At 33.2% G+C, this 72,089-nt stretch overlaps 3 protein-coding genes, 1 non-coding gene and 2 pseudogenes across 5 annotated transcripts; 2 read left to right on the forward strand and 4 right to left on the reverse strand.

Moving 5' to 3' along the window:
• Positions 1–2,181: 2,181 nt before the first annotated feature.
• Positions 2,182–2,733, reverse strand: LOC142607447 (histone H4). Its single transcript, XM_075778952.1, has one exon. The coding sequence runs from the start codon at positions 2,647–2,649 to the stop codon at positions 2,338–2,340; it is 312 nt and encodes a 103-aa protein (XP_075635067.1). The 5' UTR covers positions 2,650–2,733; the 3' UTR covers positions 2,182–2,337.
• Positions 2,734–15,584: 12,851 nt separating this feature from the next.
• On the reverse strand, positions 15,585–16,138 carry LOC142606080 (protein TRANSPARENT TESTA GLABRA 1-like; annotated as a pseudogene).
• An 11,271-nt stretch (positions 16,139–27,409) lies between these two features.
• On the forward strand, positions 27,410–29,896 carry LOC142606904 (ATP synthase small subunit 6, mitochondrial). The gene is made up of 3 exons (XM_075778271.1): positions 27,410–27,657; positions 27,766–27,808; positions 29,579–29,896. The coding sequence occupies exons 1-3, from the start codon at positions 27,537–27,539 to the stop codon at positions 29,580–29,582; spliced, it is 168 nt and encodes a 55-aa protein (XP_075634386.1). The 5' UTR covers positions 27,410–27,536; the 3' UTR covers positions 29,583–29,896.
• Positions 29,897–31,301: 1,405 nt separating this feature from the next.
• On the reverse strand, positions 31,302–35,699 carry LOC142606081 (UDP-glucuronic acid decarboxylase 5-like; annotated as a pseudogene).
• Positions 35,700–51,455: 15,756 nt separating this feature from the next.
• LOC142606906 (UDP-glucuronic acid decarboxylase 6) lies at positions 51,456–58,122 on the reverse strand. Of its 2 annotated transcripts, XM_075778272.1 has the most exons (14): positions 57,829–58,115; positions 57,483–57,529; positions 57,183–57,305; positions 56,283–56,369; positions 55,998–56,085; positions 55,330–55,421; positions 54,477–54,541; positions 54,313–54,401; positions 53,517–53,594; positions 53,300–53,393; positions 52,791–52,857; positions 52,635–52,698; positions 52,496–52,536; positions 51,456–52,005 (listed from the first exon to the last, which is right to left on the reverse strand). In XM_075778272.1, exons 3-14 carry the CDS (start codon positions 57,273–57,275, stop codon positions 51,820–51,822), a joined length of 1,044 nt encoding a protein of 347 aa, XP_075634387.1. In that variant the 5' UTR covers positions 57,276–57,305; positions 57,483–57,529; positions 57,829–58,115; the 3' UTR covers positions 51,456–51,819. The 2 variants fall into 2 exon arrangements, with proteins under 2 accessions (XP_075634387.1, XP_075634388.1); XM_075778273.1 differs by lacking the exon at positions 57,483–57,529 and having other exon boundaries at positions 57,829–58,122.
• A 13,263-nt stretch (positions 58,123–71,385) lies between these two features.
• TRNAH-GUG (transfer RNA histidin (anticodon GUG)) lies at positions 71,386–71,457 on the forward strand. Its single transcript has one exon. It is a non-coding gene; the product is annotated as a tRNA-His (tRNA).
• The last annotated feature ends 632 nt before the right edge of the window (positions 71,458–72,089 follow it).

Below are 72,089 nucleotides of genomic sequence, written 5' to 3' on the forward strand. Positions count from 1 at the left end.
TTCCGGTAGAAATCGAGTCTGGCGGATTGGGCACTGTTGTGTAAATCTCGAGTCTCAAAGACTCGAGATCTGTGAGAAATTTTTTTTTGTGCCGTTGAACTCGAGTCTATCAGACTCGAGTTAAATGTGTTTTTATTTTTATAAAAATTGAGTTTTTAAGACTCGAGATCCAGGTGGCATTTTTCTCCACCTCAGCGAGCGCAAAGCGAGCACAAAGCGAGTCTAGAAGACTCGAGTTTTAATGTGAATCTCGAGTTTCAAAAACTCGAGTTGTTAGTTTCCTTTATAGTTTCAAACGTTGCCTAACTTACTACATAGATGCCATCCACATGCCTAATCTGCACATTCCCCCGGTTTTTACAACTTTAACTTCTTCATTTTTTTTCTTTTTTTGGGTAAATTTTCAATTTTAACGTCGACAATTAAGGGTGAAGTCACAATTGTTACACCCATGTCAATTTCCCAACTAATGCGGCTAATAGTTCAGCCCAATTATCCCACTTCTAAAATTATATATTTAACTTTTTAAAAACTTTCTTTTTTTTCTAAATATAAGTATATTTTAACTGAAACCAACTAGCAACTTATATCCAATAATCATGTCCGCTAAACTCGTTAAGATTTAAAGACTGCGTCAAATGATTGTCCCGCGTTTACTATTCACATTTTATCGGTTCTAATACATAAAAACACTAAACACAATCCTTGCTTGCTTTAAGCCACTTTCAACCAAACAAACTAATGCTAAAACTCCGAAGTGAACATGAATTATATTTTGAAAAAATTGAAACGAAATGATCCAATTAATTTGATCATGGATTTTCTCTTTAGAAAAAAATAAATACAATAATCCACCATTGATTTAAATGTGAACATTAAATATATGTTTTTATCCAAGCCCCACCCCATTGCTCAAACTCGCATACCATAGTAAACCCCAAACCCTCGTAACAAAAAAAAGTACCACTTCGCCTAGCATGTGCGCATTAATTTGATACACTGTCAATTTGGATATTGGACAATTAAACTTACATTTTAAATGCTCGAATGTATTTTGTACACTACTTGGAAGGAATTTCTCTCAATAAAAGAAAGAAATTAAAGGCTTGTTTAGATCATCATGATTTTGAGTGATATTATTCAGTTTTCATCACTGAATTTTCAAAATGTGGGTCCCACTAGAAAAATCTTATTTGGCTTAGTTTTTGAGCAATGTTTCCATCACTCAAAACTTAAATTTTTGAGTGATGGATGATAGAAACTGAAAACAAAATTTTGGTATTTTCAGTTTCTAAAATATTAGTTATGGTGGCAAAAAGTGAGTTATGTGATTAAGTTATATAACCAAACAAGAATTTTGAAGTTTTTGAAATAAAGTAAAATTTGGGTTATAAGGTATGAGTTTTGAGTTTAAATTATAAGTTAAGTATTAAGTTATAAAAACTAAGTCATGATCAAACTAAACAAGCCTTAAGTGTGCTTCACACAAATTAAAAAATCAATTTATTTTATTATTCAGCATATTTTTACTATTATTAATAAACTATTCGTGAATCATATTGTACTATTTTAATTAATATTTATTTTTATCTACAATATTTTTAACAAAAAATTTTCAATTTAAACAAAATAAAAATTTATTTAAAATCCACTTATTTTATTAAATTTTAAAAAATTTTACTAAAAATATTGTAAATAAAAATAAAAGTTATTTAAAATAATACAATATAATTTATAAATAATATAATAAAATTTATAAATAATAATAAAAATAAACTGACAAGATTAAACCCAACCAAATACACAAACAGAATTCAAAACAGAACCTAAAATTCAATACACATCCAAATCATTCTATTTAAAGGCCATTGAATGTTTACAATCTCACTTAAAAATAAAACAATTGAAACTCACAAAATATACATGAAACACCACCATTCAAAACAAAATTTCCAGGGAAATAAAATCTAGACTTCAGATGAGTATAACATAATGGAAACACACTCAGAACTAGTTCTCTGCTTGCTTACTAAGAAAATCATAAACCTAGAATCACACATTCAATATATTAGCTTGAGCTACAAATTTTCCAAATTCAAATTATGTAATCAGAGAATTAATCCACTTTCCAAGCAACAAAGATACTAACAGGGAAAATCCACAGCTACAACACAAACAGAATTAAAAAAGCAGCAAATTCCATTTCTTGAATCTGAGAGTGCCAAATTACAGAAATAGAACCTAAAAACAAGGAACGAAATCCAGACCTACAGGCAAGATCTACAACCACCACCACAACTAACTAAGTACACAAATCTAATCATAGTCTCAAGATTCTTAACCGCCGAACCCATAGAGAGTCCTTCCTTGCCTCTTCAAGGCATAGACGACATCCATGGCCGTCACGGTCTTCCTCCTTGCGTGCTCAGTGTAGGTCACGGCGTCACGGATCACATTCTCCAAGAAGATCTTGAGGACGCCACGTGTCTCCTCGTAGATCAGACCGCTGATACGCTTCACTCCACCCCTGCGAGCCAAACGACGAATCGCAGGCTTCGTGATTCCCTGGATGTTATCGCGAAGAACCTTACGGTGTCGTTTTGCTCCTCCCTTGCCCAAACCCTTGCCTCCCTTTCCACGCCCAGACATTTTTTGAAAAAATTGAAAGAAGAAAAAGAGTTTTCTGAGATTTGAGATTAGAAATTGGAATTGGTTTTGATTTTTTGATGCGAAAGTGGTGGTGTATGTGTGGGTATTTATAGAGTGGGGGTGTTTTGGATTTGGGGTTTGAAGTTTGGGCGGGGATTAATGAGACTCGTTGGATTTCATGGCTTTATCGATGGCTAAGAGACTCGATCCGCGTGACTTGGTGAAGGGCGACGTGACCCGTTGATGAGATTGGAATGGACGGTGAGGAGAGTCGTGAGTGTGGTGATTACGGATTGTGCTTTTTTAAAATAGAATAAAAAAATTTTGTGAAATGTGTTTGTGTTTCTTTTGGCGGGTTTGAGGAGGAGCCAATGTGCAGTGAAATTTTTCGATTTGAGTATTTTGCAAATTTGGGTGGCTGAGGAGGAGCTCGCGGCAGTCGGCACCTATTTACTCTATATTTTGGCTGAAATTGTAAAACCACATCCAAAATTTGTTTACAATAAGTACATATTTTCAATTTTTATATAAATAAATGTTAAAATGAAATATTATGATTATTGTTATTACATAAAAGTTTGTTTGCCATTGTGAATAAAAATTACGACAAGGATGGTAATTTCTTCTCTATATATTAAAATGATTCAAAAAGTTAGTTAAGATTTTAAAAAAAATGTAAAAAATACTCATAATCTAATTAATTAATCTTTATTCTTAAAATAGAGACTCTTCTATTTTTTTTATAAATGTTAATAGTGTTTATTCATCATAATTCAAAATTGCTATATTTTTCAATCACAAAAATATCTAGGGACGTAATGAGATTTATGCATTTGTGAGTGAAATAATTTTTTGTTATAAATATCACCATACCCCTAGATATTTTTTGTGATTGAAAAATATAGCAACTTTGAATTATGATGAATAAACACTATTAACATTTACACAAAAAATAGAAAAGCCTCTAAACACGCACGTGAGCGAGTGCTTAAAGGCTAGTTTGCAATAACGGCATATGGTTTTTTTTTTTTTAACAAATAAACATGTGTTTGTTTTAAGTTTTTTAAATAAATGGATAAAGTAATTTGAAAACCATTAGGAGAGTGGTCCTCTTTTGTTGGCAATATTTTAGTAAGAATTAAAGATATATTTTTACCAAGTTGCCCTTGCTTAAACGCAGGCTCTAGGAGCATTTTGGGAAAAAAATCCGGTCCAAATAGGGGAAGCCCCTTATATAGTAGTCTAGAAAAATAGGGTTAAAATTATAATTCAAAAAAATTCAAAAACAAGAAGAAAAAAAACTACCAAATAAACTTTTTTTCCTAAAAATAAGCATACTCTCTATCTAAAACATATCTCATGTACGTTTCATACAAATTTTTTTCCTAAAAACTAGCACACACTAAACCCAGCAATTTACTTCATTTCAAATCCTAAATTTTAGTTTTATAAAAATCTCTTCCTGTATAGCCTCACCAACAATAGATAAATTCAAATTGAAAAATTATATTAAACTCAAAATAAAAAAAAGAATCTTATCTCACATGCGAAGCGTGTGTGATGAGGCTAGTTTTTATTATTGGGAATCAAATATGTTGTATAAATAATTAAATCTTTTCATAAGTTTGGTTAGGAGTTGTAAGTTGTAACATTATAATAAACCTTACTATTTATTTTTGTAGATGCTTATTTTTTTAGAAGCCCAGCAGGAGGAAAAACCCAAAGACATGGGAAGAAAAGAGTGAGATGGAAATACCATTAAGCCAAAATGGCAGGAATAATGGATCACGGGTCCATAAAATAAACAAATGGACCCTGAAGAAGTAAATGGGCCTAAGAAGACTCGAAAGAAAAAAATAGCAAACTCATGGGCAGTATGGATAAGTGAGAATAGGTCACAGCTGTCACAGCAAACCCAAAACAATGTAACGCTCTGTTTGTTTCGCTGAAAAACTATCTATATAGATAGTTTTCCACATTTTCCAGTGTTTGGTAGCATAAAAAAAATTTAGTCAAAGGAAAACTATCTTTAGTCAATGGAAAACCCTAATAAAAATAAGGCTTATTTTCTATGGAATGTTTTCCAATTTTTTTTTTTTGGAAAACAATCTCTCCCTCAGCGTCACATCTCTCCTATAAATACTATCTTTTTCTTTACTCTCTCTAGCCGCGGGAAACAACTATTTCTAGCGCCTACTCTGTATCACAGTCTCACGGTAAGCTTTCAATTTTCTCCTTCTCTTTGCTTTTTCTCTCCTTTCTTATTCTCACTGTCTCTCCCACTCTGGTCCCTCCTCTTTTCACAGATCTCTCTCTATCTATCTCTCACAGTCAGCAACTCTTCCTTGCACTGGTAATATTTCATTCTTCTCTACAAAAACCCCAATTTTATAGTTTGCTTTGGCATTTGTTGTGGGGTGTGGGTAGTTTGAGTTGAAAACTTATGGGCAAACTTTTGCTTTGATCTAGTAGATACGCTTATGGGCAAACTTTCAGCACACCAAATTCATGATTGGTTTATGGATTATTATTTGTAATTAAAATTTATAGAGAACCTCTGGTCTGCCTCTCGCAGAAACAAAACTTGTCAACTACTGCAGAATTTTGATTTCATGTGTTTTAGTATACTTGATTTGTTTGATGGATTCCTGTTTTTTGTTAAAATAAATATATTTGTTTCAAAATATAGAAAATAAATATATTAATTTAAATTCCAATGGTTTCATGTGTTGTAAATGCACTCCATAGATATTCAAACGGGACACATGGGTCTGCCAAAATTTCTTTAACCATAGCCTTAGAGAAGGATTTTTTGACAAGATTTTATCAATAAGGAGCCGTTTAGATGATTCTTTGGATGAGGGAACCACCTCTAAATTAACTTTACCTTTTAACCAACTAAAATTTTCTGCTTGGTCTGCAACATTTTGAGCTTGCTTTTTATTTTTTATCGCTGTGAATTATGCAGATTGTGAAGTGCTTTATTAGTAATATTAGAATCCTCTCTCAATGTCTGGGGAATTAAAATTATTAAAGAGTTGTTTTTGTTGTTGTTGTTGTCCTTCTTGTATTGAGAAAGTTCCTCATTTGCCAATTGGAAATTGAGCGTCTCAGGTAGAACATTTATAATTGTATTATCTGTGAACTAAGTTTTACTACACACTTTATAACATATTTATTTATTGGAGCGCTAAACGATGAACTCAACAAGCAAAATTAGTATCTCAGGTAGAACATCATTAGCAGAATTAGTTTGCTAGATAAAGCAGAATTAGTTTGCTAGAACATCTTTATTCTCTACTCCTCTACCATTCGTACTCTTGTTCTCACCCAAGTGAAAAAATTTACAACAATATGAAAAAAATTTAAAAAAACAAGTAAGAGCAAATGTCTCTCCTTCACCATTTATTACCTTGTCAATTTTTAGCCTCTAATAACAAACTCAAAAGTTATTGTTTCTAGTACTTATGGAGTGATGATGTTGTTACCTTATAGTTTAGTCTCATCAAACTTAAAGTGGTCATTTTTTATGAAGTGTTTTCTTTAAGTACCTGTGTATATGAATGAATTCTTTAAGTACACATTTAATTCATACTCATCATTTTTTTTTTTTTGGAAATATAGATGGATAACCCATCACTTCCTGCTGCCATAATGGGGGCAGCTACATCTGTTATTGCTGTGGGTGTTGTTATTTTGAAAGGACTAAGATCTAGGAGAGTTATGCCTAGAGAACCTCATGTCAATCGAGAGTATGAAAAAGATGGTAAAACTTAAGCACTTCTTGGCAATATGTGTATTTCTATTCACTTGGTATTGATGCTTAGAGTTCCAGAGCCACAAAAATTGCAGTGGTATAGTTACAATGAGATAGTTTTATAAAAAAAATGAGATAGTTTTCCAAAAAATATTTGTGCATACCAAACACTAGAAAACATTCTCAAACTCATTTTCAAGGTCGTTACCAAACACTGGAAAATGAGATAGTTTTCCAAAAAATATTTTATGGAAAATGACCAGTTTTTCAGAAAACATTAATGCTGAAACAAACAGAGCATAAGTAAAGAGAGTAAGGGGCAATGGAGAATCCATGAGCCCCAAAGATGAAGTATGAAGCACTTGTGCCAAGAAAGCCCAAAGAGTTAGTAAAAGCCCATGGGAAGTATAGAATTGGAAAGGGCCGAGGATGCCCCAAGAAAGTAAACGGGCCGAGGATGCCCAAAGGGAAGTAGACGGGACAAGGGAGCCCGCAAGTAGTAAAGGGCCCAACGAGTTTATTGGGCCATCAGAGAAAGAATGAACAGTAAAACCCGAAGAGGCCTAGCAGCCCTGGGTCAAGCAAACTTCACGGCAGGCATAACAGAATGATGTGGTAGGAAGCAAATAGCAAGGCTGAGAATAAAGCACGGAAAAGCTCACGATAGGCAAGACCCAACCCCTAAAGAAGCAAGCCATAAATAAAAAGTCAGGGAAAGCAACCCACACCATAAGAAGTCAAAGACAAACAACAAAATGGGCAGAGGGACCTTCAGACCGCGGCAAACACATGAGTAGCGAGCAGAATTTGGACGAGCATGAAAGTATGGCATGCGCAAGGTCCACACACCACTAGCCTTTACCCAGCCAATACAGGAAGTAGTGGGTCATGGATCAGAGGTAAGAGGGCATGGTCTAGCGGTGGGGAGGGGGAAAAACTCATTTTCGTGTTTCCTGCTCAAGCTCTTTTGGAGGCAGTGTCCTGTTGGGATGACATACCACTCAAAATAGGCAAAACTGAGTTGGAACCACTAGGTGCATGCCATAAGGGACGGAGAGAATAAGAGTACTTACACCGTGGCAGGTAAGAATATCACGGCAAGTAAACAAACAAAAGAGTCTTTTTTGTCTGGTGAGGTGGAGCGGCGCGGCCAGCGCAGGTAAATGGCGCTGGCTGAGTGACTGACCAATCAATAATGGTCGGCAAGGACACCCGCACCAGACAAAAAACGGTTAAGGGCTAAAATGTTTGTTTTAAGTTTTTTTAATAAATAGATAAAGTAATTTGAAAACCATCAGGAGAGTGATTCTATTTTGTAGGCAATATTTTAGTGAGAGTTAAAGATGTATTTTTACCAAGTTATCCCTGCTTAAACGTAAGCTATAGGGGCATTTTAGGGAAAAAATCTAATCCAAATAGGGGAAGCCTCTTAAATAGTAGTCTAGAAAAATATGGTTAAAATTGTAATTCAACAAAATTCAAAAACAAGAAAAAAAAAAAAAAAAAAACCTACCACATAAACTTTTTTCCTAAAAATAAGTATACTCTCTATCTAAACATATCTCACGTAGTTTAATACAATTATTTTTCCTAAAAACTAGCACACACTAAACTTAGCAGTTTACTTCATTTTAAATCCTAAATTTTAGTTTTATAAAAATCTCTTCCTGTATAACCTCACCAACAATAAATAAATTCAAATTGAAAAATTATATTAAACTCAAAATAAAAAAAGAGTCTTATCTCACATGTGGAGCGTGTATGATGAGGCTAGTTTTTATTATTAGGAATCAAATATGTTGTAATAAATAATTAAATCTTTTCATAAGTTTGGTTATGAGGTGTAAGTTGTAACATTATAATAAACCTTACGATTTATATTAAGAAACATCTTACTTATACAATTATATTTCCTTAAAAAATAATATTTTTTCAATTTGAGAGAGATTTGAGTTATTTTTTATGATTTTTAAAATTTTTTTTTATATGTATACTAGCCTCTGAGCATGCGCTTGCGCGCATGCTCAGAGACTCTTCTATTTTTTGGGGCAAAAATTAATAATTTGCATTTATTATAATTTTTGTTTTTTTATATATTTTTCAAATAAATAAAAATGATAAACTTTAGAGATAAGTAATAATTGTAATTTCTTTTTTGAATGTGAAGGGAAAATTTTCTTAAATTTTAGGAGTTTTCTTTTTGAATTCAAAATGAAATTTGTTATTTAACATTTATGACCATATTTTTAAATGAAGTTACCCTTCATTAATAAGGACATTTTTAAACCACAAAAAAATCTAGTTGAATGGGGGGTATCTTCTTATATATAGTATAAAAGATAGATAAAAGGTTTGTTTATTTGAAAATCTATTAGTTTTATATATTATTACACCTACTAAGAAATAGTTATTATAACAATTTTAAAGAGAAACTAGCCTCTGAGCATTCGCTCACGCGCATGCTCAGAGGCTCATCTATTTCTTTGGAAAAAAATTTAATAATTTGCATCCATTATAATTTGGAATTACTACATTTTTCAATCACAAAAAAATTTAGGGATGTGATAAGTATTATGCGTTTGCAGGTGAAATAATTTTTTATCACACCTCTAGGTTTTTTTGTGATTGACAAATGTAGTAATCTCAAATTATTAAAAATCCATTTGTGTGATAAAAGATAGTCACTTAGTTTAAAAATCCATAAAAATAACTTAAATAAATAAATTTTTAAAATTTTTAAAACACCTTGAATACCGAAAGGTTAGTAGCTTTTGAATACATTTGTGTGAATATTAAAAAAACCGTTTGATTTTTTTATTTAAAAAAAAAACACCTCATAGGTAGACACAAAATTATAATTATTAAAAAATACCCTCATTAATGAAGGGTATGGGTCATAAACGTCAAATAACAAATTTCATTTTAAATTCAAAAAGAGAACTCCTAAAATCTATGATTTTTTTTCTCTTCACATGCATCTTTTTATTCCCTAAAATTTAGCATTTTTATCAAGACTTATCTGTTTCTTTTTTTTTCTTTTTTTAATTTCAGTTTCATTAATCCCTAATCTCAAGTTTTCCTCTCTTTCATCCCACTCATCTGTTTTCCTCTCTTTTAAATTTTTGAACCCACATTACAATTTCTTAATTCTAAACTAACTGAAAATTTTCTCTTCTATCTCCAACTCTTTCATCTATGTACTCCTTAATCCTTATCATTTCCCTTAAAATTAACCAAACAGTTTGGAATTTGGATAACTACCTCCAAATTCACCTCTTTATCTATCAGTACGTGATAGACTAAAATATAACAAAATTGCTACTTGCAGAGTAATCGAAACAACAAATTTACATTGATTTTGGTTTAGTTTTGTTTGTAGGCTGACTTGGTTGCTTAGTGGATTGCTAACAATTGTTTTCAGGATTGATGCGTTTTTTTTTTTTTTTTTTTATCTCGACATGGTATGTGTTGAAGTTTTTGTGATAATCTTGGTCCTTAGAGATAGTTGAATGTATTTGCATATTCACATAATAATCACATGATTGATATTCTATAGGTTTCCTCGGATCTTAATACTGAAAAAGAAGTAGTGCCATTTAGCCACACAAAAAAAAAAAAAAAAAACCATGTTTTAGTTATTTTTATACCTAAAAGTTTGCCTACTATTTACGCTCTGTTTGTTTCAACAATGATGTTTTCTAGAAAATGAGTTATTTTCTAAATAGCATTTTATATAAAACTATCTCATTTTTCAATATTTGGTAACAAATTTAAATGAGTTGAAAAACAACCTCCTAACTTCCCTTATTTAGCTTGCTGTGAGATAGAGTTGTTTTCCAAAAAAATTTATGTGGCGTTTGGTACAGGGGAATTCACATTACTCTTGGCATCTAGATTCCTAAGAATGTGATTCCTAGGAATCACATTCCTAAGAATGTAGCTATTCCTATGTTTGGTTTCATTGGGAATATCTTAAGATTCCTAGGAATGTGAGATGATAATGTTTGGTTTATTCCCAGAAATCTTAAATAAATTATTTATTTTTCCTATTCTATCCTTAGATTTGAATGTGAATTACCAAGTCCTTAAAAAAAAAATCTTCCTCTAAATAAATAATAAAAAACCAAATATAAACTATTAATTACGAAAAATTCATTAAAATTATAGTCTAACATTTCAAAATGACAGGTACAATACAAAAATAACTATTTAAATTCTCAAATGTTTTTATTCTTAATAATAATTTTAAAAGAGTTTAATACATAATAATTTGTTTTATATTTTATCTTAATTCCTTAAATGATAATGAATAAGAGTTAAAAATGTTAATTTATAAAAAATACAATTTCCTTTAAGTTTGGGAATCTAGATTCCCACCTGTTCTAAAGGGAATCCACATTCCTATTGAGAGGGGAATCTAGATTCCTCTGGCATCTGATTCTTTAGCGTGATTTGCAACCAAACATGAGAATCTTTAAACATTCTTGGGAATCCTAAAACGTTCCCCGTACCAAACGTCACATTAATGGAAAACAATCTCCAAAAATAAGCCATATTTTTTATGTTGACCAAAGATAGTTTTCCTTTGACTCATCTTTTTTTATGCTATCAAACACTGGAAAACAAGGAAAACTATTTTTACACAAGGTTTTCCATTGAAACAAACGGAGCGTTAGAAGCAATTTTCTCCATGATTTTATAATTTTACCTTTAAAGAAAATAGGGGGAAAAAAACCCCACGTTTTAGGTTTTTATCCTGGTATTTTTATTCCTAAAAGTTTGCCTATTACAAAGTATTTAGAAGCAATTTTCTCCATGATTTTATAATTTTATCTTTAAAGAGAGAAAAAAAAACCTACGTCATAGGTTTTTACCTCTAAAAGTTTGTCTATTATTTAGAAGAGTTTTCACCGCAATTTTTTTAATTTTATCTTTAAAGATAACTTTCCCAGTATCATTTTTCTTTCAGCAAATTTACATATATAACAATTGCTTACAGAATCATCAAATGTGCAATGAAAGGCACAACAAAAGATAATATTAAATGGTCTTTAACAACTACTTGATAAATTGAATACCACTTTGTTCACCCGAATTCATCCAATGTATTTGCTATGCAATCTAACAAAATTGTTGATATGTCACCCTAAAAAAAATAGAGAGTAAGGCTTAAATGTAAGAAAAACAACAGACAGAAATAATAAGAAGAACAGAGAGCTCCACTTAGAACACAAACTAAAATAATGAGTCAAACCCGGTAACCACCCAAAAAAAAAAAAAAGACAAAAATATATATCATTCCCACTCTTTAAAAAAGACTCATTAATTAGAGAAAATATTAAATGGTCATATCAACAAAAAAAAAAAATCATTCATTCATTTGCTATCAAAGAAAAAGGAATTAAAAAAAAAAAAAGAACAAAAGAAGTCCAATAGGTTGAAAATCAAAGAAGCGGCCTAGTCATAAGTGCCAAAAGAAGAGAGAAAAAAAAAAAAAGGCGACCTTGTCATAGGTTTCAAAAGAAGAGGAAAAAGAAGAACAAAGAAGGTCAAAAATCGAAAAGACGGCCTAGTCACAAGTTCCAAAAGAAGAGGAAAGATTTGTCAAGATGAAAGTCTAGAAGTTTGAAAAACAAGCATGAAAGCACATTCATACAATAGATCAAAGGAGAGAAAGGCAGAAAAATTCAATCACAACAAAGACCTCAGCACAAATTCAAATCAAAGAAGAAAATTTGAACTCTCAAAAATGAGTTGCCTAAGAAGAATACAAGGCAAACAAGCATGATATAAAATTGATATAAATGATCCATGATGACCAGTGAGCAGATGACAAGAATGATGAGAATTTCAGCACAATGTCAAGAAAGGGAAAAACAAGAAAATCCTTCTAATGCCTAACTTTTGAATACTGCACACTTGAGGGGAATATCAACAAGGGATTTTGAGCCTTTTTATATCATTTCTTTCATAACCTGAACCTAGCCTGCATTACAACCCATGCATAAAGAGCTCCTTGAAGTTTTGCTAGTCATAGACACACCCTTAACTCTGGTAATATTTTCTCTTGGATTAAAAAGGAAAAATGCTTGAGGTTGTCAAGCCCCACTGGTAAGTAATCTCCATGACACAGTTTCTTAAATTCTTAGATGACTTGAAAGAATTCTCTAACTGAGGGCACTCCCTTTTGTTTGTTTCCAACAAATGTGACTCCAAAATTTGGGGCACTCCTTTTTGTTTCAAAAAAAAAAAAAGTGTCTCCCAAACATGAAGCACTCTAAAAAAAATATATGACTCTCAAACATCTCTACATTTTATTTCTTTGATTGTCTTTGAAGACCTAATCCAACAATGTTTAAAAAGAAGAAGCAACTTTGATTACATGTATTTAATGACTTTGATCCTGTTTAGTCAAAAAGATTGACTTGACTCTTAAACAATATGATATGCTAAAATAGTTGTTGAAAGGATTATCTTATGATCATTTTCTCCAATGGTTTTTCAAGAATAAAATCAATTTCTTTCAAAAACAAAAATTTTCATGGACAAGTCCATTTTGAAAATACCATGCAAGGTTTGGTTGGAAGCCATTATCATCTTTTGGGTGGACTAGATGTCTTCCCTACAGACTTGAACTATGTCTGACCTGGTCTTCTTAAAGAAAGGTGCATAGGCAACCTGCTAAAGGCTCGGTAAACAATAGGCATCAAATCAATACAAAGACCCAAAGTTATTTGCAAATAGCTTTAAACTAGAGGCATTGGCCCATTTGCTTTTTTATCTACATTAAGCATGCCTAAATTATGAGCATTGGCCCATTAGTTTTCATATGCAAGCTTTTCATCTATTTTTCTATGCAAGCATGTTTATACTAGGGGAATTGGTCCAAATTAAACTGATTTCTAACAAGCTTGAGAAAATAAAATTTTCATCTTTGCAGGAATTAAGCAAAAATCTCTCATTCATTTTGGCGTTCAACAGCAGGTTCGAGTCTAGATCACCAAATCAGCTTAAGAAGTATCCTACATCACACAAGACTCAACCAAGAAGTCTCTTGCATCTCAGGCTCTAGGGTTTGACAAAGTTTTTTCTTGAAAGTCACAAAACGTTTTCAGAAAGTCCAACAAGACTTTCATAAAATTTATAACTTTGTTTCAAGGAAACATGAAATTTTTCATTTTCAACAAAACCCATCAAGGTTTGTGAACAAAATTTTCAAAAAAACCCAACAAGGTTTGTCAACAATTTTTCAAAACAAGGTTTTCATGACTTTCTCGAAAAATCAAACAAGATTTTCAGAAAGTTTTAGCATCTTTTTCAAAAGCCGAGGAAAATACAACAAGATCTTCAAACATCTCCTAGAGAAAGAACACTTGACAATGTTACACAGTTTTCACAAAAACTCAACAAGGTTTTATCAAATTTCCAAAAGACATGACAAGATCATTCCAAGGATGGCCAACATGTTTTCACAAATACAAATTTTGATAAGAATATCAAAATTTTCAAAAAAAACAGACAAGTTTTTAGAAAATTTGCCAAGATCTTCATAAGAAAACCCAACAAGGTTTTTATCAAATTTCCAAAAGACATGACAAGATCATTCCAAGAATGCCCAACATGTTTTCACAAATACAAATTTTGATAAGAATATCAAAATTTTCAAAATAAAATTCAACAAGATTTTCAACAAGTTTTAAGTTCAAAAATTTTCAAAAAACAAACAAGTCTTTAGAAAATTTGCCAAGATCTTCATAAGAAAACCCAACAAGGTTTTTATCAAATTTCCAAAAGACATGACAAGATCATTCCAAGAATGCCTAACATGTTTTCACAAATACAAATTTTGATAAGAATATCAAAATTTTCAAAATAAAATTCAACAAGATTTTCAACAAGTTTTAAGTTCAAAATTTTCAAAAAACAAACAAGTTTTTAGAAAATTTGCCAAGATTTTCATAAGAAAATTTGCCAAAATGTTTTCACAAAAAAAAAAAATCAAAATTTTCAAAAGAAAATTCAACAAGTTTTAGGTTCAAAAATTTTCAAAAAATAGACGAGTTTTTAGAAAATTTGCCCAGATCTTCACCAGAAAACCCAACATAGTTTTCAAATAAAAAAAGAGCCCGACAAGGTTTTTTTTATATAAATAATTTACAGGTTCAAAATTTTCAAAAAAAAAATAACAAGTTTTTTTTTTGTTGAGAAAATTGCCTACTAAATTTTTGGAAACCAACAAGTTTCCAAAACTTTAACAAATTTTCATCACACATCGATTAAATTTCAAGTTGCAAAATTTGGTGTCTTTCTTTTACATTGACATTCGCCTTTTCAAGCCCTGTCAATGAGGGGCATTCTATAGACACCCAATTTTACAACTTACATTTAACCAACAGGTAGATCTTTAGATTTGTGATACAAAACAAATCTTGATGCTTTAACGATCATAATGGTATATCATGAGCTTTGATCGGATCACCTGATCAAAAATTATCATACAAACTATTTTCAATGATCATGGCTCACCTACACGATGGGCTCAATCATGTCTTATTTTAAACACTTAATTTTGATTGGTTCCCACAAGAATTAATTTAAAATTAAGGCGAAAACCGCATTTTCGTCCCTACATTTTCACGCGATTCCCACTTTGGTCCCTAACTTTTTTTTTTTCCTACCGCTTTTAGTCCCTATCCTTGAAAACGCGTCTCGTTTTTGCCCATGCCATTACATTAGAGATGGAAATTGCACAGGTGGCAAACGGCATAAGTTAAAAATATTAAAATAATGTCCACATAAACCACATGGCTTTCCACATCAGCATCTAAATTAAAAAAAATTAAAAACAGAAATAAAAACAAAAAATTACATTAATTGAGATTTAAGTATGTTTTGAACAAAAACAATAAGAACACAACCTCAGATCTAAAAACACAAAATTAAAATCCAAAAATCACAAACCCAGAAACACAAACACAAACCCAGCAACAAATGTTCCTTGTCAACCAAAAACAAAAGCAACAAACACAAACCCAGCAACTGATTTTTCTTGTCAACCAAACACAAAAGCAACTAACACAAACCCAAACATCAGTTTTTCATACCCAATATATGGATTTGAAGAAATCTATTATAGTCAGTGCTTCGTACCCATTTCTTACTGATGTTTGTCTTGAGATCAGGAGGTTTTCGCAATCAGCTGAGTCTCAACGATGCAGCGCTCAATGTCCCAGACCGTACAGGTCGTGTGATGCTACACCTTCCGATTCGCTTCGGCTTGACCTCGTTCCAATCAAACGAAGTGAGCGGGGCGCAAAACTCGGAGGTCTTGCTATTGTTCAGCATGCAGGGTGGCTCGATTGAGTGGTCGCGGAGGTCCCAGAGGCGGATGAAGTCGCTGGAGGAGGCGAGGAGGTTAGGGTTAAGGTTGGGGTTCGAGGGAGAAGACGACGACAACATGGCGGTCGGGTGGAACATGAGCTTTGTTGGCGGGTATGGGTGGTCAAAGGAGAGAGAAGGGTGGAGAGGCTTAAGAGAGGGAGTCTCCGGGTCGAAGCTGAGGATGTTGACCAGGTTGTTGTAGGTCTTGATGAAGTTGGCGACGGTGATGCGGTAGTGGTGGGACCGAGTTGGGGATAGAGAGATCGCTAGGAAGTAAAGTGGGTATGGGGCCTCGTGGGTTATCATGTTTTGTTGGTGTTGGTGTTGGGATTCTTGAGTTGAATTCTCCATTTAGTACTCCTACTGTTTTTTGGGGATTTTGTTTTCTGGGGATTTTTTTTTCCATGTATGATAACACAATTCATGTTGGTGTTGGGATTGTATTTGTTGTCTTTGTGTTTGGTTGACAAGAAAAATCAGTTGCTGGGTTTGTGTTTGTTGCTTTTGTGTTTGGTTGACAAGGAAGATTTGTTGCTGGGTTTGTGTTTATGTTTCTAGGTTTGTAATTTTTGGATTTTAATTTTGTATTTTTAGATCTGGTTTTGTGTTCTTGTTCTTGTTGTTCTTGTTTAAGACACACTTAGATCTCAATTAATGTAATTTTTTTGTTTTTATTTATGTTTTTAATTTTTTTTAATTTAGATGCTGACGTGGAAAGCCACGTGGTTTATGTGGACATTATTTTAATATTTTTAACTTATGCTGTTTGTCATGTGTGCAATTTTCATCTCTGATGTAACGGCAGGGACAAAAATGAGACGCATTTTCCAGGATAGAGACTAAAAGCGGTGGAAAAAAAAAAGTTAGGGACCAAAGTGGGAATCGCGTGAAAATTTAAGGACGAAAATGTGGTTTTCACCTAAAATTAATCAAGTGTGATTTTTTTATTGGATTTCATTTTGCTTCATTTTTTTTAAGAAAAAAAAAAAAGTTTTATGTGAAGACTAAGAGTTCAATGGCCCAAGCCCATTTAGAATAGTTGTGCCTTGTGCCTCAAACCAAGCCCAAACAATAGAAGATTATTATGTAGAGGGTGGGAAAACAGTTCCGATGCAGCTATGAGTTAAGTTTAGGACTAAGGTCATGGAGCCTATACAAAGAAGAACAAGTCGCGTAATTGTTGAGAATAAAGCTCTCCTGGATCAGTTCCGAAGAGGAGTTCTTTTATATGATTGACATAGGTTTCTATCAGGCAATACACTGTTCACTTTCTTGTTTCTCTCCTTCTAGGTTGCTCTCTCCTTCTTATATGTCCTCCTTTGGATCCTAGCCCTCCATTTGTATGTCTCAAGGCCTTTCTTAGGATATTTGTCCCATCAGGGCTCTGCTGAAGGTAGTAGAAGGGGTTGATAGCTGTGAAAATACTGTTCAAGGGTCATTTCCTCATTAATGTAGCTGATAAGGTTGTTATAGAGCATTTAATGCGGAGGGGGAAGGTATACCCTTTTAGGAAGCTTCCATCCACCGTATTGATCCCTTCCCCAGGCTCTATTCGTTTCAATCGGGTTCTCATAAAATGCTACATCACCTCTCCATCCCTTCTCGGATCGATGAAGTTCTTGGGTCAGATATGCTCTTACAGGTGGATTGTGTATGATACTTTGCATTCAATTCTCCTCAGTTCTCGGACACCCCACATTTTCCTTTATGGCATCTTATTTGTTCTTTAAAAAAAAAATTGGAGAGAGAAAAAGATATGATCCATGAAAAAAATAAAAAAATAAAAAAAATGCTAAAAAAACATTATTATTCTCAGTAGCAACTTGAATCGCATTTTTGGCTCGAAAAACATTGAAATTTGATTTTCTCTATTTTTGGAAGTTGTAGAGAATTGAATATCCTTTCATAAAATACTAAAAATGAATCAATTGGAATTTTGATAAAAAAAAATTATAGCCAAAATACAAATTAGGTGCAGAAGATAACACAAATTCAGCATTATCTTTAATTTTCTTTCAAAATTTCAAATGGGGATCAACTCCAAATTTGTTCAAGCTTATCTAATAAACTTATCCCTTCCCTTAGCTTCAAAAGAAAGCTTTTTAAAAATAAGTTGGATAGAAAAACAGATACATTCTATGAAAAATTTCAAAAAAACATAAAAATGCTCAAAAAAGTTACTATTTTCAGTAGAAACTTAACTCACATTTTTGGCATATAAAAAGTTGAAATTTAGTTTTCTCTGTTTCTGGAAAAGTTGTAGAGAATTGAATTTTCTTTCAAAAAACACCAATTTTGAATCAATTCTAATTTTGAGCAGAAAGTTAGAGCCAAAATACAAAATAGGTGTAGAAGATAACACAAGTTCAGCATCATCTTCAATTTCCTTTCAAAGTTCAAATAGGGATCAACACCAAATCCGTTCTAGCTTATTTAAACAGGTTTATCTCCTCCCTTAACTTTAAAAGAAAGCTAATAACTTAGCTTTAAGCTTTAAAGCTAAGACATCCTTCCCTTCCCCTATAAATAGAGAAGACCTCTTCCATTTTTTAGACCTCATTCCCTTTGGAGAGCTAGTGAGAAAGCATAAAAGAAAAACTGTTGTGCAGCCATTGTTCTTATTTTGGTTGTAGTTTAGTACTTCCTTATTTTCTCTCTAGCCCTTTAAGTGATCACTTCTCCCCTTTAATTTATGCTCTATGTTGGTAAGTAGTTAATTATGTTCTTTGAGTTTCTACACATGCTAGAATAAATGCTTCCAAGTCATTATTTGTTTCTGTCATGATATGCTTGGATGAACATACCTATATATCTCATTGATATTCCTTTTACATGCTTAGATGAACACTTCTAGGTTAATTTGCAACTTTCTCTTGAATGCTTAGATGAACATGTCTAGGCAGTTGTTTTATTTTTTTTTTTTTTAAATGCTTAAACGAACATGTCTAAGTACTTTGATTTTCTCTAGATGAACATGTCTGGGGGATTTTTCTTTACTTTTTTATAATTTCTTGGACGATCAAATATGCTTTAATGTTTTGTTTTTCTCTTTGCAATTGTGTGCATGACAAATAGCATGACAATTCTTTGTTTTCCTTCACATGCTTGGATGAAAACTTCTAAGTTATTATTTGCTTTTCATAACATGCTTAGATGAACATGTTTAGTTAGTTGTTTCTTTTTTTTTTGAATGCTTGGATGAACATGTCTAATTAACATTATGGTCTTCGCTTAAATACTTGGATGAACATGTCTGGGTGATTTTCTTTGTTCTTCTCATGATTGCTTGGATGATTGGTAGGCCTAAAAATAACTTTTCTTTTGCAATTATGTTGAAGACAAATAACATGACGATTTTGTTTTCCTTCACATGCTTAGATGAACATGTCTAGGCTAGGAATTCCTTGTTTACATTAATTTCTTGGATGAACATGCCATTACTTTCATACTTTCTTTACATTTACATTGTCATCTAACAAATTTCACTTTTTGTTTTTCTTTACGTAAAATTCCCCAACACATATTTGTTTAGAATTCTTGCAAATTAACATGTTTATATAATATATTTTTTGTATTTGTTTGACATAACATGATATCGGCCACCTTAACGTAGGAGACCGGTTTTACCGGGCGAGATGAGTACTTAATCCCTTTCCATCTCATAAATCAACCTCCGTACCAAGATCAAGGGTTCTAGACTAGGCTCTTGTATATACAATTTTACATTTTTTAGAATGTAATTAGGAAATAAAGCAATGTAATTTACTTTCTTAGATTGTATCTAGGATCAAAAAAGCATTGTAAATTTTGTTACAAAATTGATATAAGTTGTCATATATATTAATACAATAGAAGTATTTTTTATAATTAAGGTTTTCTTATTTTTCCATTTAAATTAAATAAGTGGCGATTCCATGTAAAACCCTCGATCTAGGGGGGAGTATATTTTACAGTGAATTCGACATTTTGAAGATCACAATCCCACCCGTTCGCGTGGGTTAGGCCGAGTTTGAGAAAACATTGGCATGCCGGGGTTGCGGTCGCTCACAACTATGAAAATTTACTTCACAAGGATCAGGACAAAAATAACTTAAACATCACCATACATATATGTTTTTATAAGTACTATACATGCTTGTTAAGATAAGATAATAGTTTTGATGGGAGCTATTTAGATAAAAATGATCATACTTGCTCAAATATTTCGTATTCTGTCCACTAATCTCCCAAGTCATTATACAACCAAATGATCTATATTATGCATTATTTCCAACGAATATTAAATTCAAATATTTTAAGCGTGTCGTAGTCTTATCCTACCTAAATATTATTGGTTTTTAACTCTTTCTTTTATAATTTTATTTTATAAGCCTATAATTATTTGTATTGTTATTATTTAGTATGTGAGAACATCTTGTTTCAAATCTTCTCGAAAAATAAAATCTTTGAAGTAATTAACAATTTTTCTTAGTATGAAATTTATTTCACAAGCAAAACAATAAATACCATAAGAGACAAAGATCTATACGTCTAAATGAGCGGCATGTAAGTTCTACATAGTTTATATTATGGCATAAATTATAAAATCGCATCCAAAAATTGTTTACAAGAACTGCATATTTTCACCTTTTTTTTAAATTCTAAAATGACATATTATGATTGTGGTTATTGAATAATAGAAATTTATCCTTAACATCACTCAATTGTTTTTTTATTTAATAGAAATTGTTTGATTTTTTATTAAAATAATCAAATTTTGAGTACATTGTTTGTCACATTGGCAATAAAATAAGAGACAATTTCTCTGACCAAAATACATTCATAAAAATTGATACAATCAAACTTAACATTTTTTTTTTGGAATTTTAAGTATTTTTAATACACATACGGTAAAAAGAAAAATAGTCTTAAAAAAATTGACAATAATGTATATCCAAAAATGCCGTAATCAAACTTAACATGGTCACTTTAGAAGCCCAAGTTTTCTTCAATAATACAAATTCGTGTAACCGATATTGGACTCGAGGAAGGACAGTGGAATGATCCCAACTGTCGGCCTATTCTTATATTTTCCACAAAGTAGTCTTTTATTAGCCTAAAAGAGAATAGACATCTTTTGTTGCACCGGGCTTTCATTGTGATAACAAAAGCCTGAAACTTTGAGCTCAAGTTTGGCCCATCCACCATAAAATAATCTTCCTTAAATTTTAGTCCTAACAAGTCAAGTCAAGTCAAACTGAATATTATGTATTTAAGATTTATCCATTAACTTTATTATTATAACGGGCCAAGCACAAATTTGTTACAAAACTATAATACATATATAGACTTTGTTCATTTTTTTAATTGCTAAGTTCATGCATGAGCTAATTGATTAACTTAATCTTTGGTCGCACGGAGTTATAATATGAATAATTTTTTTTAATTCTTTCAAAAATATATGCTAAATTTCTAATGTTAATAAGTAAATTATATTATTCAAGTTAAGTAGATAAAAAATCTTGAGGAACCTGAAATTTTTATTGAGCATAAGGGTTGCTAGATCAAAGAAAGAGATATTATTATCACAATGCAAATATGTCCTTGAAATTCTTTAGGACAAATGTTTACTAGGAATAAAGCTATCTAAGTTTCTGATGTAGCATAACTTTTCACTTAACTAACATTGACGGACCAAGAGTTCAAGTTAGGGGGGCCGAGTATAAGCAAAAAAAAAAAAAAAAATTCCAAATTAGCATCCATATAGTATTAACAAACTATCAACCAAGATAAATACATAAAATCATTGTTTTTTTTTAAAAAAAATCATTATTTCTTAATACATTAAAATACAATTTTCTACCAACAAAGACAAAAAAACACAAAATAACGTTGTTTCTTAATACATTACAGTGTAATCATCTAGAAAAGAAAACTCAACGCTCTTTTAAAATTTTGAAATCATCTATGATCGAATTCTAATGGGTAATCTATTAAAGTATGATTTGTCCATAAGAATTGTCCAAGAAAAAACACATCCAAGATAGCCATCAATAGGAAAAGAGAAGAACAACATTCAACACCAAATAAAGAATTTGTCTGAGGAAGACCGGTCATCTACACCACAAGAGGGCATTGACAACCAACAAACACTTAGTAGATTTTGAGGTATTTTCTACAAATCAAGAATAGTTACATCACGATCCACTATTCTGAGACATGGGGGAATTCCTTGAAATTCACTCCACTCTCCCTATTAAGTCCACACATCTCCCTATTAAATCAATAAGGTATGCATCACTATTCATCCACTCATTGTACTTGAGTTCTAGAGAGAAATCTGACTTAACTGTCAGAGGGTCTTTGACTGGTTCACCCTAGTCACCTTTGATAGTTTTTTCCTAGGTCACTGATTCACCGTTGAAGTTTGGAGCGAATGGCCTGCTGATTTCACACATCATCATATTCAAACTGTATGTCAAAGCCATTAATTTATTACACATTACTAACACACACTTTTCCTAAATTTATCATTTTTATTCCTGAATCATTGCCCTCTATCCCTTTGTTTGTCACTTGTTCCCTATTATTGCCCTACTACTAACAAACAACAAACACTATAATATATTTTCAATCTCTAGAAATTCTACTCCATCTCTCTATTATATTATCTATATAATATAACTTACTGAAATACTCACATCTTAGTACTCTCAGAAAAAAAAAATTAAAGAAAAAAAACACCATGATCACAATCACAATCATAGAGACTCCCAAACACAATTGATAGTCTCATATGCAAAAACAATTAACAGTATTTGAGTTACAGACTCCAAAACACAATCACAAATTCACATATTCAAATTCAATTAACAATAATAAAATAAGAAATATATACACCACAATCACAGATTCACAAACATTATAAACATAAGGAGAGGAGTGAGGGAGAAAATTCATATCAATGTTACTATGTTAGGTTTTGAAGTTGAAGTAGAGAAAAAAATGCTTGAAATGGGTAGATCAAGATTATGATATTTAAGTTAATTCGTACTGTGAAAATTTACTTCACAAGTAACAGGACATGAGAAACATAAACATCACCATATACATATGTTTCTGTAAGTCCTATATATATTTGCTTATTAAGGTGAAAATACTAGTTCTAATAAAAGACGTCTTGATAAATGGGAGGAACAAACCCTACCAAAAATTTCATCAGTTGACACAAAAATACGAAATTTGACAAAAATTCAATGTTATACAACTACCCCAACATGAATGCCCGAGGGGATGAAATACATTATTGGAGCATAAATAATTGCATATTATGGTTAACTCCACACAACAACTTTAGAAGTTCCATTCATCATTACTTCTGTGAATATTCTAGGTTACATTGGACCTTTTTTTTTTTTTTTTAAATGTACAAATATGGAGAAAATTTTTTATGTTGATTTTAATGGTTGTAATATTCATGCATGGTATTTTGTGTTGTATTGCTCTTTGTACTTCATTTCAGAAGAAGGATTTTAATTACAAAAATGTACGCTATCTTCATCTGCGATATTTCTCTATAAAACTACTTTACCTGCATGCAAAGAGATTGAAGATTCTGCATCGATTCGGGAAGCGAGGTAAGGTATTTTTTATGTTACTATTATATTTAATTTAATAAAAATAATTTTTTTACTCGTAGGAAGATTTACTTCATATGTAATAGTATAAAAAAAATAAACACCATTAGACATGTTTATATAAGTTTTTAATGTGTTTTTATAATAAATGTTACATTAGTGCCAAGGTGTTTTGGTAGACGTTCAATCATGATCCAATTTGTATTAAATTTGTTGTTGGATATATCATCCAGAATTTTGTATTTAGTTATTTGTTGCTACATTGTATTCGTTTTTATTTTGCAACATGAACACCTTTTGTTTCAAATGTTTAAGAAAAATTATAATATTTAAGTTAATTTGTACTATGAAAATTTACTTCAAAAGTAACAAGCCATGAATAACTTAAACATCACCATACACATACATTTATATAAGTCATATATTGGCTTGTTAAGGTGATAATAGTTTTGATAGGAGAAGTTTAGATAAATGATCATAATTGCTCACATCTTTCATATTCTATCCACAAATGAATCTCCCAAGTCATTATACAAGCAAATAAGTGTCTTCAGTTTTTTTAGAAAGTCTTTTTTTTCCCCTAGAGCTATATCATGCATTATTTCCAATGAGTTTCAAATTCGAATCTCTTAAGCGTGTCTTAGTCATATCCTACCAAAATATTATTGGTTTTGAACTGTTTTTTTTTCATACTTTTATTTTATAAGCTTATAATTATTTATATTGTTATTATTTTGTTTGTGAGTATTTATTATTTCAAATATTCTTGAAAAATAAAATATTTGAAATAATTAACAATTTTTATTAGTATGAAATTTATTTCATAAGCAAAACAACAAATACCATAAGAGACAGATCTATATGCCTAAGGCTTTTGTAAGGACACAATTCGCACCAAAACCCACAGTGAGAAGGGGATGGGCTCGAAAAGTCCAATACAATGAAATTTGTAGAGAGTGAGCTTGAAATCTAGGTTCTAGGGATGTTGTATAACAAAAATGATGGGCTAGATTCCAACGTTATACACAAGGAAAAGTTTATATTGCAGAATTCGTCCTCGAACATAAGCCGATGTTGATTTGTATTATTTCTTTTGATCTCTTCCAAGGATAGATTACAATTATTGACTTTGATGTATCCAATGTTTTTTTTCTTCTTCTCATTTTCCTTCTCTCTAGAAGGTCCCTTCTTCCTTTTATATCATCCTTCTTCTTCTCTTTATCCTCCACGTAAGGGTTCGATTGTTGGTCTAGATACTTGTCCCATCTACCTCCCCTGAAGTCTTTGGAGGCAGGTATAAGGCTAAAATTTGATGCTCAGATATCACTTCCTCATTAATGCGGCAGAGAAGCAGTTGCAGAGCATTCAATGCGGGGGCGGTGGTAACAGCTTTATCTTAAATATTTCACCGCACTTCTTCTTATCTTTTACATTTACCATGCTTACCCTTACCTATAGGGTCTTCTAGAATATTGCCTGTGGATGTTAACCAGCCCTTTTCCTACCTCAGCTTTACATAGCCGAGGACATAATCTTCCTCGGACTATCTTTTTGGATATACTTGTTCAGGTATCATCTCTTTACTTATTAGTATTGTTTTGTGAGTTGACATTCTTACATCCTTGGACCATTCAGTATCCTCGGATTGGGCCTTTAACCCAACAAATACTCTTGGGCCAATCCCACACATATTCCTGGGCCCATTGACCCTAAAGCTTTGTTTGGGAGTTCATAGGGAAATTGAATATAATGATCATAAGGGAATGGAAATGAATGAAATGTATTTAAGTAAGGGAACGTAATGGAAAAGAATAGAATGGAGTGTAATTAAGTAACATTGATTGGATGTTTTAAAAAAAAGGAATGAAAATGAATGGAATGTAAGTAATCTTGTTTGAGAGTAACATGGAGGAAATGGAATGAAATGAAATCATTTTATGACAATATTACTATTAGACCTCATATTTTAAAATAAAGGGTTGAATATATTGGGGTATTTTGGGAGTTTTAATAAAAAAATTATTAAATCTAATTTCATTCCCTCCAGTTCCTCTAATTTCGGGGGGAATGAAAATTTGAGGTTTTAAGAGACTGAGTGTTCTCTCCTACCTATTCCATTCCCTTCCACTTAAACTTCTAAACAAGGGAATGAACTTTCCATTCCCTCCATTAAAACTCCCAAAATAGGGAAGAGAAGAATATTCTAAAATTATTATTTTCATTTATTTCCATTCTATTTTATTCCCTCCTTCCAAACGAGGCCTAAGTACATGGCACGGACGTTGTACGTAGTTTATATTTTGCCATTTTGGCATAAATTTTAAAATCACTTCCAAAATTATTTTACAAGAAGTCCACGTTTTCACAATATATTTTTTACAAATTCTAAAATGACATATTATGATTATAATAATTGGATAATAAAAATTTATGCTTAACATCACTCAATTTGTTTTTTTTTAATAGAAACTAGTGATACGTCCATGCATTGCAAGCTTCTTCTTCTTCTTATTTTTTTTTTAAGGAAACTAATGTACGTGCACTATTAGTTTAATGATCCATTTTCTCCTTTTTGATTTTTTGATTTTTTTTTATATAAAAAATATAGGGTAATGTACTACCAAGGGATTTTTTTGGATGGTTTTTTTGGTTATAAATTATAATTATTTAGCCATTATGCATTTATAAATTATTATTATTACATTTACTAAATATTATTATTACTACATGCTATCAACAGATATGCAATTTATAAATTAAATGGAAAGTAGAAATCAAGTGTTCAATAGTTGAATTTATTAAACTAGATTAAAAAAAATTGAATGGATGTATTGAAGAAATTTATAGATTAAATTGTATTCATAATAATTCATAAAGATAAAAAGTATAATTTGTATTTTAGGTGTTGTTCCTTAGGTTTTTTTTCTTAAAATTTGACATGTGTGTTAAAAACCTAAAAAATATGCAATTCAATGGTTATATTTTTAAAATATCTAGTCATGTTAATTTTTATAGTGGGAGTTGTAACCATTAATTATGTCTATTTTTTCCCCCAAAAAAAAAAGGCTATTTTTAAAGAGATTAATTTTTGTAACGATGTGATGTAAAACTCATCTTTTACCTCTCCAATCCCAATATATTACATCATCTTATTATATATTTAAGAATACGCACAATTACACCCAATCATCTATATTATTTATAATAGAATTCCCCTCTTTGAACTATATTTTTTTATGATTCAAAAATACCCCTAGAACCGGGACAAAATTTAGGGACAATTTGGTAAAAATATATCTCCAACTCTACTTAAAATGCCTACAAAATATGATACTCTTCTACTAATCCATGTTTTCAAAATAAACTTATCCAAGAATAAAAAAAATAAAAAACTACTTAGTCCACTCTGAAAAATAGTTTACTTTTTTGGTTTTTGTTTTGGGTAAGGATTTGCTGCAAACTAATTTACAGCAACTCCTGCAAGATGTATACATGTCAAGTGGCCATTTGGTGAAAAATTCAATTTTGACAAAGAAGTTTTCTTTTAGATATAAGTTTGGATAGGTGTCTATTTGAGACATTGATATGTGTACATTTTTGCAGAAGTAGCTATAACTTAGTTTGCAGCAAGTCTTTTCTCTTTTTTATTTTTTTAAAATTTTTTATCTAAATATTTCAATCTCTCTAAATGATAGCTCTAAGGCTTTTTTTTGGGTGGGGGAGGGGGGAGGGTTATGTTAATTAAAAATTGAAATGGATAAAAAATTATGACACTAGGCCAAAAAAAGAGAAGAAAAAGAGAGCCTCATCACACACGCTATGAGACTATATTGAATTTTAAGTAAAAAATTGATGTGACAATCGCTTAGTAAATGGTATAAAAGGATGAGATTGTTATAATTTAAAATCATTTTTAAATATCTAAAAAAAAAAAAAAGGATGAGATTGTTACAATTCATAAAAATCTTTGGTCTAAAATGACAAAAAAAAAAACTAGAGCTCGAATTTGCCATTACGGAAAAACTGTGGGTTTTTTTCTTGCTTACGATCAAGGACTACAAATAGCTAGTAGCCACCCACTCCAGAGAGAAAGCAAGAGAGAGAAAAAACAAAGCGAAAGAGAAAAGAGAGAAATGCCGAAATTCGATCCATGGCCTATTTTCTTCAAGCGCGAGTGGAATCGCAACTGGCCTTTCCTGGTCGGCTTTGCCATTACCGGAACCATCATCACCAAGATGTCTCTCGGCCTCACCGGTATATATCTTTTTTTTTTTTTTTTTACCATTTCAAAATCCCTAGTTATTATCATTATCATTTTTTTAAGCTCCAGATTTTTAACCGTCCGATTAATTTGACCTGCAGAGGAAGATGCCAAGAAGTCACCCTTCGTTCAGAGGCACAAGAGGTACACTACTCTCCAATCTACGAAACCCTAGATTTCAAATTGACTCCTAAAATTGGAATCTCTCATATTTGAAATCTGCGATTAAATATTAATTGTTTGGTTGCAGATTTAAGTAGCTCAAATCTGCGATATTTACTAGTTCTGCATTGATCTAGACCTAAGATTTATATATAGTGATTGATTGTGGCTTATTGATGAGATGATTGTATGTTAATTAAAGATTTGGACCTTTGGTACATATAAATTCGTAGAACTGTTGGAACTGAATTGGTTAGGATGATGACTTGGTGCCCATTTTGTTCAGTCGCTAAAAACCACACTTTTTAAAAGCCCCTTTTTTTTTTTTTGGGTTCAATAAGCCCATTTTTAATAAGCTACAAAAATAAGCTGTACCAAACGGGCGCAGAGTTGAGTTATGAATTGGTAAATGTGGTGCTTATTGCATTTTGAATGTATCTGATTGTAGTAAGCAGCACAGCACTAGAAGTCTGCATATGGATAACATGTTCTGATAGTGCTTGGGGTAACACAGAGTGAGCGACACACTCATGTGACTGATGGGAGCCATTGGCACTCACTTGGATATATTGTCACTATTAGAGCATCCTTTTCAGCTCCGTTATTTACTTTAAAACAAGAGCTCTAGCTCAAATGACACCTCTTTCTCTTTAAGAGCAAGGTGGAGGGTGATGTTCTGGTTTCTAGACACACTTGGCCTCCCTCCTCCTCGTTAGCAATTCATTCTTGTATATTTGTTTGACTTTAGAAACTCAGTTAGTTGAGGCGACTTTTGTGCATCTTTTTATGAATCTCTCTATCATTTAGCTTGGTTTAGTCCAACAATGGATCAACCGTGTTCAATCATGGAAAACTCCACTCACTCCCCAGCAAAAACGATGAGTTGCAAACCTCATACTAATTGAGTTTTTGGCATGGACACAACATGACATATCTATTTCCACATATTTCTTGCGTCATTTCATTTGTACTATAATTAGACGCATACAGCTCTAATTTAAAGAAAATATTTAGATATGAATTGTGTAGACGACTTCAAATGATTGAATTAAAACTGTTTGCTACTTTTATTTGTATGCATCGTATGAGACTTTTTAGGTCTAGTGGTTTCTGTAAAGTCCCTTTAATTTTATGTTCATGTATTCTTATTTTAGTTTTTCTTCATTGAAATATCCTGGTACTCTTCTTTGTTTGTATATGTGGCATGTCTTTTGATGAAGGACTTGCATATGATCGCATGTTTTGGATTAATATTGAAGTTGGAAATTGATATGGCGATGGCCTATGTTGATTGATTTACTTTAATCTATACCTGTTGTGATAGGTTATTTACTTTAGATGACATATGTTTTGGCTTAAACTTGAAAGTTGGAAATTGATATGGTGATGGTCTGTGTTAATCAATTTACTTCAATCTGTAGCTTTTGTGATAGATTACTCACTTTAGATGACGTACCACTGCCATGGTTAACTCAACTATTATCTGAAATTAGGAGTGATAAATAGTGTGAAGTATCAAATGGCATAAAGCTTCCCTTGGGATGTGGTAGCAAATATAGTTTGGGTTAGATATGATCACCTATTATTTTCCATGGAAAGTTCTGTCAATAACATGATTTGATCTGGTGATATTGGTCAGATATGATTAATATATGTTTGCATGGGACAATTTTTGTTTTCTTGTTGTTTTTACAATCTTATGAATAATGGCATTGGTGAGTCTCATTACTTATATTCATCCTGATTTTGTAGGTGACTTCTGAATGACAGCATAGATGCTAGCTTTGCACCCCTACTTTGAGAAGGGAGTTTTTCCTGCTTTTGCTTCAATGATTGTGTAATAACAGAAGTGAGATGTTCGGGATACTCTATTTTTTTTATTACCAGCAAATGTTTCAACATGAATAATATTGAAGACTTTTATTGATTGGGCAAGGGCCTTTTGCACTTGAATTGATCAAATTTAAGAATGGCTTGATGCTTGTTTTATTGTGATAGCAATTTCATATGGATTTTCCCCCTAGCCTTTTTGCTAGGGTCAAGTGCAATATCTATTCTCCTTTGGAAAAATTATATTTTGTGTTAATTTGTCTGGTTTGAGTTTGAGAAGTGAGAGCCATACAATTGACATCCTATATATCTTCATATGGGGACTATAAATTTTTTTCGATGGAATGGTTCTTTTGAGCATTATTCTTCCATTCTTGTTATGCAGTGTGGAACTAACAGAAGTTGGGAAGGGTATCTAACTCTAGTGCCCTAATATTGTTAATAGGATTCTTACGGTATATAACTAGTTGGCCTTCACCACCTTGCTTCGGACTAATATTTCCAATATCCATTTGGCTCTAAAAAGATGGTCTACATTAAGAGAACAAGATATTTCCACCCGATTTTTGTGAAATAGACGAGCTTAATTTAGCAAATCAATTGGGGGAGGTAACATCTCACCAAATTTGCAAGAATTGTTTTTTCATTAAATGTGGTATTCAAAATTTTTCCAAGAGATTTGTAGGAGACAACCCCGGATTTTCTGTAGTAAAATAAATGCTGTCTGGTTCTGGGGAGGTTAGTAGTCGGAGAGGTGGAAGAACTTGTAGCTTTTTTGTTATAATTTGCTGAAACAACAATTGTGAGTGGTAGAAAAAAATGTGTTTGGTAGGTTTATGTGAAAGCTACTGTCTATCACGTCTAAATTGTTTTGTCAATAGGTTGTGAGACAAATTGTGTCCGTAGCAAAGTTGATGTTCCTGGCATCCGAAGCAAAGATTTTCGTTCTTTTTCTTGCCAACATATCTTTGCGTGGAATTGGAAGAAATCAAGTGTTGACTTTATTAATTTGACACGTAACAATTTTACTAGGCAAGTTGCAACTTTATGGTGAATTTGACACGGTGGTGGCAATAATCTATCTAAATATGGCACCTTTGATGGAACTTAAGAACATCTTCTAAGCCAAAGCACGAAGCTCTTCGAGGCAATTTCTTTGAATTGATAGTTTCATTCATTAAATGCCGGTTAGAGGCTTCTTTACTTCTGGTTACATCGCAAAAGAGACAAGTCGTACCAAAGGATGATCTTAACTTAATTCCAAACTCTTAATGCACTTTCCTCTTTTTTAAGGGTCAATCTTATTTCTTTGACAGCATTCTTGTGGGTTGTGGCAACAGCATTCTTATACCAGCATCATAGGAAGAATCTTGACAGAGATATGTCAAAGAGCTACTTTGGTTGGCAACTGAAGTAAAAGAGTTTCTAGTATGGGGTGAATGTCCAAATTTCTCATTTTTAATTTCTTATCCGCTGAACCAAATGGTGTGTACAAGAAATTAAAATAAATAGTAATCACTAATCAGAGACCAAGGCAACCAAGAATAAGTAAAGGTAAACATAACTAGTATCGCCGAATCCAACAGCAATACGCCTTTATTATTCAATGTAGCAGCAAAATTGGGATCACAAGAAGCAAATGGTATTGACTCAACCAAAGAACAATATTATGTCATCTACAAAAGATTGGCAAATGCCAAGTTTAAAGAGCTTCCACATGTCTCGGTATAATTAAGAAAAGGAGAAAAATAGCAAAAAATGAAAAGACAACACTCGCGAGTCGCGATGACTTATTTTCTACTATAACACAATGGAATGGCAAAGAGGCAGAGGGAAGTACAAAAGGCCGACAGAAAAAACTGATTATGTGTATGCACTACCCCGTTTGATGCCAAACCCGCGGCCAAAAGTTCTCCCTGCATCTATATTTCAGGCAACAGATTCAGTTCTTTTTGGCCACACCAAGCCTCTGTCAGAAAACTTCCTCCATGAGGGGAAGGCCATCCCTCAACTTGACTTTTGGCTCCCATCCCAGCAATTCTTTGGCCTTCGTGATGTCAGGTTTCCTTTGTCGTGGATCATCGGGAGTGTTCTCCACCTTCTTTATCTCCACCTCAGGATTAATGAGCTGCAAAGCAAACAGATCAAGCATTGATAATAAATATTTCTAAAAATAGCTCAGTAAATGAATGGTCGAGCAAGTGGCAGATAACATCACCATATCTTATTTACACTATCCCTTCATTCTGAATGGCAATATTTGGTCAAGATGTATATTGATTCAAAATTGAATAAATTTTATGCTAGAAAAGTACTTCCATTGGACTGCTGGTTCAGAATAATCTATAAAAGATAGATTTGAACCACAACTATGGTACTCATTTTGGTCCATTTACTGCAAGCACAAAGTCCAGATTTGGACTTAGAGATGGCTGTGGCACTCTTTTATAGTCTCATAATCAGAAGAACATCTCCAAGATTCCAAGAATTCAAATTTACCAGGAGCAGCAATCAAATTACTTCACAGAAAGGTTAAAGGCTATGACGTCAACTGAATTTAACTAGAGATTCAATTAATTGACATAAGATTAAATAGAATCAATGTGTAAAGCTAACAAAATTGACTAAAACCTATCTAAAGAGATTTAAACAATTTTCAAACTATTTTTCACAACTTATATAAGAAAAATAGAAGACAATAAAATATAAACAAACAAACAAACCAGTATCAAAATTGTAATTAATCCACCTTATTATATGCGATTGACTGTAAGTAACAATATTTTCAAAGGAGAGGACTGGCTGACATTTTCCCCAAACCCAACAGAACCTCCTAATATTGACACCCCAAGCACATCATCCTTTGGCCGGGGAGGGGCCTCAGGCCTCAAGGCACCCCAAATAAAAAAGTGACAAACACCAATCTAAAAGGAGCCAAAACCACGACACCATTTCAACTGAGTCTGACAGTTCAATTCGCAAATAATTTTGCAAGTCAGATGGTTTGACTGCCAGTCCCGTGGTTCGGCTAGACTTTTATTCTGCCTGTTTTTGAAGCCTCAAGAAATGAATGAATTTCTGGTTTGACAAACCAGTTGATTCAGGCAGTAAGGGCTGATTTTCAAAACTTTGGTTCATACTTTGTTAAATATCACAGTTGTATACGGTAAAAAACAAGGGCAAAGAGAAACTGACCCCCTTCACTGTCTCTGCAAGTTCAAGCATTGTAAATTCACCTGAAATTGTACAAGAACAATCTAGGTTAGGAAATGCATGAAAAACCAACTACAATGGAACTAATGCATCTACAAATGATCACACTTTCTAAAATGACCTGGGTTTCCAATATTGATTGGCCCAGTGTTCTCTCCTTCCATCAGACGAATGAGGCCATCGACCTAAAGCATTTTAACAAATAATTATAGTATGATAACTAGATACACATTCATACATGGCAGCAAGGAACAAAGAAAATTAGAAATGTTGCATACCATGTCAGAAACATAACAGAAACTGCGAGTTTGTGTTCCAGGAAGTTGGATTGTCAAGGTTTCACCACTGCATGTGAAACAGGGAGAAAACATTAGCAGTTATGACACCAGCAGCTGAGTCAAGAGGCAAAGGCTTTAACTATTTCACCGAGGGAAGATATTATGGACCAATTCTTATAATACAATATAAATTTTGTTTTGTTTTTAAAATTTATGATTTATTTCCTATTGGTAAGTTATACACGCATCAGTGGGTTCTGAACCACAACCTCACCCTCCACTTCTTATGGGAGAAGGAAGTGTCATTTGAGCTAGATCATTGGCTTAGAATACAATGTAACTACTAAACAGCTTTTGGACTTCCATATTTACTGACATGCATGCACATCAAACACATTAATTTGGGCTTCTATAAGGCCTCAATATGAGAGAACTGTATCATTGCTGCATTACACTAATGTCACTATCATGGTCAGATAGAAAGGCAGCAAAGAAATGAAACAAAGGGCTTACCAAAGTGCTTGAGCTATGAAATTGCTGACGACACGCCCATCTTCAATATTCATGCGTGGCCTATATGTGTTAAGATTCTAGCAAAGCGAATTTCTGTTGGAAAAGATAAAGGGAGTTAATTATTATTATTATTATTATTATTATTATTTTAAAAAAAAGGAAAACTCAGCATCAACATTACCAAGGACAATCAAGAAAAGAATTTGTTTGGAATAAGGAAAGCTAGACATTTACCTATCCCATGCTGCCTATGATAATCAAACATCAAAGTCTCAGCCATACGTTTTCCTTCATCATAGCAGCTCCGAACTCCTATTATTCAATAACAATGTATTTTGAGCTGATTGTATATTCTTGTTAATTTGTTTTGTTTTCTAAATCCTCAAGTATTTGTATACAGAAAAAAGACTAAAAAATATAAAGAAAAAGAAAAAAGAAAAGAAAAGTAATGAGTAACGTATTCTGCCTTGATACATACAGAACAGTTTAATAGAAGACCACCGAAGAATAACAATGAAATCCTTTATTGATGCAGACATCTAGTCCAATCATGATATGTTTAAGATGGCAAAGAAATCTGCTAAATAGCTAGTACAATACTGCTAGTTTTTTCCACATTATGGCACTTATTAGATATTTGCTGAAACAATAGCAATGGGCAGCCGACAGATCACTTTGTGCAGTTCACAAGTATATTGTCTTTCATTTCTGTGCTATTCTGGATGTGACAGTGATCAAGGAAAGAAGTTCGGTCTGTTCACTATCTGCCTGATGGGTTAGAGTTACACAATTAATGGTGAGATAAGGAGTTTCTGAATAATGAAAAGGCCCAAACGGATAGTCCATTAAGTGGGTTAATGACTCATTATTTTCCACCCTTCACCTCCCCCTTGCGCACGTATCTGACCCAATATTTGAGACAATTCATGTTAGCCCATTAATCACCACAATTAAAAAGAACAAAATAGTCTCTCTCATTTTCAACGTGGGATTAAACATTTTCACTAACTTCTCATCTTCTACATTCACTCTTATATCTTTACATTTATGTTATAACATTTATTCATTCTAATTATTTAATATTAAAATGCTCCAACAAGCTATTTTAAAGAAAATTTAGACAATAAGGAAAATCTTTCTATTTTCTTCAATGAAGATACATCTCTAGTTACAATTTGTAATAAGATAAATAATAACCACCTTATAGATTATACAAAGGATCACAGGATTAATTGGCGAGGAAAACCTACCAATTGGGTTCACATTTCCCCGGTAGCTCTCTGGCTGGGGATGCCCAAGAGGATCTCCATATACCTCTGAAGTTGATGTAAGCAAAATCCTGTTCAACGATATAATGAATATAACTAGTTGATGATGCCAATCGAAGTAATAAGTAGACTGTCAAATCCCAAACCTGGCTCCAACTCGCTTGGCAAGTCCCAGCATGTTCAGTGTACCAATCACATTTGTTTTTGTTGTCCGTTAAAGTATAAAAACTACTATTTAGGAAAAGTCAGTGGTTCTTCACAAGTTTAGAACAAATTTTGGTTGAAGATTTTATATTAAAAAATAAAAATCAAACCTTTAAGATGATAAAGCAATAAGGGACATTTAGCTCAAGAAAAAATTATGCTCCAACTGCCTCTGTTTTCATGTACCATGGCTATCAGAATTTTCCTACTTACATCAATGTGGCCAAAATAATTGTCTTACAAAAACGCCAACTAAAATTTGTACTTCTACTACAACCAATATTATAAGACATGGGCATTAATCAACATAGATCCCATAATATAACAAGGTAAATGATGTAAAGCTTGAATGTCAGTATCCAAGGATTGTTGATGATGTTTCAAATCACCGTATCTATTCATAGTAAAGTAAATGGTCATTTGGATGTAAATCCAATTGCTTTTATTGTAATCAATTTATTGGTAAGTTACACACACAATAGGCATTGAACACGTCCTCAACCTCCACCTTGCTCTCGTACAAGGGGAGGAGGTGCTTTGAGCTGGAGGCCTGGAGCTCACTGGCATTTTCAAATGAAAAAGTAATAGCTTCAAAAGATAGGACATTGCAGGAGGAGATAAACAATGCAGCAAGGAATTGTTGTTGACCGCATCAAATGTTCAACAAAAAGGACATACAGGACTTCCTTGACAAGAAAAAGACAAGAAGCATACACTTGTTAAATTACTAATGATACACACAAATATATGTCTAAAAAAACAATTAAACATATATAATACACACCTTCACAGGATTGTATTTGTAGAAAATTAGGGAAGCAGGGCAAGCAAGATGAAAATTTTGATCAACCTCGACCAACAACTGCTCAGTGACATCTATATAAGAAAAATCAAAAGCAAAAGTGTAATTTTTATTCATCCAAATTAATCCCACGAAGGGAAAGAAACAGGACAATAGTCTGTTGCAAAACTAACAAAGCACATAAGTTCAGAATGAAATACAATGATTATGGTGATTAGCACTCATCCTATAACGGGATTTGCATTTTCTCCCTGTGAATCAACTGAATTAACAGTAAAATACCCCTACATGACTGGAAATAACAGGATAAAAAGTTGAAGAAATGCTACACATATTAGCCAACTTATTCGTAGGACAGCAATGGTTCATTATGGCACAGCCTGATATTTTAGTCAAAGAGAGGACAATATACAAACTAGATCTGAGATGTCAAATACAGATTACAGTGACACCTCAAAAGAAATGAGTTTATGCTAGCAAGATTGTATTTTAGGAGTAACTGAAAGTGTATAACCATTAAAAAACAAGAACTGAACCCATATTGCTGCTATGGATCTAAGTATCAAGAGAAGGAATAATCTAGTATCTTAGAATTTCCATTGGAAGACTTAGAGTTATACAATTGGAAGATACTAAAATTTTAAGGAGGTACCATGACGAATAAGCTCAAATCTTGGATGACCAATCCATTTTTTAAGATTGTCCTTTGATCCAGTGAAGTAGTTATCAGCAACAATTACCTGAGTAGAAAAAATTTATGGAACATGGTCATCTTCATTGTTTTAGGTAATTCGAATCAAATCAGAAGCCATACTTTTTGTTGGTATTGATGTCTCAGATATGTGTAGAATAATAATCTTCCATAAACTTATTCTAGGCACAATTATCCCATAATAAACACAAAAACTGACGCTGGATAATGAGAAAAGATGCTGACCTCATTTTTTTATTTAATAGAATTGTTTGATTTTTATTTATCTATTAAAATAATCAAATTTTGAGTACATTGTTTGTCACATTGCCAATAAAATAAGAGACAATTTCTCTAACCAAAATACATTCATAAAAATTGATAAATCAAACTTTAACTTTTTTTTTTTTTAAATTTAGAATTCTCAGTATTTTTAACACACATAGTATGAAGGAAATTTTTTTAAAAAAACTGACAATAATGTATATTTAAAAGGGTTTTAATCAAAGTTAACATGGTCACTTTAGAAGCCCAAGTTTTCGTCTATAATACAATTTGTGTAACCAATATTGGACTTGAGGAAGGACAGTGGAATGATCCCAACTGTCGGCCTATTCTTATATTTTCCACAAAGTAGTCTTTTATGAGCCTAAAAGAGAATAGACATCTTTTGTTGCATTGGGCTTTCATTGTGATAACAAAAGCCTGAAACTTTGAGCTCAAGTTTGACCCATCCACCATAAAATAATCTTCCTTAAATTTTAGTCCTAACAGGTTAAGTCAAGACAAACTGAATATTATGTATTTAAGATTTATCCATTAACTTTATTGTACGGGACACTATTCTTTTGCAAGCCCAATACTCAAAAAACCCAACACAATGAGGCCACGTGTACAAGGCCCAATCCTCGTTGGGCCTCGAGTTCTAAAAATACCATGTACGAGATCACACACTATATCGGGTCCACGAACACTGTCCGGATGGTCCTCGGCACCCAACTCAAATTCAGAGCTAGTTATGATGTAAATTGTGAACGTAAAACCCTACTTGTTTGGAGAATGCGATTTCCCGAAAGGCCGGGTCCCTGTGAGCTCAATGAAGCCTAGGGGATATCGCCGCCGGGCAGTCCATTCAGCGGTGAAACCAGTTCCAATGCCACTCTCACCCTCTCCCACTCCCAACTAAACGCCCACTTAAGGGTAATAGTATTAGACCACTCCTCCCACTCACCATAAAAGCAATCATAATCCTTTCACTAAGCGGAGGCTATAAATAAGAGATGGGAATTGGAGATGGGGGTTGGCAAGTTTAGAGAGAAAATACTGAGGAAAGAGAGTGATCATTCTGTAAAAGTAGGGAAGATAGTATTCTGGGAACACAAGGGATAAGGTTATCAGGGGTGCCAAACATAGGACCACCCATTGTAGGAAATCCAAAAGCCCATAAAGTAAATAAATTGTGAGCCCAAATAAAGTTCAAGCCCTACAACCACATTTTGGGTACGCACATTTATTATTATAACAGGCCAAGAAAAAATTTGTTACAGAACTATAATACATATTTAGACTTTGTTCATTTTTTCTTCTCAAAAAAGAAAAAGAAAAAAGACTTTGCTCATTTTTTTAATTGCTAAGTTTATGCATGAGCTAATTGATTAACTTAATCTTTGCTCACTCGGAGTTATAATATGATTAAAATTAATTTTTTAATTCTTTCAAAAATATATGCTCAATTGCTAATGTTAATAAGTAAATTATATTATTCAAGTTAATTAGATTAAAAATCTTGAGGAACCTGAAATTTTTATTGTGCATAAGGGTTGCTAGATCAAAGAAGGAAATATTATTATCACAATGCAAATATGTCCTTGAGATTCTTTAGGACAAATATTTACTAGGAATAAAGCTATCTAAGTTTCTGATAGTAGCATAACTTTTTACTTAACTAACATCGATGGACCCAAGAGTTCAAGTCAGGGAGGCCTAGTGTAAGCACAAAAAAAAAAAAAAAACTCAAAATAAGTATCCATATAGTATTAACAAACTATCAACCAAGATAAATACATAAAATCATTGTTTTTTAGAAGCAAATCATTATTTCTTAATACATTAAAATGTAATTATCTACCAACAAAGACAAAAAACAAAAAACACAAAATAACATTGTTTTCTTAATACATTACAATGTAATCATCTAGAAAAGCAAACTCGACACTCTTTTAAAATTTTGAAATCATCTATGATTGAATTCTAATGGGTAATCTATAAAAGTATGATTTGTCCATAAGAATCGTCCAAGAAAAAACACATCCAAGATGGTCATCAAAAGGAAAAGAGGAGAACAACATTCAACACCAAGGAAAGAATTTGTCTAAGGAAGACTTGTCGTCTACACCACAAGAGGGCATAGACGACCAACAAACATCGAGTAGATTTTGAGGTGTTTTCTACAAATCAAAAATAGTTTTACCACGATCCATTATTCTGAGACTTGGGGTGAATTTCTCGAAATGCGCTCCACTCTCCCTACTAAGTCCACATGTCTCCATATTAAATCAATAAGGTATGCATTACTATTCATCCACTTATTATACTTGAGTCCTAGAGAGAAATCCGACTTAACCGTCGGAGGGTCTTTGGCCGGTTCACTCTGGTCACCTTTGATTGTTTTTTTTTTAGGTCGCCAATTCATCGTTGAAGTTTGGAGTGTATGGCCTGCTAATTTCACACATCATCATATTTAGACTGTATGTCAAAGCCATTAATTTATTACACATTACTAACACTAACTTTATCATTTTTATTCCTGAATCATTGCCCTCTATCCCTTTGTTTGTCACTTGTTCCCTATTATTGCCTTACTACTAACAAACAATAAACACTATAATATATTTTCCATCTCTAGAGATTCTACTCTATCTCTCTATTATATTATCTATATAATATAACTTTACCGAAATACTTACATTTTAGTACTCTCAGCAAAAACAATTAAAGAAAAAAAACACCACAATCACAATCATAGAGACTCCCAAACACAATTGATAGTCTCATATGCAAAAACAATTAACATTATTGGAGATACAGACTCCAAAACACAATCACAAATTCACATATTCAAATTCAATTAACAATAATAAAATAAAAAATATATACACCACAATCATAGATTCACAAACATTATAAACATATGGAGAGGAGTGAGGGAGAAAATCCTTATCAATGTTACTATGTTAGGTTTTGAAGTTGAAGTAGAGAAAAAAAATGCTTGAAATAGGCAGATCAAGATTATGATATTTAAGTTAATTTGTATTGTGAAAATTTACTTCACAAGTAATAGGACATGAGAAACATAAACATCACCATATACATATGTTTCTGTAAGTCCTATATTTGCTTATTAAGGTGAAAATATTGGTTTTGACAAAAGACGTTTTGATAAATGGGAGGAACAAACCTTACCAAAAATTTCATCAGTTGACCCAAAAATACGAAATTTGTAAAAAATTCAATGTTATACAACTGCCCCAACATGAATGCCTAAGGGGATGAAATACATTTTGGAGCATAAATAATTGCATATTATGGTTAGCTCAACACAACAACTTTAGAAGTTCCATTCATCATTGCTTTTGTGAATATTCTAGGTTACATTGGACCTCTTTTTTTTTAATTTTTTTTTTATTTTATAATGTACAAATATGGAGAAAAAATTTTCATGTTGATTTTAATGGTTGTAATTTTAATGCCTGGTGTTTTCAATTGTATTGCTCTTAGTACTTCATTTTAGACAAGGGATTTTAATTACAAAAATGTATGCCATCAGCGATATTTCTCTATAGAGTTGCTTTACCTGCATGCAGAGAGATTAAAGATTTTGCATCAATTCATGAAGCGAGGTAAGGTCTTTTTTATGTTACTATTATATTTAATTTAATAAAATATATATTTTTTACTCGTAGGAAGATTTACTTCAAATGTAATAGTATAACAAAAATATAAACACCATTAGACATGTTTATATAAGTTTTTAATGTGTTTTTATAATAAATGTTACATTAGTGCCAAGGTGTTTTGGTAGACGTTCAATCATGATCCAATTGGTATTGAATTTGTTGCTGGATATATCATCCAGAATTTTGTATTTATTTATTTTTTGCTACATTGTATTCATTTTTTTTTTGTAACATGAACAAATTTTCTTTCAAATGTTTAAGAAAAATATAATAATTAAGTTAATTTGTACTATGAAAATTTACTTCACAAGTAACAAGACATGAATAACATAAACATCACCATACACGTACATTTATATAAGTCATATATTTGCTTGTTAAGGTGATAATAGTTTTGATAGGAGACGTTTAGATAAATGATCATAATTGCTCAAATATTTCATATTCTATCCACAAATGAATCTCCCAAGTCATTATACAAGCAAATGAGTGTCTTCAGTTTTTTTAGAAAGTCTTTATTTTTTTTTTTCTAGAGCTATAATATGCATTATTTCCAATGAGTTTTAAATTCAAATCTCTTAAGCGTGTCTTAGTCATATCCTACCAAAATATTATTGGTTTTTAACTTTTTTTTTCATGCTTTTATTTTATAAGCTTATAATTATTTGTATTGTCATTATTTTGTTTGTGAGTATTTATTATTTCAAATATTCTTGAAAAATAAAATCTTTGAAATAATTAACAATTTTTATTAGTATGAAATTTATTTCACAAGCAAAACAACAAATACCATAAGAGACAGATCTATATGCCTAAGTGCACATCACGCACGTTGTACGTAGTTTATATTTTGGCATAAATTTTAAAATCACTTCCAAAATTATTTTACAAGAAGTCCACATTTTAACAATTTATTTTTGACAAACTCTAAAATGACATATTATGATTATAATTATTGGATAATAAAAATTTATGCTTAACATCACTCAATTTGTTTTTGTTTTTAATAGAAACTAGTGATACTTCCATGCATTGCAAGCTTATTATTATTGTGGAGATAAATGGCCCAAATAAGGGTATTGGGCTGTGGACCTCGCCTGAGGACGTCATAAAACCCAAGAACAAGTGCGTAGCAGAGCAAGCAAGTAGAATATTGGATTGAGGAAGAGGTCTAATCATAATGGGCAGGTGATATTGTCCGAGGAGCGATACCTCCTCGGTCAAGCAGAGCAGAGGCCTCAAGTCCAAACACTCATTAGACACTGGACAATGGACAACCATGCATGGGAGGATAAGCTTCAGTGAGAGATGAGTCACCAAAGAAATGAGAAATATCTGGGAAGAAAGCTGCTACCACCGCATTGAATGCTCTGCATCTAACCCTCTGGCCGCATTAATGTGGAAGTAATACCTGAACAACAACTTCTAACCTTACAGCTACCCGCAAAGACTTCAAGAAGGTGCTGATGGGACAAGTGTTGAGGTTGTTGGTAATCTGACCCACACGTGGAGGGCTGAGATGAAAGGGGTGAGGAAGTATAAAAAGAAAATTTCCATTACAAGGAAGATTATCTAAGATTGAGAGAAAAGAACACTGTGTAACCAAGAATTGTAATATTTGCTTAAGTCACTAGAAATATACAAGAATAGACTATCCTCGGACTTGATCGAGGAAGTTCTTTTTCTTCTTAAACTATTTATTTTACTTGTTCACTTACAAACTAGCCCATTATGATCCGTGTTTGACTCCTTGAATATTCAATTTCCAACCCATACTCTAACAAATTCATTGCTTCAAGCTTATTGGGCCATTGACTTAATCTATTGGGCCAGTGGATCAATTTAGGTCCTTACATTATTATTATTATTATTATTATTATTATTAAGGAAACTATTGTACGTGTACTATTACTTTAATGATCTATTTTCTCCTTTTTGATTTTTTTTAAATAAAAAATATAGGGTAATGTACTACCAAGGGATTTTTTTTGGTGGTTTTTTTGGTTATAAATTATAATTATTTAGCCATTATGCATTTCTAATTTATTATTATTACATTTACTAATAATATTATTATTACTACTGTTAGGACCCAAACCTGTACTTCAAAATTTAGAGCATGACAGGCATGTTAATATCAAGTTTACCTCAATACTAACACGAACCAACCTAAGTTGAAGGTGCTTATCAAGAATTGTTTCTTGTATTCCTTCTTATTTTCTTGCATAAAAACCATAATACAAAAATGATGAAAACCTTGAAATTTCATTTCATTTGAACTTTGCAAGATTACCACTTGGCTGAAACTTAAGGTATTTGTGTAAATATTACATAGCTAACACAAAACTACAAGTTTCAGTTTCTAATAATCAAATTAGAGAACATAGAACTGAAACTAAAGCAAACCATTACACCATTAAAATACTCATAATAGAAAATAATCTTATATACTTACCCACTGAAGTTGAAACTTTAGTAAGAGTTTGATTTCTTCTTAGAGAGAGATATCTATGGTTTCGGTGAGAGAGGGAGGCTGTTGGTGAGAAGGTGCTGTCGTGTATGAACAAGGGACGAAGAAAGAAATAAGAACAAAGAAAAAGGAATAGAGAAAGATTAATATGAGATGAACCTTCTGGTGCAGCCAAGAAAAGATAAGGGAGAAAGATTTGGTGGGGCACATGTCTTAATAAGGAAAGAAAAGGTTATGACTCACCTTTTCAACTTTTAGCATTTATACTTTTCACCCTCCCATAGTTCTATATTCTAGAAAGACCCATATAATAAAACAACCATGCACATATATCCCTACCTTAATAAAACCCCTTACTATAACATTAAAAGAGCATATATCTTCTATAATATCACAATATCAAAGCTTTATGCACTTAAAGTAATTAAGATAATAACAAGCATATAAACCCATAAAATTAATTATGCAATTAGGTTGGGATGTTACAACTACATGCTATCAATAGATATGCAATATATAAATTGAATGGAAAGTTGAAATCCAGTGTTCAATAGTTGAATTTATTAAATTGGATTAAAAAAATTGAATGGATGTATTGAAGAAATTTATAGATTAAAACAGTATTCATAATAATTCATAAAGATAAAAACTATAATTTGTACTTTAGGTGCTGTTTCTTAGGTTTCTCTCTTAAAATTCAGTCATGTGTGTTAAAAACCTAAAAAATATGCAATCCAATGGTTATATTTTTAAAATATCTAGTCATGTTAAATTTTATAGTGGGAGTTGTAACCATTAATTATGTCTATTTTTTTTCCCTAAAAAAAAAAAAACTGTCTATTTTTAAAGAAATTAATTTCTGTAATGATGTGGTGTAAAACTCATGTTTTACCTCTCCAATCCCAATATATTATATCATCTTATCACATATTTAAAAATAAACACAATTACACTCAATCATCTATATTATCTATAATGGAATTCCCCTCTTTGAACTACATTTTTTTTATGATTCAAAAATACCCCTAGACCCAAGATAAAATTTAGGGACAATTTGGTAAAAATATATCTCCAACTTTAATTAAAATACCTACAAAATATGATACTCTTCTACTAATCCATGTTTTCAAAACAAACTTATCCAAGAATAAAAATAAAAAAAACTTCTCAGTCCACTTTGGAAAATAGTTTACTTTTTTTGTTTTTGTTTTTGGGTAAGGATTTGCTGCAAACTAATTTACAGCAACTCTTGCAAGATGTATACATGTCAAGTGGCCATTTGGTGAAAAATTAAATCTTGACAAAGAAGTTTTCATTTAAATATAAGTTTAGATAGGTGTCTATTTGAGGCTTTGACATGTGTGCATTTTTGTAGGAGTTGATGCAACTTAGTTTGCAGCAAATTTTTTCCTTTTTTTGCTTTTTATCTAAACAGTTTAATCTCTCTAAATGATAGCTCTAAGGCTATTTATTTTTTTTGGGGGGCGGGGGGGTTAATTAAAAATTGAAATGAATGAAAAATTGTAACATTAGACCAAAAAAAAAGAAAAGAAAAGAAAAGGAGAGCCTCATCACACGCGCTATGAGGCTATTTTACATACTAGTTTGAGTAGTTTCTAATAAATATATATAAATCCAACAAAATTAGGAGTTTATTGCGATGTTAGTAGGTGTGGTAGGATGTATTGATTTTTAAGTAAAAAATTGATGTGACAATCTCTTATTAAATTGTGTAAAATGATGAGATTATTATAATTTGAACTCATTTTTAAATATCTAAAAAAAAGAAGATGAGATTGTTATAATTCATAAAAATCTTTGGTCTAAAATGACAAAATAAAAAACTAGAGCTCGAATTTGTCATTACGGAAAAACTGTGGGTTTTTTTCTTGCTTACGATCAAGGACTACAAATAGCTAGTAGCCACCCACTCGAGAGAGAGAGTAAGAGAGAGAAAAGAAAGCGAAAGAGAAAAGAAGAGAGAAATGCCGAAACTCGATCCATGGCCTGTCTTCAAGCGCCAGTGGAATCAACAGTGGCCTTTCTTGGTCGGCTTTCCCATTGTTAGAAATACTGAATGACCTTTCTGATCCAACTTGGGCATGCTCAAAAGATGCTCAACAATATGCTGCTATTAGAGATGAATTTCGTCTCTATGAGTTCCTGATGTCACTCCACAAGGACTATGAGCCCATTCGAGGTCAGCTTCTTAATCGTAGTCTTCCTCCCTCTCTTGATACTGCTGTGAATGAGTTAGTAAGAGAAGAAGCTCGCCTTGCAACTCTTCAAGCCCAGGATAAGTTTAATGTTTTGGCCCTTACTCCTTCTGCTCCACCCATAGAGCAACCTCAGCACTCAGGTGATCCCTCTGGCTCTAGCAATCATTGCAAACAGACCAACAAAAAGTTCTGTAGCTATTGCAAGCGTCCTGGCCACACTATTGAGACTTGCTACCGTCGCCACAAATCTACTGCTGCAGTTGCTAATACTGAGTCTACTCCGCCAATGCTTCCCATTTCAGTTGAGTCCCAGTATTCTTGATCCATTATCAACCTCTCACCCACTGAACTACAGGAGATCATAGCTCAGATTGTTCGTATGGCTGGTAATGCATCTCTTTCCACTGCTCTGATACCATGTTAGAAATACTGAATTCAATAGTATTGTATTTCTCACTGAAATAATATACATGAGTGCCTTTATATAGGAGACATATGAGTGTAGTACAAGTAGATATGAGTGCAGTACAAGTAAGAGTGTAGTACAATGTGTGCTATACAAGTAAGTAATCTAGTTGGGCCAAGTGAAGCGAAGCTGATCATAGTAGTCATTGATGGACTGCCCCGGTTCTTGCCTGAGTTGATTCCATTCAACCACTAACTGATATTTCATGGATCCGTGAGTAGTAGAGTATCTTTTGGCCAATATATCCCATGCTGATTTCGCATCATCAAAGCTGCCCAGCAGATTGGAGATGGAGGGAATGGAAGTGTTTCGAATCCATGTGAGGATCATGTGATTGTGACTATCCCATTCAATCATGCGACTGAGGAAGACAGTATCTTCTTCACTTGCCCCCTTCACAGGAATAATGATTGCACCAGTACAATAATGCCAGAGCATGCGACCCTTAAGAAAACTGCGCATAACTTAAGACCAAGATAAGTAATTTCTAGTCCCCTCCAATACAGTATTGATGGGGCGAGGAAGAAAACATCCCTTTTATCCATTTAGAGACACAATATGCAAAAATAGACTGCAAAAATGAAATCTATGTGAAAAAATGAGTAAGGAGAACTTGGCTCGCAAAAAGTCAACTCTGAAAAGTCAACTATCAACGGTCGGCGGTCAACGATCAGCGATCAATGGTCAACGATCAGCGGTCAACGGTCCGAGATGATGACGTCAGCAAGATGACATGTCGCTAATGTCAGCAGGTGACTGGATGCTAATGTAAGCTAGGGCTGACGTGGTACTGATGACGTCACAGATGACGTCAGCCTGGAAGGGATGACGGCGCGTGTAGCGCGTGAGCTTCAGCGCAGGTTCTTTGAGCGGTGCGTGGCGGCGCGCGGCGGCGCGTGCGGTCTCCGATGGCTGCGAGGCTTCCACGAACGGGTAGATTGGTGCAAGACGATCTTCGTGGTACCTGCAGAAAATTTATCGGAGCAAGATTCACGGCAATGCTGGAAAAGGCAGTGGTCTTTGCAGTGTTTGAACTCCTCAACGGCGGCTGCTACAGGTTCGGAACCCAAGGACGATGTCTGGAAGACTCGGAGGTTCAACGGCAAAAGGCTGTGGCAGTTGCTGTGACGGCAGAAGCAATATTAAGAATGGAGTTACACCAATAAGACAAAACTGCTAAGAAAAGGTTAGAGCAGTGGCTCTAATACCATGTTAGAAATACTGAATTCAATAGTATTGTATTTCTCACTAAAATAATATACATGAGTGCCTTTATATAGGAGGCATATGAGTGCAGTACAAGTAATAGTGTAATACAATATGTGCTATACAAGTAAGTAATCTAGTTGGGCCAAGCCCACAATACTATACATACGTTAACAAGACAAGACTGAATTGCTAACGAGGAGGAGGGAGGCCAAGTGGGTCTGGAAACCAGAGCCTCACCCTCCACCTTGCTCTTAAAGAGAGAAAGAGGTGTCATTTGAGATAGAGCTCTTGTTTTAAAGTAAATAACAGAGTTGAAAAGGATGCTCTAATAGTGACTATATAACAAAGCGAGTGACAATGGCTCCCATAAGTCACGTGAGTGTGTCGCTCACTTTGTGTTACCCCAAACACTATCGGAACATTTACCAGTTCATAACTCAACGAAGGGTGAATTCTTGGCATCATCCTCTTGAGCCTCTGAACGAATGGTGAATCCTTGGCATCTTCCTCTACAAGTCAAATTAATCGGATGGTTAAAAATCTGGAGCTAAAAGAAATGATAATGATAATAACTAGGGATTTTGAAATGGTAAAAAAAAAAATTAGATATATACCGGGGTTGGAAATTCCGATGATGGGTGTTAACGTATGTATAGTATTGTGGGCTTGGCCCAACTAGATTACTTATTTGTATAGCACACATTGTACTACACTCTTACTTGTACTACACTCTTACTTGTACTACACTCATATCTACTTGTACTACACTCATATCTACTTGTACTGCACTCATATGCTTCCTATATAAAGGCACTCATGTATATTATTTCAGTGAGAAATACAATACTATTAAATTCAGTATTTTTAACATGTATATTTGTGTGACTTTAGAAACTTAGTTAGTTGAGGCGACTTTTGTGCATCTTTTTATGAATCTCTCTATCTTTTAGCTTGGTTTATTCCAACAATGGATCAACCGTGTTCAATCATGGAAAACTCCACTCACTCCCCAGCAAAAACGATGAGTTGCAGACCTCATACTAATTGAGTCTTTGGCATGGACACAACATGACATATCTGTTTCCACAAATTTCTTGCCTCATTTCATTTGTACTATAATTAGACGCATACAGCTCTAATTTAAAGAAAATATTTAGATATGAATTGTGTAGACGACTTCAAATGATTGAATTAAAACTGTTTGCTACTTTTATTTGTATGCATTGTATGAGACTTTTTAAGTCTAGTGATTTCCTTACAATCCACCCTCCCTCGTTTTTATAGTTTACACACTTTTGTATTATCTCTACTTACTGCCGTATTTATGTTAATGCACGTCCCAATGATACGTAAGCAAGGCATCTCTGGGTTAGATATGGGCACCTATTATTTTCCATGGAAAGTTCTGTCAATAACATGATTTGATCTGGTGATATTGGTCACATATGATTAATATATATTTGCATGAGACAGTTTTTGTTTTTCACAATCTTATAAGTAATGGCATTGGTGAGTCTCATTACTTATATTCGTCCTGATTTTGTAGGAGACTTCTGAATGACAGCATAGAGGCTAGCTTTGCACCCCTACTTTGAGAAGGGAGTTTTTCCTGCTTTTACTTCAATGATTGTGTAATAACAGAAGTGAGATGTTCGGGATACTCTAATTTTTTTTTTAGCAGCAGATGTTTCAACATGAATAATATCGAAGACTTTTATTGATTGGGCAAGGGCCTTTTGCACTTGAATTGATGCAAATTTAAGAATGGCTTGATGCTTGTTTTATTGTGATAGCAATTTCATATGGATTTTTCCCCTAGCCTTTTTGCTAGGGTCAAGTTCAATATCTATTCTCCTTTGGGAAAATGATATTTTGTGTTAATTTGTCTGGTTTGAGGTTGAGAAGTGAGAACCATACAATTGACATCCTATATATCTTCATATGGGGCCTATAAATTTTTTCCGATGGAATGGTTCTTTTGAGCATTATTCTTCCATTCTTGTTATGCACTGTGGAATTAGAATAACAGAAGTTGGGAAGAAGGGTATCTAACTCTATTGCCCTAATATTGTTGATAGGATTCTTACAGTATATAACTAGTTGGCCTTCACCACCTTGCTTCGGACTAATATTTCCAATATCCATTTGGCTCTAAAAAGATGGTCTACATTAACGCTCTGTTTGTTTTGCTGGAAAACTTTCTGTAAAAATAGTTTTCCACATTTTCCAGTGTTTGGTAGCACAAAAAAAAACTGGTCAACGGAAAACTATCTTTAGTCAATGGAAAATCCTAATAAAAATAAGGCTTGTTTTTTATAGCTTGTTTTCCAAAAATTTTTTTTGGAAAACAATCTCTATCTCATAGTACGCTCTCTCACTCTCACTCTTTCTCTTTTTCCTTTTCTTTTTCTTTCCTCACACCCTCACTATCACTCACACTGGTCTCTTCTCTTCCATAGATCTCTCTCTCTCACTCTCTCTCCATATTTCTCTTCCCCTTTATAACACAATTCTTTGAGTAGATTTTTTTTCCCTCATTGCTTAGTAATTATTTCATTCCTCTCTACCAACTTGCAAAAGAGAACATATTTGCAGCGGTAATTATTCATTCCTCTCTACCAAAATCTCAATTTTTTACTTTGAATTTCAAACTTGATTTTATTTGTTTCTCTAAAAAACTTTTGGTTTGATGGATTCCATGTATAAGTTTTTTTTTTTGCACATAAAAGTGCTAAAAATATATATATATATATAAAAGAAAAAAGAAAAAAGAATGAATGAATGGAGTAAAAGACGAAAATTTTAAACATAGTGCCTATATGGCTCTAAATTACTTTTACATAGCATAATCTTTTTTGTTGATAGATACATTATGCAGATATTATGTAGTGATGATATATTATGTAGATACATTATATAAATACATAATTTTGAGTAATATTAAAGACTTCTGGTTGATCATAGTAGACAATTAGTGTACTAGCAAAAAGAGTAGACAATGAAAAGTTATTGTTATTTTGTACTTAATAAAGATGTATTCTCCTGTCAATTTTATGTATATAGACAAATGGTTAATATATATATATATATATATATATAAATATAAATGTGTGTGTGTGTGTGTGTGGACGTTCCTGTCTATATATATAAGTAAAATGAGTGGTAGAGATCATGATAATTTGATAACTAATTTTTATTGTATTTATTGTCAAAATTTTAGTATGAAAACCAAATTCATCCTTGGTTTTTTTTTTTAATATTGATTACATTAGTTAGTTTACATAATACACATGTTTTAAATTACACAAGAAATATAAAAAATAAAAATAAAAATTTGCATACCAAACACCAGAAAACATTCTCAAGCTCATTTTCAAGGTCGTTACCAAACACTGGAAAATGATATAGTTTTCTAGAAAATGCTCTTTGGAAAATGAACCATTTTCCAGAAAATGTTGATGCTGAAACAAACAGAGCGTAAGAGAACAAGATATTTCCTCCCGATATTGTGTGAAATAGACGAGCTTAATTTAGCAAATCAATCGGGGGAGGTAACATCTCACCAAATTTGCAAGAATTGTTTTTTCATTAAATGTGGTATTCAAAATTTTTCCAAGAGATTTGTAGGAGACAACCCCGGATTTTCTGTAGTAAAATAAATGCTGTCTGGTTCTAGGGAGGTTAGTAGTTGGAGAGGTGGAAGGACTTGCAACTCTTTTTTTATAATTTGCTGAAATAACAATTGAGTGGTAGAAAAAAAAAGTGTTTGGTAGGTTTATGTGAAAGCTATTATCTACCACGTCTAAGTTGTTTTGTCAATAGGTTGTAAGACAAATTGTGTCCGTAGCAAAGTTGATGTTCCTGGCATTCGAAGCAAAGATTTTCGTTCTTTTACTTGCCAACATATCTTTGCGTAGAATTGGAAAAAATCAAGTGTTGACTTTATTAATTTGACATTCTCTAACAATTTTATTAGGCAAGTTGCAACTTTATGGTGAATTTGACACGGTGGTGGCAATAATCTATCTAAATATGGCACCTTTGATGGAACTTAAGAACCTCTACTAAGCCAAAGCACGAAGCTCTTCGAGGCAATTTCTTTGAATTGATAGTTCCATACATTAAATGCTGGTTAGAGGCTTTTTTAACTTCTGGTTACATCGCAAAAGAGACAAATCATACCAAGGGATGATCTTAACTAATTCCAAACCCTTAATGCACTTTCCTCTTTTTTAAGGGTCAGTCTTATTTCTTTGACAGCATTCTTGTGGGTTGTGGCAACAGCATTCTTATACCGGCATCATAGGAAGAATCTTGACAGAGATATGTGAAAGAGCTACTTTGGCTGGCAACTGAAGTAAAAGAGTTTCTAGTATGGGGTGAACGTCCAAATTTCTCATTTTTAATTTTTTATCCACTGAACCAAATGGTGTGTACAAGAAACTAAAACAAATAGTAATCATAGACCAAGGGGCAACCAAGAATAAGAAAAGGTAAAACATAACTTGTATAGCCGAATCCAACAGCAATACGCCTTTATTATTCAATGTAGCAGCAAAATTGGGATCACAAGAAGCAAATGGTATTGACTCAACCAAAGAACAATATTATGTCATCTACAAAAGATTGGCAAATGCCAAGTTTAAAGAGCTTCCACATGTCTCGGTATAATTAAGAAAAGGAGAAAAATAGCAAAAAATGAGAAGACAACACTCACGATGACTTATTTTCTATTATAACACAATGGAATGGAAAAGTGGCAGAGGAAGTACAAAAGGCCGACAGGAAAAACTGATTATGTGTAAGCACTACCACATTTGATGACAAACCTGCGGCCAAAAGTTCTCCCTGCATCTATATTTCAGGCAACAGATTCAGTTCTTTTTGGCCACACCAAGCCTCTGTCGGAAATCTTCCTCCATGAGGGGAAGGCCATCCCTCAACTTGACTTTTGGCTCCCATCCCAGCAATTCTTTAGCCTTCGTTATGTCAGGTTTCCTTTGTCGTGGATCATCAGGAGTGTTCTCCACCTTCTTGATCTCCACCTCAGGATTAATAAGCTGCAAAGCAAACAGGTCAAGCATTGATAATAAATATTTCTAAAAATAGTTCAGTAAATGAATGGTCGAGCAAGTGGCTGATAACATCACCATATCTTATTTACACTATCCCTTTGTTCTGAATAGCGATATTTGGTCAAGATGCATATTGATTCAAGATTGAATAAATTTTATGCTAGAAAGGTTCTTCCATTGAACCGCTGATTCAGAATAACCTATAAAAGATAGATTGAACCACAACTATGGTACTCATTTTGGTCCATTTACTGCAAGTACAAAGTCCAGATTTGGACTTAGAGATGGCTGTGGCACTCTTTTATAGTCTCATACTCAGAAGAACATCTCCAAAAGTCCAAGATTTCAAATTTACCAGGAGCGGAAATCAAACCAGTTGAACCAGGCAATAAGGGCTGATTTTCAAAACTTGGGTTCATACTTTGTTAAATATCACAATTGTATACGGTAAAAACAATGGCAAAGAGAAACTGACCTCCTTCACTGTCTCTGCAAGTTCAAGCATTGTAAATTCACCTGAAATTGTACAAGAACAATCGAGGTTAGGAAATGCATGAAAAACCAACTACAATGGAACTGATGTATCTACAAATGATCACACTTTCTAAAATGACCTGGGTTTCCAATATTGATTGGCCCCGTGTTCTCTCCTTCCATCAGACGAATGAGGCCATCAACCTAAAGCATTTTAACAAATAATTAAGTATGATAACCAGATACACATTCATACATGGCAGCAAGGAACAAAGAAAATTAGAAATGATGCATACCATGTCAGAAACATAACAGAAACTGCGAGTTTGTGTTCCGGGAAGTTGGACTGTCAAGGGTTCACCACTGCATGTGAAACAGGGAAAACATTAACAGTTAAGACACCAGCAGCTGAGTCAAGAGGCAAAGGTTTTAACTATTCCACCGAGGGAAGATATTATGGACCAATTCTTATAATACAATATAAATTTTGTTTTGCTTTTAAAATTTAAGATTTATTTCCTATCGGTACGTTATACACACATCCAGTGGGTTTTGAACCACAACCTCACCCTCCACTTATTGGAGAAGGAGGTGTCATTTGAGCTAGCTCATTGGCTTAGAATGCAATGTAACTACTAAACAGCTTTTGGATTTCCATATTTACTGACATGCATGCACATCAAACACATTACTTTGGGCTTCTAAAAGGCCTCCATATGAGAGAACTGTATCATTGCTGCATCACACTAATGTCACTATCATGGTCAGATAGAAAGGCAACCAAGACATGAAACAAAGGGCTTACCGAAGTGCTTGAGCTATGAAATTGCTGACAACACGCCCATCGTCAATATTCATGCGTGGCCCATATGTGTTAAAGATTCTGGCAATGCGAATTTCTGTTGGAAAAGATAAAGGGAGTTTTTTATTATTATTTTAAAAAAGAGGAAAACTTAACATCAACTTTACCAACAACAATCAAGAAAATAATTTATTTGGAATAAGGAAAGCTAGACACTTACCTATCCCATGCTGCCTATGATAATCAAACATCAAAGTCTCAGCCACACGCTTTCCTTCATCATAGCAGCTCCGAACTCCTATTATTCAAAAACAATGTATTTTGAGCTGAGTGTATATTCTTGTTAATTTTTTTTGTTTTCTAAATCCTCAAGTATTTGTATACAGAAAAAAGACTAAAAAAACATAAAGAAAAAGAATAAAAAAAAAGGAGCAACGTATTCTGCCTTGATACATACAGAACAGTTAATAGAAGACCACAGAAGAATAACAATGAAATCCTTTATTGATGCAGACATCTAGTATGCATCTAGTACAGTCATGACATGTTTAAGATGGCAAAGAAATCTGCTAAATAGCTAGTATATTACTGCAAGTTTTTTCCACATTATGGAACTTATTAGATATATGCTGAAACAATAGCAATGGGCAGGCGACAGATCACTTTGTGCAGTTCACAAGTATATTGTCTTTCATTTTTGTGCTATTCTGGATAATAAATCATAGCTTATGACAATGATCAAGGAAAGAAGTTCAGTCTGTTCACTATCTGCCTGAGATAAGTTCTCAGAGATATCATGATTGCATTTTGTACATGTCAAATACAGTACACATATTTGTATAAATACCTTGATCAAAATTTAAAGCTATTTTAAAGAAAATTAAGACAATAAGGAAAATCTTTCTATTTTCTTCAATGAAGATACATCTCCAGTTACGATTTGTAATAAGATTAAATGGTAACCACCTTATAGATTATACAAAGGATCACAGGATTAAATGGAGAGGAAAACCTACCAATTGGGTTCACATTTCCCCAATAGCTCTCTGGCTGGGGATGCACAAGAGGATCTCCATATACCTCCGAAGTTGATGTAAGCAAAATCCTGTTCAACGATATAATGAGTATAACTAGTTCATGATGCCAATCAAAGTAATAAGTAGACTGTCAAATCCCAAACCTGGCTCCAACTCGCTTGGCAAGTCCCAGCATGTTCAGTGTACCAATCACATTTGTTTTTATTGTCTGTTGTATAAAAACTACTAGTTAGGAGAAATCAGTGGTTCTTCACAAGTTTAGAACAAATTTTGGTTGAAGATTTTATATATAAAAAATAAAAATCAAACATTTAAGATGACAAAGCAATAAGGGACATTTAGCTCAAGAAAAAATTATGCTCCAACAGCCTCTGTTTTCATGTACCAAGGCAATCAGAATTTTCCTACTTACATCAATGTGGCCAAAATAATTGTCTTACAAAAACGCCAACTAAAGTTTGTACTTATACTGCAACAACCAATATTATAAGACATGGGCATTAATCAACATAGATCCCATAATATAACAAGGTAAATGACGTAAAACTTGAATGTCAGTATCCAAGGATTGTTAATGTTGTTTCAAATCACCATATCTATTCATAGTAAAGTATTTATTAAATGGTCATTTGGATGTAAATCCAATTGCTTTTATTGTAATCAATTTATTGGTAAGTTACACACACAGTAGACATTGAACGCATGTCCTCAACCTCCACCTTGCTTTCATACAAGGGGAGGAGGTGCCATTTGAGCTGGAGGCCTGGAGCTCATTGGCAATTTCAAATGAAAAAGTAATAGGTTCAAAAGATAGAAAATTGCTGGGGGAGATAAACAATGGAGCAAGGAATTGTTGTTGACCACATCAAATGTTCAACAAAAAGGACATTCAGGACTTCCTTGACAAGAAAAGACAAGAAGCAGACACTTGTTAAATTATCAATGATACAAACAAATATATATCTAAAAAAAGAATTAAACATATATAATACACACCTTCACAGGATTGTATTTGTAGAAAATTGGAGAAGCGGGGCAAGCAAGATGATAAATCTGATCAACCTCGACCAACAACGGCTCAGTGACATCTATATAAGAAAAATCAAAAGCTAAGTGTAATTTATATTCATCCAAATTAATCCCATGAAGGGAAAGAAACAGGACAATAGTCTGTTGCAAAACTAACAAAGCACATAAGTTCAGAACAAAATACAATGATTATGGTGATTAGCACTCATCCTATAACGGGATTCGCATTTTCTCCCTGTGAATCAACTGAATTAACAGTAAAATACCCCTACATGACTGGAAATAACAGAATAAAAAGTTGAAAAAATGCCACAGATATTAGCCAACTTATTGTAGGACAGCAATGCTTCATTTTGGCACAGCCTGATATTTTAGTCAAAGAGAGGACAATATACAAGCTAGATCTGAGATGTCATGTACAGATCACAGTGGCACTTTAAAAGAATTGAGTGTATGCTAGCAAGATTGTATTTTAGGAGTAATTGAAAGTGTAACCATTAAAAAACAAGAACTGAACCCATATTGCTGCTATGGATCTAAGTATCAAGAGAAGGAATAATTTAGTATCTTAGAATTTCCATTGGAAGACTTAGAATTATAAACAATTGGAAGATATTAAAATCTTAAGAAAGTACCATGACGAATAAGCTCAAATCTTGGATGACCAATCCATTTTTTAAGATTGTCCTTTGATCCAGTGAAGTAGTTATCAGCAACAATTACCTGAGTAGAAAATATTTATGGAACGTGGTCATCTTCATTGTTTTAGGTAATACAAATGAAATCAAAAGCCATACTTTTTGTTGGTATTGGTGTCTCAGATATGTGTAGAATAATAATCTTCCATAAACTTATTCTAGGCACAATTATCCCATAATAAACACAAAAACTGACACTGGATAATGAGAAAAGATACTGACCTCATTTTTTTCATTTTCCATCAATCTATCAACTAGGTGAGAGCCAATGAATCCAGCTCCTCCAGTGACCAAAATTCTCATGTTTGACTGTCATCAACAACGATAGTGATAATTGAAGAGCAGATCAATCAACTAATTGATAAGAATGAAAATAAAAAATGCATGAAGATGTTAAATGGGCTGCTTATACACAATTATAAACTTCCTTCTGCAGTGCAGTGAAAGGAAGGAATTTCAAACCAAACAATGTTATAAACACATATCTGTTTAAAAGCACATAAGCACTGTAATGTTGAAACCAAAGAAATGGGCTCTCTCAGCTTTAATAGATGTAAGCCTGAATTTTGATCAAAATATAGGATCTTAATTATTAGCCTCCCCAGCTCGTTTGTTAAGCTAACTATGGTATTGGCTTTGCCTGCCCCTAGATGCGTGAGGCAGATGGCTCATAGTACCTTCTAGTGCAGCTATGTAGTAAAGAGCCTAACAGATTAGACTCTAAGATAAGATAAAGCAGCCACCAACCATTACACGCCGACCTACTACAATTAAGAAAAGGCTTGTCTAAAATTGAACCTAGTTCAAGCTATAGTTTTAGCCCCAAAAAGACAAACCATTTAGTTACCGAGCTATTCCGCAGATCCAATTGTACAAAAAGAATGAGATCAAATCATTATTAGATAAAGCAAACGCAATATGGACAGTAATTATGCAGAAATAATAAGCTCAAATAATAACAGCCAACAAGCAAAGGCAAACACCAAGATGCAGAAATATCACAAATCACAATCACATAATAAAGGCATCCCCAAAAGGTTTTGATAATAATAATTAAATAGCTGTCATATGAATATAAAAAAAAAAAAAAAAAACCCAAGAAGTGAAATTGAAATATCTCACCTGAAAGAACTTTGAAAATCGCAAAGGAGACGGCAATGGTGGTGGCTTAGTTGTTGTTTGGAGATCCCCGTTTGAACTGTTGTTAGATGCCATTGCTCTCAGATCTCCTCCAAAACTCAATGCCTACACACAATTTCATTCCCAAACAATCAAACTCTGTAATTATCGTAACAATCAAAAAATTAACACACACAAAGACAACAAAAATCAAAATTTTGAAAAAAATTAGCCCATAATTTTTCCGATTCAGAGAGAGAGAGAGTGAGTGAGTGAGTGAGTGAGAGAGAGAGAGAGGCTGACCTAACGGTTGGTTCAGAGGAAAAGGACTCAAAACCCCAATTACCCTTCTGATCCACGAAAACTCAACGATCAGAGACCCATATTTATAGTACCAAAACCAATCCAAAAATCGAAGCTTTCTCCACCAAATAGTACTATTTTTTTAAAATAATAATTTAAAAAATTTAATTCAGAGCCTTCAAATTCAAGGAAAGTTTTTAAAGTCATCATGAGAGCTCCTCGATAACAATAACTTGAATTATAAATCACACCAAACTTCTAATTTAAAAAAAAAAAAAGAAAAGAAAAGTGCCCAGAAGATTTCTACTACTTTTTAATGTAAATTTTAATTGAAATTGTTCATTACCTAATTAGAGTAGAGAGTAGTCAAGCTTAGCTTTTACTGAAGGGCTTTGGGGATTAGCAAAGCGAAGAGGAGAAGATAATTTTATAGTAGTTGATTAGTGATATTTTAGGAGTGAGGTTTTGGGGATCAGTGAGCGATAATTATGGGATGGGATTGGGAAAAAAAAAATAGAGGTACAAGTTTTTAGTCGAAGACCGAGAAGAGATGAAACATGCTTTTGGAATGTAATTGGAATCATCCGATGTAAGTGGGAAGGATGTTCCTTGCAACTTTGTCTAGTTAAAGACAGAATTCGATGCTCTTGCTCATGCATGGGTTGTCTTATACGCTTTACGTATCTGGGGTTCTGCCACGTGTACTCTTTCTATATGACCTACCATTGACAATGTATGTATAAATGGAGTATTTTTTGGTGTAGACTGTAAAATAAACATCCATCTATATAATATTTTTCACAATATTTTTGTTTTATTTTTTTGCTAAATAAAAAATGATCAGGGGATAAGAATGAGAAATTTATCCCATCCTGCTTGACCCACCCCTCCCTGTTTCATCTAACGCGGATTTTTTCAACTTTGCAAAAGTGGTGGGACGGGAATGGGGAGAGATTTTAGCTCTGCACTATAGGGCGGAGCGGAAATGAGTTAAGATTTTTTAGACCTACCTCACTTCGTCCCTAACTAGCATTGATAAGGGTTATAATTGTAAATTTTTTATACCTTAAAACCCTACTATTTAAATAAACATATTAATATTATGTTATTTTATTCCACTCAATGTGGCTTTCGGCCTCTATTTTGTCATGTGTTGTACTATGAAATTTTTGTTATTGTTGTGATATTGTCTTGTTAAACATTTTGATAATATTATTCAGTTTTTACTAAAAATTTGTTTGATTTGATAGTATAAGTTTAGATGTGTTAAGGGGAAAATTTTGATGTTCCTAAATAGAATATGGGGTAGCCAAGCCGAAACTCGACGATGAGCCCTTGAAATAAAGCCCAAAGGCTTTCGGTGTTGTATAAGCCTACCTAAGCAAGAGATAGAGGCTGCAACCTGATAAGAAGACAACAATAAAGCCCAATAACACGTTACTGTTGTTAGTTTGTTATATTATTTGTCCTTTTACAGCATTATAGTTCAAATCAGTCCTCCAACAGTATGGTATTATCTCCAGCGGTAGGATAAATTATATTCAATTATTAAATAAATTTAATAAGGTATTAACTTCAAGAAATTCTTGTGTGTTTTGTTCAATAGGGTCCATAGTACTCTCAGCCATCATTACATCAATACGAAGAAAAAATTCCAAAAGTCTCAAATACATTATAGCCTCCTATAGTAAAACAATAAGTAAATATTAGTGGCTGCATAGTGGTGAAAAAGGAGTTATTTGGCATGGTATGAAGGGAGAGAGGGAATCCCAGCTTAGTGCACAATGTGGTTACCAAGATCCTTAAGAGACATGTGGGTGGTATGTAAGGTGAAGGTTTTTTGTTGGGTGAGTGTGTGAGCTTATGAGAAGTTGGTTAAGAGGAAGCTTGGCCGATTTTCATGGAGGGAGTTTAGGCTGGTTATGGTCAGTTTTGGGATGTTTATGGAGTATGAAGGTGTAAGTAAGGTGGGAAATGTTGGTGTTATGGTGACTATAGGTTGAGAAAGATTCTGAGTGAGCTCAAGAGAGCTTGGGGAAGCTAAAGAAAGCTTAAGAGGGACTAAATTTTTGCAGAATGTAGTTAATGACAAATTTTTAGAGAGGCTTTGGTCTCCCCCCTTCAGGGCTGGAGTGGTTTGCCTTTTATAAAGAGGATTAGAGCAAGCATTAATTAGCTAAAATCCAAAAAACATAGGTCTGATTTAGGTGAGCAGGATAGCTAAATTAATAACTTGGATTTGGCCTAAAACAGGTGATTTGGCTTGAGGAATATCTTGCCTCTTTGGGAAATGTCTCACATGACCCGAATCCAGCACATTCCTTCATTAAATGTTAGGATTCTTGGAGTTGGTTGGGCCAATGAGGGTTGGGCAAGTATGAGGAGAGGATTTTGGTTGGCTGCACTGAGATTGAAGCATTGAAGTGAGCTCTAACAACCCCAAGCCAGGTGTCAAATGTTGACTCCACCCACATGCTTCTGCTGGAGGTTTCCCTAGTGCCCTCTAAACCACTAGTTCCCAAATTTTCCGCTTTAGAAATTCATGGGCTTGGTTCATGAATCAGTAACATATATTTCTAGTAATAAAATAAGCTATTTAGTTGAGCATTTCATGAGTCTTGGTCATGGCTTCCTTGAGTTGTAACCAAAACTTGGAGAAGAAGGGTATTTATTGTCCACTAGCTTCTGCTAGAGGCAGGACCTTGGGGGAGATGATGATGCCTCTCTGCCCATCAACTTCCAAGCTGCTCGGAATAGTTATTAGCTACTGTTCTCAATAGAAAATGTGTTAGAATTCTACCATGACAGCCCCTTGGTTCATTCCTAGAGGTGTGGAGGAACCTTCTGTTGGTGGTGGACTTGATTAGGCTGACTTGTTTCAGCTTGAATTTCTGATTTGTTGGGGATCTTTTTGGGCTGGGCTTTGCTCCATTTCACCACTTTTGGTTGGGCCACATGGCCCTTTCTTTGATTGGCTTGTTCCCTGCTTTATGAGATTCTTGGGCCTACAAAATGGGCATTACAGACATACTTTGCCATGGGTTTTTTTTTACTCCTCATGGGCTTTAGTTGTTAATAGAAATAAAATGAATCCATGAGCTTTAATAAATATTTATGATAGATTTTGGGTATTAATTTCCATGGGCTTTAAATAACAACTTGTATAGTTTCTCATAATTTTTGCTATGGATTACTTTGTAAATGATATTTTCTTTGGGGCTTTTTAAATAATGACCTCCAATATTTTCTTGAGAATAATATTTATCATGAGTTTTAAATAGAGGCGATATCCATGGGTTTTAAATAAATATGGGAACAACCACTATAATGGAATAATGTGACATTTTCATGAGTTTTTCTATAGATAATCATAATGGACATATAGATGAATAATTACCATGAGTTTTGGAAATAAATATTATGAATGTTGTGATGTAAAATAGATAGTGAACATGAGTTTATAATATGATATGAAATAAATAAATGTCATTGGTCTAAAATAAATAATCATAACTGTAAGGACACAATTCAAATTCCCAAACCACGACTGGGAGGAAAATGGGCTTGAAAGGCCTTTCTTCACAATGAATTTGTAGAGGATGGGTTTGTAATTTAGATTTCAAGGATGGTTTAGACAATTACAAAAAGAACGGGCTTTGGGCCCAATGGAACAAAACAAAGAATCGTTTGCAAAGAGTAAGACTGAGAAATCGTCCTCGGATTGTTTCCGAGGATGGTTTATAATAATATTTCTCAAGTTTGGATACAAGTGTTGATTATCATTTACTATTGACTCTATCTCTTCTACTCCAAAAGTCCTCCCCCTTTCTTCGTATGCCTTCCCTCCTATTTATATTCTTTTCTTTCCCTTCATCACCTTCCACTTTCCGGTTGCAATCCTCATTTTTGGATACTTGTCCCATCCATTCTTCCCTAAAGCCCGCTGGGATTAGGGACCAAGTTCCAAGCTCTATGCTCAGATCCCATCCTTCCATCTATACAGTCAGCGTATCAATTACAGAGCTTTTAATGTATGGGCGGTGGTAGCAGCTTTATTTTTAGACATTCCACCGCTCTTTCTATTGTCCTCCACGTATACTGTGTATCCCCATAGTTGTAGGACTCTTCATAATATAACCCAGGGACACTAAACTTCTCTTCCTATGTCCTCGGCCTAGTAATCCGAGGACAAATCTACTCCTCGGACGTATTTGGATATTTAAATAGTCCACGATCATTTTGATGTCTTCGGATTTGGGTTTCCAGCCCAAAATACTTCGTTGGGCCATCCTTCATAAATTACTGGGCCCAATACCCCTACAATAACTTTCCATGAGCTTTTATAAGATGACTGCCATGGGTTTTGAGAATAGATAATTCATAAATTTCATGAGCTTGTAATATTATAGTAATAGGTTTAAGAATCTAAAGTATTGTTCATTATTGTACTTTTAAGTGAAATAATTATGATATAGTGTTTTGCCAAGTGTTAATAACCTTGGGCTTTTAAAAAAATAGTGCCAAGTAATTAGCTTGGGCTTTTAATAGTGCCAATGTAAGTTGGGCTTTTGATATTGTCAATGAGAATTGGGTTTTGATATTGCCAATGAAAATTGGGTTTTAAATATTGCCAATGTGAATTGAGCTTTAAATATTGCCAATGTGAATTGGGCTTTGGATAAATAAAATTGTCATGTGTTTAAATTATGGGCTTTGATTATAGATTTGAATTCCATTGATAAAATTGTTTTGCCATGAACTTGAATCATGGGCTTTTCAAATATTTTCAAGCATAAGTATTCTCGGGTTTAAATAGAATATGATGTGTGTATTGGGTTCATAGGGCCGGTTTTGGGCTTAGTTAAATAATGATAATAAAATTGGATAAAATATGAGTTTTTGGGCCTTTTGTAATAGTTTATATCATGACCCAATTTAGATAATGAGATATGAAACATTTGTGATTAACATAATAATAGTGCAAAAAATATTTGGGAAAACCCAATAACTTATTAGTGGTATTTGAAAATAAATAGGTGGTACTCAAAGAAAATTAGGTGTAAAAAAAAAGTACCCTAATAAGATGTAATTTTAAGTATTTTTTTTTATTAATGAACAAGTTTTATTAAAAAAATGTATAGTTGTGGGGCAAATTAATAAGAAGTAAAGTTTTACAAGATGGGGTAGGGCTTCACAGGGCCCTAAGAGATGGGGATGGGGTTAAGAAATTTTTTCCCAGTCATGAGGGGTGGGATGAGGGTGAAGACCCCATCCTTTGGTCCTGCCCTGCCCCATTACCATTCCTATTAAAGTAGGTAGCAAGTGTAGCATGATAAAAAACTCGAACGATATTCTGAGTCATGTTGGCCTAAACCCTTACCACTAGGCACAATATTTGTGTTATAGCATTTTTTTATTTATTATAAATAATTTTTCATCTCAACCGTTGCAACAAATTTTATACTGTGGTTTTAAACTTATTATAAATAATTAAAGGGGTTAGGGACTCAAATTTATTATTGACATTTTTCACAAACTATCTATATGATCCCTTAAAAAGGACGTAATTAAAGTATTAAACCAATTTACAATCCTTAATTATATTATTATTATTATCATATTTGTAATTATTATGTTATAAATATTACAAATAGAAGTCATGTACACGTATAACTCACCAGAAATGATTACCATTTGCATTTTAAATTTACTATATTTGAATTTCTAATCAATACAATTAAATTTTCCCCCTTTCAAAAAAAAAAAAACGCTAATTTCATAATTAAATCACTATTTTTGATTACAGAACGTAATTATATTATTATTACCATATTTATACTACTACATACCCTTAGCGCAATGGTCACTCCGCAAATATATAGTTTTGGAGTTTCACATAAATATATACTTTGATTATTCTAGAGTATAATTTCTATCTCGTATAAAAAAAAAATCCCATTTTTATAGTTGTTATGTTAAATATTACAAATAGAAGTCCTAGAGTCTTTTTATTATTATTATTTTATATGAGATAGAATTCTACTCTGGCTTATTTTAAGTGTATGTATGTAAAGTTCTCTCTTAGAAACTTGAACCTCCACCCTTGCCCCACTACAATCACTCCAAGGATGTGCGATGATGAAGTTCTTAAGTCTTAAAGTAACATATAACTAACCAAAATAATTACCATTTGCATTTTAAGTTTACCATATTTAAATTTCGAATCACTACAAAATAAAGATCTACCACATGTTTGAGGTTAAAAAACATTTTATATGAATAATCTGAACATAAAAAAAATGACATAACTAAACCATTATTTTCAATTGCAAACCTTAATTATATTAGGCAAAAATGCAAAATTGACCCTCTAACTTTCAATCTTTTTCATTTCAGTCCTCTAACTTTCAATTGTTGTCAATTTGGTACTCCGTTAAACTCCAGTTATGTCATGCTGTTAATTGAGCTAAAACGACCTCGTTTTGGCTCTTTTTTGTTTTTAATAAATTTCAGAATTTAAAGAAGATTAAAAAACAACTGATTCTAAAAATAAAAAAAAAAAACTCGAGGAATCATTCCACACCCAAGTCACTCATTGAAAAAGCTTGTAAATTTTCTCACCACCATCAATCTGCTTCCGCTGCTTCTCACTGAGGTCAGTCCCCATCCCACTCATCCCCATATCTCTCATCTCTTATATATTTCTTCGATCCTATACTTTATGTTGATTTTGGTGTCGACCCATTTGAGCTTATGCTTTTTGGTGAAATGGGTTTCCTGTATTGTGATTGGTTTTGGCGAATTGCGTCTCAAACCCCTGAAATTGTTTAGGTGTTTATTATGTAAAAAATTGGTTTTTGTGAAATGGGTCTGCCTCCATCTTGTACTTTATGTTGATATTGACTTCGAATCATTTGAGCTTATGCTTTTTGGTGAAATGGGTTTCTTGTTGTCGGGGGCAAAAAAGTTCCTTTCCGACAAATGAGATTTATGTTGGGTCGAGGGCCTAAATCAAAACTCGAAGATGGGCTCGATGCATGGCCCAAAGGCTATCGGCGAAGATCTAAACAATTTACTGTATTTTATGCCTTGGGCCTAGATTGGGACTTACAAGAATGGCCCATAAACAATTCCTACAGCAGACACGTCAATGTGGTTAAAAAACATACTGTAAGAAATGGCCCAGCAGTAAAATATTTCTGTAGAAAATAACCCAACGGTGAAGTGTTTCTGCAGAAAAAGTAACCCAGCTATAGAGTGCTTTTGCAGAAAATAATCCAGCGGTAAAATGTTTCTGCGGAAAAGTAACCTAGCAGTAAAGTAAAACGAAATAAACTTCCAGCTGTTAAGTATTTCATAGATTAAGGGGAAACATCCGCATTTTCAGACTCATCATCTGTTAGGTCTGGAGAAGAGTCTTCTAATACAACAATATGAAGGGAAAATTCTTTAGTAACAGTTACATCATAACCATCAATAATAAATGAATAAGTAAATATCATGGGTTCCATAATAACGAATAATGAGAAAAGCTTAGTGTGAGATGAAGGGTGAAAGAGATCCCAGCTAGCGCAGCAAGATCATTATGGTGCTAAGGCATGCTCGTGGATGTAATATATATAATGGGTAGAGAGAGTCATTTGTGAATAGCATGAGTAATGAATGAGAGTGTATAGCAAGACTGTTGGGACTTTCTGCTAGGGGTTGCTAAGTGTTTTTAAGTGGAAGTATGAGGGGTGTTTTTGAGCTAGGAGCTGAAGAACTCAGTTTCTAATCTTGAAGCTGAGAGCTTAGTGACCTAGAACTTTGCTGGAGTTTTTGAGAAAGCTAAAACAGAGGGGTTTAGTGAGAGTTCTTCTCTATGAGTTTATTTCTTAGTATGTTCTTGTTCCCCTCAGAAGCATTAATGGAGAGTTCCATTTATAGTGGGGTTTTAGGGGGTAATTAGCAAATAACTTCTGCTAAATCTTTCTCAATCTTCAAAAAATCCTTAGAGAATCGTTCTTAGGATTTTAGCTAAGAGTGGTTAACTCAACTTTTGGAAGATTCTTGTTGTTTTGGGTAATAACAGCTAGGATTCTGACTTAGCATTGAATGCTGATTGGCCTTGGTTGATGGGATTACAGCATGCATTAGGCTAATTATCTTGGTTATGCTGCTACTAGATTCAGAGCTCCTTAGGGTAGATTGTATCACCCCAAGCCAGGTGTCAATCTTGGAGCCCTTGCTGGGAACTCTGCTAGGATCCCCTTAGTGCCCTCCAAACCACATTTTCCTAAGTTTTCCCATTAGGGGTTCATGTGCTTGGTCCATGAACCAGAGAATACGCGTTTTTAGCATGAAAATAAGTTGATTTCAAGTTGTTTCAGGAGCTTTAATGGTCTGGTCATGACTGCTCTTGTTTCTTGATTGAATGAGCTAGAGAAGAAAGAAGGGACAGTTGGCTGAAACTTTTCAGCATTCTGTCATGTCACCTTCAGCTTTATGTCACATGAGAAATGATGGAATTTCAGCTTGTGAAGGAAGGGTTCAACCTCTGATGGACACGTGTCCTCTTCTGACTTGATTGGACAAGTTGGAACCTGATGACAGTGGGCTCCAGCTGTTGAATTGTACTGAGTTTTGGCTGATTAGCTCATGTGAGCTTTAGCTGTTGGGATTTGTGTATGGGCTAGGCTGACCTAGCTAGGCTTTGTAATTGAGCTTCTTTGGGCTTGATTATCCCTACAAAATGAAGAGTTTTGCCATGGGTGATATACAGTGGCGGAGCCAGAATTTCAGTTTAGGGGGGGCAAGATCAAAAGACAATAATTAAAAAAAATCTTAAAAATATTAATCGATATTACTAATAAAATTATAAACAACAGTAGTTGTCATAAAAATATGTTAAAATTTAAACAATTGTAAAATAATTAAACAATTGTAAAACAACCAATTCATAGTTGTTGACAATTAAAGTAAGAGATTAATCTATATACACAAATTTTAGACATCAAATTTGATTCCTTATAATAATTTGAGAAAATAAATTTTCAACTTTCTTTCTTTATACTTCTAATTATTTAAAATTTAGATTTATGGTAAAAACTCAAATTTTGAGACTATGAAAAAAAATAAGAGATGGAGTTGAAGAAGATAATGGATGCTTTATTGCTTTAGTACCATACAAGTATTATTTTGTGTAAAATTTGAGTTTCATGGGTGGTACCTGAAATGAAAGGAAGGAATTTAAATAAGTGAAAAAAAAAACCTTTAATGATGGTCAAAGTGTACACAGGCTTTAACTTAAGGACAAAACTTAAGTACAATACCTTAGGTGTTGTTTCTTAGGTTCTCCTTCTAAAATTCAACCATGTGGCTATTTAACTGAAAAATACATTTCCATCTCATGAGAAAAAATCGACATGACAGAATATTAATAGGGGAACCTAAGGAACAACACTTAAGTATTGTACCTAAGTCTTGTCTTTTAATTAAAATAAAAGATGATAGGTGGTGGCCATTTACTTTGGTGTCAGGCTAATTGATAAAAGTGGGAGTAGTTTTTTTAGTAACATTACAAAATCTCACAATATTTTTACAATAAATTGAGATATTAGTACATTATAGATCAAAAATAAAATAAAATAAAATAACATAAATATTCTAAGATCCGTTCCAACTAAAAGCATGAGTGTTGTGAAAATATTGTGAAATATTGTTGTGTTTCTAGACTAACTTAAGTGGGAGATGTGTTTTTTTTATTTATTTTTTCATATCATGGTACTGTTTGTGTATAGTAGAAATAGGAAAATATTTCTTTGTTTTACACTTTTAATGTTCTAATGTTCTAATGTTAGGAGGGGCAAAAAAACTACACCAATAAAAAGTATATATACATGGTTTTTTAGGTGGAGTCAGAGGGGGCAAGTGCCCCCCCTCGCCCCCCTCTGCCTCCGCCCCTGGTGATATACATGAGCTTTTATAAATTTTGTAAGAGAAGTATTTATTGAGAAGTGAGTATTTATATTTAGCATGAGTGAGGGATTTAGTATATGTAAAACAAGTGTTAAGGTAATATTTGAGTTTTGTAAATATGTGCCAAAATAGCATTTAGGCTTTATAAAATAGTTGCCAAAATAATATTTGGGCTTTATGAAATAGTGCCAAATTAATATTTCGGGCTTTGTAAAATAAATGTCAAAATGATATTGGGCTTTTAGAAATAGTTTGTCAAATTAATATTTGGGTTTTATGAAGTAGTTGTTAAATTAATATTTGGGCTTCGTAAAATAGTTGCCAAATTAGTATTTGGGCTTTTAGAAATAATGCCAAATTAATATTTGGGCTTTGTAAAATAGTTGCCAAATTAATATTTGAGCTTTGTAAAATAATTGCCAAAATGAAATTGGGCTTTGTTAAAATAGTGTCAAATTAATATTTGAGCTTTGTAAAATAGTGTCAAATTAATATTTGGGCTTTGTAAAATAGTTCCCAAAATGATATTTAGGCTTTGTAAAATGGTTTGAGACTTTTGTAAAAATATTGCCGTGTAGTAACGGACTTAGTAAGAGTGCCATGTAGCAACAGGCTTTATAAGGTGCCGTGTAGCAACGAGTTTTATAAGGTGCCATGTAGCAACGGGCTTAATAAAAGTGCCGTGTAGTAACGGGATTAGTAAGGTGCCGTGTTGTAGCAACGGGTTTAGTAAAGTGCCGTTTAGCAACAGACTTAGTAAAAGTGTCGTGTAGCAACAGACTTAGTAAGGTACTGTGTAGCAACGGGCTTAGTAAGATGCCGTTTAGCAATGAGCTTAGTAAAGGTGCTGTGTAGTAACGGGCTTAGTAAAGATGCCGTTTAGCAATGAGCTTAGTAAAGGTGCCTTGTAGTAACGGGCTTAGTAAAGATGTCGTGTAACAACAGGCTTGGTAAAGGGTTTTGTTGGGCTTTTTGGCCTTGCCCACAAGTTAAATGATTTTGGGCTTTTTGTGGAGTAAGAGTGCCATGTAGCAACGGGCTTTATAAGTTGCCATGTAGCAACGGACTTAGTAAAGGTGCCGTGTAGCAACGGGCTTCGTAAAGGTGCCGTGTAGCAACAGGTTTAGTAAGGTGCCGTGTTGTAGCAACGGGCTTAGTAAAGGTGCCGTGTAGCAATGGACTTAGTAAAGGTGCCGTGTAGCAACGGGCTTGGTAAAGGGTTTTGTTGAGCTTTTTGGGTCTTGCCCACAAGTTAAATGATTTTGGGCTTTTTGTGGAGTAAGTATAATTTTGTGACCTAATGTTGGTAGCAAGGTGATGAGTATTTTTGTGAAAACCCAAGTTGGATAATATGTGGAATATAATAGGTAATATTTGTGAGAGGGCCTAAGGTAAGATGTGAGGCTTATATATAGGGAATATTTGTGGGAGTCCAATAATCATGGAGAATATTTAAGTAATATGTGGGAAATATTTATGTGGATTTTAAAATAATTCTTAGGTTTGTGTGGATATTTTTGTGAGTGAGCTAAAAAAATTAGAGTCCGAAAATTTGTACTTCAACACTTGTATAATGACCGGTTTTGGCAAAATGAGTCCGAAATCTCTGAAATTGTTGGGTTTTGTTCTGTTATAGATTGGTTTATGCGAAATGGGTCTGCTTCGATTTTGTGCTTTGTGCCGATAATGATGTTGACCCATTTGAGCTTATGCTATTTGTGAAATGGGTCTCCTTTGATATAGTCTTTTACTAATCATAGATCCTTATATTGTATCTCCGCATCACTTTGTTGAAATGGTGGTTTTACAAGCTAACCCTCGATTCATTCAATATTTTGTTTAATGTAAGGTAATTGATTGATAATTTTTGAGAGATATCTATTTTTTTTTTCCATGTAAGGGAGAGACGATGTTGTTACTCATTTGTGTAAGAAGGTCTGAGATAGTGCCTTGTACTCTTTTCTGCTAAATGAATACGAGGTTGAGTTTTTACCATTGGGATAGATATCGGCAATTCGTTGCTAGTTGATAGTTCTGTAGCAGCATTCGGGAGCCTCAAGTTATCATCCATCAACTTAGATCATCGACTCTACGGGTTGTACCCTCAGAACCCATTGAACCAGTCGCTATTCTATGCCAACCAAGCCATTTTAGAAGCGTTTGAAGGCAAGAAACGAGTTCATGTCATTGATTTTTCTATGAATCAGGGGATGCAGTGGCCAAGCTTAAATGATTTGGTTTGAGAAGTGTGTAGGAAATTTACAAGCTTTTTCGGTGGGTGGTTTGGGTGTGGAATGATTCCTCTTTTTTTTTTTTTCTTTTTCTTTTTTTAATATCAGTTTTTTTTTTAAAATTTTCTTTAAATTATGAAATTCATTATTAAAAAAAAAGAGTCAAAACCACGTCGCTTTGGCTCAATTAACGGCAGGATATAATTGAAGTTTAATGGAGTATCAAATTGACACCAATTGAAAGTTAGAGGACTGAAATGACAAAATTGAAAGTTAGAGGACTGAAATGAAAAAGACTGAAAGTTAGAGGGTCAGTTTTGCATTTTTGCCATTATATTATTTTTACCATATTTATAATTCTTATGTTATAAATAGACTAAATTGCAAAATACACCCTTAAGCACTTGGTGTAAACTCCCCCTTGCGCATGTATCTATAACGTGTAAACTCCCCCTTTGTGCACGTAATGTAGTTATATTACCTCTTACATGATAAATTTTATAAGGACTTGGTGTAAACTCTTTGGTTCACACACTCGAATAAGAACATGTCTCATTATCATATTATGAAAACATAAATACATCTGATCATACAAGATAACATCTTGATAATGATACGTTTGGTAGACTGTAATAGACACTGTAATGTAATAGTTATTACTATGGTTTAGCTATTCAGTTGTTTGGTTATGTTTTTATTCCAAGGAATAGTCATTCCTTAAGAATAACTATTCTTTAAAATGAGGAATAACTATTCATCTCTAAAAGGGATGTAATAGTTATTCCTTACTAGATATATTAATTTCTAAAATTAATATATTTCCAAATAAAAAAACTTTCCATATGAACATAACAATTATAAAAATAAAAAATCATAAAAAATAACTGATCTGTCTTTCTAATTTAAAAAATATATATTTTTAGGAAATATAATTATATGAGTAAGATATTTCCTAAAATATATCTTAAGCTTGTTTTCAAATACTTTCATAAGTTTCATTCCGTGGTCTGCAGGGTTCTATTATTGTGTTGTCATCGAACAAATGAATAGTAACAAGCATTACATTACAACATCTTGTATTCCTTGTAATACCTATTCATATTCCTATGTAATTACCGTTACAATCTACCAAACGTGCCATAAATAACATATTTCAGTTTTAAGTAAGAAAAAGACTGATGTGGTTTTATTAGGTATGATAAAATGCAATGAGTTTTAAGTAAAAGAATGATGTGATAATTTCTTATTAAATTGTGTAAAACATGATTTTTACATCCAATCTTTACCAAATTCAGACTCTACCTTTTAATATTTTCCAAATTGAAGTAATAAGGAATGAATAAGCTATACTATCTCTCTCCCTTTCTCTCTCAAATTTATGTAAAAGAAAGTGAAGACACTAGCAATCAAATCATGGTTGATGACATGAGCCTTGTAGTTTAATGACATTACCTAGTCTCTTTTTTAAGGATAACTAGGGTTTAAATTCCCTCATTCACTTGTAACAATTTAATTATGCTAAAAGTCTTGTAATTCAATGAGTATAGCTTGCTCTTATTTAGGATGAAAGCCAAGGTTCAAATTTATCCATTTTCATTGTTATAGCTATCAAATTATTTAAAAAAAAAAAAATTTGACAAGTTCCTCACCTCTGCATGCTAGATTTGTTCACTAAACTGTTAAAGTATATTTTATTTGAAATCTGTCGACACGTTGTGGCTGTAGTTTAGTGGTAAGAATTCCACGTTGTGGCCGTGGAGACCTGGGCTCGAATCCCAGCAGCCACATATATATTTTAATGCTTTTATTATTTACTTTTAAACAACCCTAGGTTATATTGTGGGCTCAGGAAGTTAGGCCCCTCAATTTGTTTGGGTATCATTTATTAGGGCAATTCTTCATTAGCAGATAGATTTTGATTACTTTTGTAAGTAACTAACGGTATCTTTTTTTTTGATGCGAAACAAGTAACGATATCTTGAATCGACTGTTATTCCTATGTAGATAGACTTGAACTTTCACTAGCTAGTGCGTAGTTGGATAGAATCCATATCCTATTCCCTAGGATCCATAACCTCTCTCACATTGTTGATTGTTCTTCTTGGTTTCACAGTTCCATCTCTAATTTATGCCCATTTTATTTTGTTTCTGTTTTCTCTAACAGTTGAATGTCTTTTATTTATTTATTTATTTTTACAATGATAGCCTTGCTCATTATGATTCATCTTATTCTGTTCTTGAATGGTATATTCACTGTTACCAACTGAATTTGAATTTTGACTTCGCCTAGTATATGAAACAGTTATGACTAGGCTGGGCTATGTATATATGAGACATGCTTTAGTTTTTATTAGCATCTGAGCACGCACTCATGTGAGTGCTCAGAGGTTCTTCTATTATTTGGGTAAGTGTTAATTTA

The sequence above is a fragment of the Castanea sativa genome, chromosome 8, assembly GCF_040712315.1.
Source record: "Castanea sativa cultivar Marrone di Chiusa Pesio chromosome 8, ASM4071231v1".
Taxonomy (NCBI): domain Eukaryota; kingdom Viridiplantae; phylum Streptophyta; class Magnoliopsida; order Fagales; family Fagaceae; genus Castanea; species Castanea sativa.

Bases quoted from the DNA above. Each gene is read 5' to 3' on its own strand.
- LOC142606906 (XM_075778273.1), bottom strand. From the start codon at position 57,275: ATGGCATCTAACAACAGTTCAAACGGGGATCTCCAAACAACAACTAAG. The intron at 55,422-55,997 runs GTACTTTCTTAA...TTTCTTATATAG, and splicing joins ATTTGAGCTTATTCGTCATG to ATGTCACTGAGCCGTTGTTG. The intron at 52,699-52,790 runs GTATGCATCATT...AAAATGCTTTAG, and splicing joins TCTGTTATGTTTCTGACATG to GTTGATGGCCTCATTCGTCT.
- LOC142606904 (XM_075778271.1), top strand. From the start codon at position 27,537: ATGCCGAAATTCGATCCATGGCCTATTTTCTTCAAGCGCGAGTGGAAT. The intron at 27,658-27,765 runs GTATATATCTTT...TTTGACCTGCAG, and splicing joins GATGTCTCTCGGCCTCACCG to AGGAAGATGCCAAGAAGTCA.
- LOC142607447 (XM_075778952.1), bottom strand. From the start codon at position 2,649: ATGTCTGGGCGTGGAAAGGGAGGCAAGGGTTTGGGCAAGGGAGGAGCA.